Source organism: Anabrus simplex, chromosome 1, assembly GCF_040414725.1.
Source record: "Anabrus simplex isolate iqAnaSimp1 chromosome 1, ASM4041472v1, whole genome shotgun sequence".
Classification (NCBI taxonomy): Eukaryota; Metazoa; Arthropoda; class Insecta; order Orthoptera; family Tettigoniidae; genus Anabrus; species Anabrus simplex.
This window is the reverse complement of record NC_090265.1, coordinates 191,658,356-191,730,444: the sequence shown is the minus strand read 5'-3', so window position 1 is coordinate 191,730,444 and position 72,089 is coordinate 191,658,356. Positions and strand designations below refer to the sequence as shown.

The following is a 72,089-nucleotide window of genomic DNA, read 5'->3' as shown; positions in this document are numbered from 1 at the left end:
CTGGCCAATATTTGTGTCAAAAACTACTCAGAACTTCTGCATGACAAAAAATGTCTCCAAGGATATTGATAAAAATTCACTTTCAACAGATTAATAGAAGCAATACTGAAGACGTAGAAGCGAAACAGAAGATCCGCAAGGGTCTTAAGCTCAACAACTTACTAGGTAAACTGCTATTTACGTAACATTACTTTCTATTTTCTACCTGTTCTCTCTTAATAATCTTGTTCCAATTTATTTTATTTCAACAGAATTCTCGGTCAGATGTATTCTATGTGCCAAAATTCTAACTATCAACAGCAGATCTCGCTCATAAAAACCACGAATATTTTTTATTTAAACGATATGTATACTGACACGTGAAGTCATATGGTTATGTTAATGCTTTTAGTGAGTATATTACATATTGATACATGATTTCAATCTACTTGGGAAGGCTATTCAGTTATGATTCAGAAAACATCGGAAATAATGCATGTCATATAAGACGTAGATGAGTTATAGGAGGCAATTATGTTGACAAACATGACCACGCCTATAAGAATTAAAAGAAGAGATGGATCCTACCTGAATTATATGTGTATTGCAGAAGTAATATCGTCGAGGGAGATTATATCGTAACAAATGAGATGTTGTAAGGAGAAATAATGAAATGAGAAGAACGATGGCTTAGAAGAGATAGGTTTGAATTGTGTATTAGTGGAAATATTGAGATTTAAGTGTATGTATCTCAAGATGTTATATGTATGAAGGAGATATTGCGAAGTTGTATGATAAATATCGATGGAGAATCGTATTGGTTAACTATTATAGGGTTAGGCTCATAATTGAGAAGAGTGTATTAGCAAGAGACCAGCTGATTTTATGTCAATTTGAAACACATAGTTACATATTATGAGTAGTTGTTAACCTCCACATACATAATGGTGAAGATGTAAGGATATATAATAAGAGTAATCGACGTATTTGGGGTCGTTATTTCCCGAACGATCTATAGATTGAGATATTGAGCTAATTCAAATGAGTGGAACAGCGGAATATGAAATGAGGTTAGACTATGATTGATGGTGGAATAATAATATGAATGTTTGGCACATACATTCGTTTACTATACAAGTTGATGATTAAATGAAACGTAGATTTAGCTCGTTTATATTTGATCATATCACTGATGAATTTTTATATATAGGAGAAATATAAGAATATTTCATTTCTAACAATGTTTCATTTCTAAGGAACTGTGGGTGCGGCCAGGCATTAAGGAGTATGAGGGAGGAGTTGGAGAGCTTGATGGAGATATTTATTTATTTATTTATTTATTTATTTATTTATTTATTTATTTATTTATTTATTTATTTATTTATTTATTTATTTATTTATTTATTTATTTATTTATTTATTTATTTATTTATTTATTTATTTATTTATTTATTTATTTATTGGTTATAGAATGTCCCAGTGAGCTAGTGTCTCAAGGAGGGAATGCCCTTTACAATGATACCTTGGCAGCTTTTAGTTTCAGTTAACAGATAAGGCATAGGCCTACATATATAACAAGGAATATTTTACAAGTATTGATTTGCATCATAATTTCATTATTTTACATGGAAAAAAGAAGATATTGAAAATAATAAACTTAGGTGGAAAAATAGGTACACAGTGGCAATCGATTTATTCTCAAACATACTGTTCAAGGAAGTACCTGCGTACTTCTTTCTTAAATCTGTACAACGTATTGATTTGTTTTAATTTGGTAGGTAGATTGTTAAAGGCTGTGCTTGCTGAATAAGAAATGTTCTTAACACCATATTTGGTAGTGTTAGTGGAATGTTTGTAAAACTGGTATGCTGATCTTGTGTTATGAGTGTGAAACTTTTTTCTGTATCGTAGTTCTGTATAAACAGAAATCATATTATTTTTACACCTGAACATAAATAAAGCTTGATAGTATTTAATCTGGCATTGTACTGGTAATATGTTTGTTTCCTGAAAAACTTCCACAGATGGTTTTAGTAAATCATATCCATACAAAATTTTTAAAGGATTCTCTCAGAGGACAGGAAGGCAAGTAGGCCTCCAAACAATGTACAGGATACAGTAGGTGTAATAGAAGGACGGAAAGGAAGGGGAGGAATTGTAGAAGACAGGCGGTCTAATGTTATAAAGGGAAGGAGATTGCCGGCTAAGGGCTCCATTCAGGATCAAAATTCAGGACAGGTGTTGGTGAGAAATCGGTACGAGTCATTGCAGGTAGAACAACCGAGGGAAGATTAGAAACAGGGAACTGTTGCCGAGAATTGTGGAAGTAGGAGAAAGGGAAGAGGTAGGAAAGGGAAATGTGGAGTTGTGTATAGGAAAAGACAGGTGGAACAGGGTCATGGGATGGAGGAAAGGGAGGAGGAAGTAGCTTCTGCAGTTGTCAGGAAAGATATGACTGACCAGAAGGGGAGGGGATCAAATGAGGTGGGTAGGGTTGAGGCTCTGGTCATGGGGGATTCTATCGTTAGACATGTCGGGAAAGTGTGTGGAGGAAAGGGTACCAGGGTAGAGTGTTATCCAGGAATTAGGTTAATGCAGATGATGAGGAAAGTAGAAGAGAAGGAGGAGGGAAAGGAGAAGGTGGTAGTGTTTCACGTTGGTACTAACGTCAGACAAAGAAGGTCTAAGTACCAACATAGTTGGGGAAGCGTGGGATCTGGTAAATGCAACAACAGTGTTGCCAACTTAGCGGATTTTCCACTAAATTTGGCGGAATTAGAAGACCGTCGGCAGAGAAATATATCATTTAGCGGACAGCGGATTTTTGGCGGAATTCTAGATTTATTTTAACGGAATTTAGCCTTTTATCCATTGTGTGCTTTTTAAAAATTTCTACTCCAGTCTGTCTCCGAGCTATTCTGTATTTCTTGTCAGGAGCTAGCAGTCACATGAGGAAAACGTGTTATTTGGAGTTGATGTTATGAGATCATGGTATAATAAATTTGTAATGCGTGGGGGAAGGGCACTTATCTCTTAGTTGACGAATGACGACAGATAATGAAACTATTTATATTTGTGCTATGAAGGAAGGCCGTCTAATGAACTGGCCTGTTCTGTGTGTGGGCCTTGAGGTAGAGGATTCACCTAGTTTGCACCCGGTACTAAAACGCTTACAAGTTTTAGCTCGCCGCCTCACAGGCAGGGGGGCAGCACGGACGATCCACGTCCTAGCACTAGCACAGCAAGAGACGAGTCCGCCTTTAAACTCTTTGACGTAAATGAGGACGACTAATTGACTTTTTAAGAATATTCCTCTTACTGGTTCTTGTAAAACTCAGATCAGGTGAGTGTAGATATTTACTTTTATTATTATTATTATTATTATTATTATTATTATTATTATTATTATTATTATTATTATTATTATTATTATTATTATGTCCGGCTCCATGGCAAAATGGTTAGCGTGCTGGCCTTTGGTCACAAGGGTCCCGGGTTCGATACCCGGCAGGCTCGGGAATTTTAACCTTAATTGGTTAATTTCGCTGGCACGGGGGCTGGGTGTATGTGTCGTCTTTATCAACATTTCATCCTCATCACGACGCGCAGGTCACCTACTGTCGTCTAATCGAAAGACCTGCATTTGGCGAGCCGAACTTGTCCTCGGACACTCCCGGCACTATAAGCCATACGCCCAGTGGCGGCTCGTTTGGGAGGCGCTAAGGCGCGCGCCCCCCACACGGGGTTCCATTAAATTCGGGAATTGTAATCTTAAATATTAACAAGGGAAATATTTAGCTATAAGATTATTATCAAGGGCGCGAGTTGTACTGTACTGCGGCCCGATGCGCTGCTGGCCCTGCGCAGGAGGGCGCTCTCTCATAGCGGACCAAATACTCCGAGTCTAGCTCGACTGGCCTTGAGGAAGCCAATCAGAGGCCCAGTAGAAATGTACTGTTCTAACGGAGATTCCGGCGCGTTTATGCCGCGACCTATCGTTGCAGCCAACCTACCCAAAACACTAGTGATTTGATTTCTATTTAACAGGGGTCAGTTTGTGCCATTTCTCTCCTAAAACTATGAACTATTTTACTGAGGCACTTTCCTTAATTTAAATGTGCCGGTATATATTTAAAATAGTCTTGTAATTTCTAGGACTATTAACTAACGAAACGATTAACCACTGTAACTACTGTCTCCTCGCACTTGACTCATGTTGGCCATACTTACTGGAGAACGCGATGTTTAGCTTTGTGTTGATGAATGATCTCGCGAGGTGACTGTGACAAGGTGAAATTAGGAGAAAGGTTGTGATTTATATGTAGGCGTAGTGCTATGTTTGCACTTCGTACAGTATGATTACCGTCGAACATATTAAAGAACTAACGTTTCTTCTCTTTCTATCGAGAAGAAAGTCGAACTGAAGGAGTGTGGTGGGCCGACACCAGACTTCTCGTTGAAAAAACCGGAGACCAAGGAAAATGAAAATAGGGCTTTCCAAATACAAATTATTTCTCCTGACGTATATAAAAAGAATCCACGGATATGTGGAAATGATATCTCAGAAACCTTTCACTGCTTTCCTTGCCTGCTATTCTCCTATTCTAGGGAAGGAGATAAATGGATCACCACAGGGGTGATATCAATAGTACCATGGACTTTGAAATGCTTGGTAAAGTCAATGTCGTGTCTTGTTTAAGTGATCACTACAGTGAAAATATTTGTAAACATAATTCGATCGTGGACAAGAACAGGCAAATATTATTATTATTATTATTATTATTATTATTATTATTATTATTATTATTATTATTATTATTATTATTATTATTATTATTATTATTATCATCAATCAAAATAATTGCATATACATTGCACCGTATAGTGTTCGAACTGTGTACCTTGATCATATGGTTTGAAGAACTTGAGATATTTGGAATTATGAAACTAAGGCGCCCCCCCACTGCTGATATCCACGAGCCTCCACTGCATACGCCATTTCATTATTATTATTATTATTATTATTATTATTATTATTATTATTATTATTATTATTACTCATTTTTATTGCTCATTATTTGAGATCGGATTTCTTGGCGGAATTTTAGCGGATTTTTAGTAGTATTTAGCGGATCTTGAAAATATTTGGCAACACTGTGCAGCAAGGGTGCAGTTTAAGGAAGCGGATATTGTTGTCAGTGGACTGCTGTGTAGGAGGGATACTGACTGGAAGGTGATTGGGGGTTTAAATGAGACTATGGAGTGGGTGAGTGGGAAACTGGGAGTGAGATTTCTAAATCCTAATGGGTAGGTAGGAGATAGGGATCTGCGACAGATGGCCTTCACTTAAACCACAGTGGTACATATAAGGAAATTTGTTTAGAAGGGTTATAGGGAGGCACATTCAGGGAAACAGGGTGGCCTATGGATGGGTGTTAAGAGAACAGGGAACAGGAAATCAAGTAGGGATGGCATAAAACAGTTAGCGCTCAACTGTAGAAGTATTGTAAAGAAAGGAATATAATTAATTTAATAGATGTATACTTACCAGATATTGTAATAGGAGTTGAATCATGGCTGAAAAATGATATAATGGATGCAGAAATTATCTCACGGAACTGGAGGGTGTATCGTAAAGATAGGATAGGCATGGTAGGAGTGGGAGTATTCATTCTCATGAAATAAAAATTTGTAAGGTACGAAAAAGTTAAAGATGACAAAAAAGAAATTTTAGGGGTAAGGCTCATCTCTAAAGATAATAGGCAACTTGATGTTTTTGGAGTTTACAGACCAGGAAAGGGTAGCACAGATGCTGATTCAGAATTATTTGATAAGATAATCAGCTATGTAGGAAACGATAAGGAAAGGAACGTGATTGTAGCGGGTGATCTCAATTTACCAAATGTCAATTCGGAAGGTAATGCGAACGACAGGAAGCAAATTGTTAATATGGGAAGGGCACCTGATTCAGAAAACGAAAGAACCAACTAGAGGGAAGAATATTCTGGATGTGATGCTGGTAAAACCAGACCCCAACTAGAGTATGGTTCCAGTGTATGGGACCCTCACCAAGATTACTTGATCTAAGAACTGGACAAAATCCAAGAAAAGCAGCTTGATTTGTTCTGGGTGATTTCCGACAAAAGAGTAGCGTTACAAAAATGTTGCAGAGTTTGGGTTGGGAAGACTTGGGAGAAAGGAGACGATCTGCTCGACTAAGTGGTATGTTCTGAGCTGTCATTGGAGAGATGGCCTGAAATGACATCAGTAGACGGATATGTTTGAGTAGTGTCTTTAAAAGTAAGAAATGTCACAATATGAAGATTCAGTTGGAATTCAGCAGGACGAATTGATGCATATATTAGTTTATAGGGAGGGAAGTTGGGGATTGGAATAACTTACCAAGGGAGATGTTCAATCAATTTCCAATTATTTGCAACCATTTAAGGTATTCATATACTTTTGAAATGATGTGTTTGGACGGAATTTTCACTTTTTCATTTTTGTTTCGTCATGAAAGCTTAATTCTTCTACTTTAAGAAAATCTATAGTTCTTACATGTTTCGTGCATAAATGTGCTCAGAAAATTTATTTAAATAGAACAGTGCACCTGTGTCACGGTCTATGGTGGGCGTGGCATCGCTGCACGGAGAATTTCATGGTTCCTTTCGATGTTTTAAGTAAAGTTTGGCGCTCGTTGTTGCAGAATATCTCTCCATAGATGTCTCCACGTGCGTATTCTTTGTATGCAGCAGTAAAACTCTTTGGTAATGGCAACTTCCATTGTTTCCATAGCTGCGTGTTTTGAGTGAAAATATTGTCACGTTGCCTGTTTACCTGTGTGCATTTCGATGTATATTCGTTGTTGAGATAATTAAAAGTTCAGTCCATCTCACGCAACATCAGTACCATGGTTAACGCTTGCATCGGCAATATCTACGCGCGGTATGACTGTCCTATGTTTATTTCTCGCAGATGACTCGCCGACTCGCCGATGACGAAGCACAAAGCTGCCTACCACTGTACTTAGGAACTAGTCCATCTGAAGTCGCGAACGTCAAGCAAAGCCCCCTGGTCTCTACTGGTTAGTGTAGGGCATGGATAAGATCATTGGTCTGGATTGGTTATGGTACTGAGCCCTGGACCAAAATTACCTTTCTTTTCACATGTTAGGATACTTACCCCTGGACCACAATTACGTTTCTTTTCACATGTTACGGTACTTAGCCCTGGACCACAATCAACTTTCTTTTCACATTACTACACCACAGCATTCTATGTGGGTTACTGGTCAGGAAATGGTATGATTGATAGCAGCAAAGCCTACTACGTCTTCCTTCGTACATAGCGCCTCCACATCTAGGCAGCAGTGCATCTGTCCATTGTTGATACAGAAAACATATCTAATTCTAGAGATGGGCACTATCGATTGAAAACCGCTATCGACTAGTCGGGCGATAGTCCCTTCGAACTATCGACTAAATAGTCGAATGTTTTCAGTCGAACAAAAGTATTCATTACTTCCTGTCGAGAAGACTGAACAGTCGAATGAAAGTATTCATATAACGCAACATTCGAATGTTTCCAGTCGAAAATCTCCGCATCAAAAGTGGAGAGTCGTACTTCTACGAACTCGACTCATTTTAACGTAATTTACCAACAATGAAATCACTTGTATAGACACCCATTAAAATCCGATTTACGCACTCGTTCGTACACGGGGCTAATAGATAGAGAGACGCCCTTAATACGAACCAACATCATACGAATGGCCTTTCTTGGTGCTAAATGGACAGTGAAACGTAGAGAGACGACAATGAGGCTCTATTCCCGAACAATGCTAACAATAATAATATGTAAAACGCGTTGCTGTAGTACACAATCAAGATATACTGTATATGAGAACAGCCAAACACAATACTACCGTATTTTCTAGATTATTATTATAGTTATTCAGATTATTATTATTATTATTATTATTATTATTATTATTATTATCGTTATGACTTATGTATGAATAGGGCATAACGTGATTAACATAAACAAATATGCAACGAAATAAAGAGCATATAAACGACAAGAGAAAATCGCCATATGTAGTAGGTACGTACATATGAAGTTAACATAATTATATATTACATATCCGAAGTGACCATAAACCGATATTTCCATTCGCTTCCATGTTGCTGTGAGTTGAGTGCGACTGAATTCAGTCGACTTGTTTTGTGCTGACTGGACAGTGAAACGTGTAGAGATCCGTGGCGGGAATGCGACTGAATTCAGTCGACTTGTTTTGTGCTGACTGGACAGTGAAACGTGGAGAGATGCGTGGCGGGAATACGACTGAATTCAGTCGACTTGTTTTGTGCTCACTGGACAGTGAAACGTGGAGAGATCCGTGGCGGGAATGCGACTGAATTCAGTCGACTTGTTTTGTGTTGACTGGACAGTGAAACGTGGAGAGATCCGTGGCGGGAATGCGACTGAATTCAGTCGACTTGTTTTTTGCTGACTGGACAGTGAAATGTAGAGAGATCCGTGGCGGGAATGCGACTGAATTCAGTCGACTTGTTTTGTGCTGACTGGACAGTGAAACGTGGAAAGATGCGTGGCGGGAATACGACTGAATTCAGTCGACTTGTTTTTTAAAGTAGTCGACTATTACGATAGTTTAAACTATCGACTAGTTCGATAGTTATCAGTCGATAGTGCCCATCTCTATCTAATTCTATTGACATGGCATCGTGCGACGGATGCGTTATTAATGTTACAAGTTTTTCATCTAATTTTTTTTCTAGTTGCTTTACGTCGCACCGACACAGATAGGTCTATGGCGACGATGGGACAGGGAATAGCTAGGAGTAGGAGGGAAGCGGCCGTGGCCCCAGCATTTGCCTGGTGAAAATGGGAAACCACAGAAAACCATTTTCAGGGCTGCCGATAGTGGGGTTCGAACCTACTATCCCGAATACTGGATACTGGCCGCACTTAAGCGACTGCAGCTATCGAGCTCGGTTTTAATCTAATTACAAGAACAACTTTAATGATTTAATTCAATTATTGTAAGCACGTCCTCGCCGAATTTCTGTTCAAAACAACTTTTCCCTTGGATACGAGGGTGCATGAATTCTTCAAGGCTGCCAGTGTATTGTATCGTCCACTACATTAAGGTTAGTTGCATTTACAAACATTCTTCTTGTCTATTATACATTGTTTAACAGAATGGATTTCTTACGGTTTGGTAAAATCTATTCACACAAGAGAACGACTTTATCAACAATATTTAAAAAATAAGGATAACTTGGAAATTAAAGAACAGTACAGGAAATATAGGAACAAATTAAATAATCTAATTATGAAAACGAAAACTGAGTACTATAGGAATCTGATCAATCGCAATTCAAATAACCGGGGTTAGGTCTGGGGCATAGTCAATGAAATAACACAAAGGTCAGTTAGAAAAGAAGAGATCAAGGAAATCAGATATAAAGGTGAAATCTGGAAAGATGACATAAATATTTCTAATAAATTTAACAATTATTTCATTAACGAAACCGCTGAGAAAGCAAAGCATCACAGACAGATTTCCGACTCCACATTAAATATCGCTCGCAACCCTCATACTTGCTTCCTTGCACCGGTAACAGAATACGATCTGAGGAGATGTTTAAGTGAAGTACATGAAAACAAAGCTGTAGGAATAGACAATATTTCGACTCGAATTATTAAAGAAAATATAGAGTCATTAAAGGAACCGTTGCTGAATATTATCAATGATTCCTTCACCTTAGGTTACTTTCCAAAACAGCTTAAAACAACAATAGTAAAACCTCTTCACAAGTCTGGAAATATTTATGACATTAGAAATTACAGACCCATTTCGATAACTACAACAATATCAAAAATATTCGAGAAATGCTTAAAGAACAATATTTACCAATTTTTAGAAAAACACCAAATACTTTCGCCCAGACAGTTTGGATTCATTAAAAATCTCGGAACGACTGATGCTATATCCGCCTTAACAAAGATAATATACGAAAATCTTAATTCTTCTCTGCTCTCCACAGGGATATTTCTCGACCTTGAAAAGGCATTCGATACTGTGTCACACCGCTTGCTCCTCCAGAAATTGGAAAAATACGGCTTTAGGGGTAATGTGCTGGATTTGCTTGAGAGTTACTTGACAGATCGAGTACAGTATGTCAAAATCAATCAACATCTAAGCACACCGATGAGGATAATAAACGGTGTCCCACAAGGCACAGTATTAGGTCTTTTATTGTTTATTCTATTTATTAATGATCTAGAGGAAACAATAGCAAATGCCGAACATACGCACATCGTAACATATGCAGATGATACAGTCATTTATGTTGAGGGTGATAGCTGGAATCTCGTCAGACAGAGAGCAACTCGAGCACTGCTTAAAGTTAAAGCATGGTTAGATAATAATGAATTATTTCTAAAAATTAAAAAGACAAAATTTATGAATTTTTCTGTAACAGATACACGAAACGATTTTAATGAATTAATTGTACACAACATCAACTGTAAATTTAACTGTAACTGCTACAAAATTTATAAAGTAAATAATGTTAAGTATTTGGGATTATTCATTGATTCGAACATGAAATGGAAAAGTCACATTACCGATTTAAGAAAGAAAATCAGAAGAACTGTTTATATATTTCATAATTTAAAATACATATCCAGTATAAAATTGTTAAGAGAGGTTTATTACGCTTTAGTTCAGTCTATTCTTAGCTACGGAATTTTGGCATGGCGAGGAGCCTACAAAAATGTAATCAATAAAATACAGGTTGTTCAAAACCTTATATTACGAATAATGTACCAGAAAGGAAGATTATACCCAAGTAGTCAATTATATGCTGAAGCAAATATATTTAATGTAAAACAGCTCTATGCCCTTGAAATATACAAATATATTAACAAAAACAAAAATATAATTGAGAACATTAAACATGAATATTCAACACGCAGTAAGATGTACCACCGTTGTATGTTATACAAACCCAAACTTAGCATAACAAAGCGCAATTTCTTGTACTTCATTCCAAAATTCTTTAATGTCCTTCCCGGTTCTTTACAAACTACTTTATTAGGTCAGAAAATGAGTCTGAAGTGTCTTAAATCCTTTGTCAGGGATAATAAAACTGTTATGGAAGAAATAACTAAATGAGAATATCACGTCACCATATCCAATTTCTATTCAATGCTCCAACATGTGCTGTTGATCATATCCGTCATTCACTCATACACATACTCGTATTTTTGGCATCATTTAAAATATATTTCTCACTATGTAATTAATATTCTAAATTACCACACACAAGGTTTCACCTTACGTGGTATTTTACTGATATCTACTCGACTCTGTTGAGGTTGGTGTGATTTTGTATAATAATAATAATAATAATAATAATAATAATAATAATAATAATAATAATAATAATAATAATAATAATAATAATAATAATAATAATAATAATAATAATAATAATAATAATAATAATAATAATAATAATAATAATTTATTTAATGTGTGCAAGAGATAGTTACAAGTTCAATTTATTTTAAGTATTAATATGTTGATAATAATACTACTACTTCTGTAATATATGTGGTTTAGTTATAAGATTAATATTTCTTAAGTAATAATGTTATTAGAAGAGTTATGTATATATAAAACAGAGTCCTGTAAATATGTAAACGACATGATGAATGAATAAATACTACTACTACTACTTGTGTTTGTTTTTACTTCGGGGGTCGGCAACGCTACATACTACTAATAATTAGGCCTCTATTTCTTATTAGTATTCAATCGTAAGTCGCGCGGATTTAATCCTCTATTTCATATTCATATTTAAGCATAACTAGCGCAATCTATGGTTTGTAGAGTTTAGAATCGTAATTACTGCATCGAAAAGTCTCAACTATTTCAACATGTTTTTATATAATCGTGGCTGGCGGTGGCACGAATGGACTCTGCCATCGCCTGAAGATTTGCCCTATGAAATGTCACTGCCATACTTCAAGATATCCAGATATTGTTACTCTTATTTGTTTCGTATGGTTATTCCTTTACATTGCCTCACTCTTAGGTCATTTCATCGCGTAAGTTGGCCATAACTTCTGCCTGTATTGAATTATGGGAACGACATTTCATTGGACTAGCCTTCAACCAATGGCAGTGTCCATTCGCCCACCGTCAACCATGATTATTATGTTATAAACTTGCGTGAGTAATGCTGAACTTTTACCTTGAGATAATATCCAGAAACAGTATTGGATGTAAGAAGCATTCAAATGATGATAAGTATTCCCCATCCTATTTAGGTTGGAAGGCTGATCATGCTGCAGTCTGTGCCAAAAATTACAGTGGGTCTTCGCCTAACATGGAACAGTAAAAATATTTTCTCGCTCAAGTGAGAGTAGAGGTCTGGAAAATGTAGATTTCTATGGGGATGGGGATTGCAAAAGTTACAAGGCAGTGTGTGATTCCAATCCATACATTGGTAAAGAAGTCAATAAACTGGAATGTGTGGGCCATAACCAAAAGGGTTTAGGAACAGCTCTTAGAAAAATTGTACAACATAACAAAAAGATGGGTGGTAGAGGCAAATTAACTGGACAACTGATAGACAAGTGTCAGAATTATTTTGGAATTGCTTTGCGTTCCAACTACAGTTACATAAAAGATATGAAAAATGATATATGGGCAACATTGTATCCTTTGGCTGCCCATAAAGACAGGCCTTCCCTTCACAGGTGCCCTGTAGGAACAGACAGTTGGTGTTCATACCAACGAGCCAAAGCTGGCAATCTACTTGACAATTGTAAGCATAAAGCAGGAATAACGCTAGAAGTCCTACATGCAATGAAGCCTGTGTATGAAAGGCACTGTGATCCAAAAATGTTATCAAAATGTCTTCATGGTTTGACTCAAAATACCAATGTCATTCAACTGTACGGTATGGAAGAGGTGTAGAAGAGATACATATGTGGGGCTATCCACTCTCAAACTGGGTGTCATGGATGTAGTTTTACACTTTAATTGTGGAAACAAGGTTGAAATAGAGGTTTCAAGAAGATGAATATTGTGCCTGGTATGTACTCAGCATCAGGAGTGTCACAAGCTGATGAGGCACGTGTATTCAGAAGTCCGCTTCAGAGCAGTGCTGAACAAAGACAACGAAGGAGGTACCTCAGGGGAAGAAGAAAGCTGAAAGAGGACAAGAAACTTGAAGAGGAAGATACCATCTATGAAGCAGGAGATTTCCAATACTTTCAGGTAAAAATCATAATACAAAACTTTAAACCTAATTTACTCAAAACTAAAAGTTGTGTTTTCTTTTCAGGTTCGAACAACAATAACTCGAATTCTAATTCAGATATCTACCTCAAAAAGTTCTAAAATTGAAGATAATTAATTTAGGAATGTCCTGTACCAGAACTGAGAAAAAAACACCCCGTTCAAAAACTGAGTACAAAGAAAATAATTTTTTTAAGTTTTGCATTTTAGAAAGAATGTGTTATAATTCTTTGTGTAATCGTGATAAACTAATACATTTAGTAGGGGACATCAAGAACACTAATGATAATGATAATAATTGGGCGAAGGAAATATTAAAATAAATGCATTTTTGTAATTGCTAGGTAGTCTTAAAAATGTGCCATTTTTGTTAACAAAAGTTCTTTGACAGCCCTTAAATAATAAACTGGACTATCTTATTGCATAACAGACTTAATTTACCTTCCTGTTAACTACTTACAAAAAGTGTAAAATTATGGATTTTTTAATGACACGTATATGTTTACCTCGGCGACTGCCACCTCGGCGACTGCCCTAAATGCAGATCAGTAGTGATTGATTGACAATGATATCTGTGTTTTATACCGATTTTTATTTGTAATTGTGTGTTAGCCTCTCTGGCTCGAAATAAGCTTGCTTTCGCCAGGGGTAGTAAAACTAACACCTAGTCTAGAAAGCCAAGAATAACGGCTGAGAGGATTCGTCGTGCTGACCTCATGGCACCTCGTAGTTTACAGTCCTTCGTGCTGATCAGCGGTCGCTTGATAGGCCAAGGCCTTTCAAAGGCTCTAGTGATATTGGGTTAGGGTTAGTTCATCTAACAAATAAGGCCAGTTAGCGCAAGCCCGAACGTGTTTAGTTATTTTTTGGCTCTTGCGTTTACATTAGCGAAAGTTTCTAATTGACTGGTCACCTATTAACAGTTTTTACATTTCCCATCACCTATTCACATCAGGGATTTGGACCTCGAACGGCAGCTTTAAAAATGTTTTAATTTTATTTTTATTGATTTTTTGTTTTTCCGTATTTTGTAGATTTAGAATATTATGTAACATGTAAATACTGTACCTGTCCAAGGCTTCAGTACATAAACAAGTTACGGTACCGTGGTTTATGAATATGATATTAGAATGGAGCACCTCCGATGAGCTTCGAACTCAGCCCGGTTATCGAAGTCTCACCTTCCCCTACTAGAATGATTCGCTAGCTGAGTCGGTATAGCATTTCGGGTCTGACTGGAGCGTCCGATGGGGCGATAATTTTCTAATAATCTCTATAGTAGGGGAATATTAATTATGACAGGAACACTAGTTCATTACTAATGAGAAGAGAAACAATATCTTGTATAACAATTTTACTATACTAGTGAAATAGAGAAATATGTACAAATGCAATGAACATCAGTTTTAAAGAGAAAGCAACATTCACCTTTAACACTTCTTATTAACATGGATATGCCATACAACGCACTTTACAAATATTATTTAGATTAATCTTGACGTCGTGAATGTTCGCAAGTCTCTCTCTACACCTCATTCGACGTTAACTTATTTCAAATTCAACGAAGCCTTTCCTCTTGAATTATTTACACTATTTCAAACTTAGAGAGGCATTTCCTCTCGAATTATTTACACTTATCACTTTGCGCGCACATTTAATTAGTATGGGCATACCCTGATATAATTCTGTTTACCTGTTGAGAATTAATATATTCAAATTGTATCAAGTTACGATATCCTATGAACTGAAGTGAACATATGTTTTTATGAATACATTTTTTAACCTTTGAAGGTCGTATCACAACACTTCCCTAAATTAATCATTGCTGAATACGCAATATAAGACACACGCTCGCTTCATTAGGATTTTTATCAATACACATAATACGACATTATTTACATAACGTTGCTACCTGTGGACAATCGTAAAGCAACTTAAATATCCAAACATCATAAATAGAGTATCATAGCACTTCCTACAAGAGATGGGCAAGAACAAATACACACGATGAGTCACAGATGGTACAAGTCATCTGCTGGTGGTGACAGTGAGTAGAAGCTTTCACTGTCTCCTGGAATGAACTTAGGATCTTCTGAGACGGGGTACATTTAACCTGGAATTCCCTGCACGCTGTAAATAATTAAGAAAAGAAATAGGAGGGATCCTTCCTTTAAGGCACATTAGAATCTATGCGACGTAGGTAATATTTAAATTGACGCACGGAATCGCTGTGCCGAGAGGAATAGACCAACAACTTGTATTTTGTTCCCTTTCAATGGAGCAAACACTTTACTTCGTCCCCTTTGACGGGCTCGTAAATCACCCAGCTGTGTGTCGCCCATGACCCACTTCCAAATAGCAAGCCACTGGGTCCTCTCATACAATTGCTTCGCGGCAATTAATCTCACTTCTTTCTTTCCTGGCCACAATGGAAGCACATTAAATATTGGCTCTAAATCCGGCCGTAATCGTCATCTTCGTAGCATGGTATCCACTTCGCACATATTAATAACAGATTCCAGGGAACTTTACATTTCTACTTGACAATATACATTCATAGCCCCCCGTTCTTCCTCTCGATACCTCGAATACAATGCTATTTAATGATGAGCCCCTGCCACACGGGTCCGAATTACATCACGCACTCACGAGCTAAATAATTCAAAAATATATACCCCAATATCATATCTCCATCCGTTGTGTCAGCAGCCTTAATTACTAGTTAGGAGGACTCCCTACCAGGTGTGAAGTGCAAAAACGTCAATTACTGAAAGATCTTTGATGACTCATATTTGCTATAGAGAAGGCGATAACTGGAGTCATTTTTATAGAATATTTAAGCCCTCTTTACTCAACAGCGCTTCACACTTAATCCAAGGTCCTTAGAATTATGTCATGCATTACCAAAAACCCGTATAAAAGCGGAAGTAAAATGTGGTTGTTCCAAACCATGATGGGGGTATTTCATAAAAAAACCCAAAATAAAATGAAATTATTATTATCCCTTTGAAATGGCATATTGGCGAACTACGTTACATCTACATGCAAATTTACTCTATATTTACAATAGGATATGATTTTCAATGATACAAATAGTTGGAAATGTACTCATCCTTCCGGAAAACCACGAACACAGCATTACAGAAGGGCACGCCCATGTATTTACTCTGCCCTCATGATGCCATCAGCGATGTGAAGTCCTTGATGACCAACTGGCAACTCACGAACATGACGGCTTGATCTCGTGCGAAGTTCCAGACGATCTCTGCCACACCAGGCGAAATTCCGGCAGGCAGCTAGATATCTCGTTCACCCCGACTTTCTTGTAGACTCCTTATGTAAATGAGGGGAAGTTATCTCATGTGAATGCATTAGTTTATATTACACATCACAGATTAAATATATGGTTGGGTCTGCTTAATGACACAAGCATCGCAACCTAACGTCGGTTGTGTCCCTGAAGCCCGACATTGTTCCCTTCTCATCCATCTATCCTTTTTATTGACAGCTACTCTAAGTCCTGAAGCTCCACTGGTTCACTTAGAAACGTCACTGGTTAGGCCACTAATGTGTTAGCACTCTTGTATTACACAACAATAATTCAGGCATACTCTACTGCACTTAGTCATACGTAAGTCGAGCTCTCTACTGCGTTAGGGATCGATCTAACATTGTACTACCCTTAATCATGCCGACAATGAGCCGTTCATCCCCTTTCCTTATATTTCACATTCATATCGAGTACACTCGCTCTTCGCACTTAGTTAAATACGTGCCTATTTATGTTAATTGAGCCGTATTAGTTTAGGCATATATGAGGCTCGATGCACGACCTCTTCGACATACGGACTGCGATCATCACGATTTCGTACCGTTCCTACTATATTTGTTCGCGGCACACTGTACGCGCCAATAACTTACTCCGATTGTGGTTATTTCCACATACCAGTGGCGAAACTACTTGGAGTCATTTGAGGCAATGCCTACCCTACGAAATACGATTAAACATAGATAATGTAACAAATGTATCTGCTATTGTTATTGTGTTAAATCAACTATAATCTCTTTTGATATGTGCTATAATGATGTCAGCAGATGATGTGCTTCGCTGATCGTCCCGCTAGATTGCGACAGCAGCCTACTTGTTCTTGCAGGGAGGCAGACTGTAACTTGTCTCACGCAGGACTTTTTATTTTGTTTCCCTTTAGTCAGCTTGTCGACTGGCGCGGGGTGGTGGAGAAAAGATAGGTTTTCCGCCCGCACTCCTCTCTCCGCAAAGTCTAGGGGCCAGAGTGGCAAGCCTCTTGTGTTATTTGAGAACGTAGTAATTACCAGCGCGAAGGTGACAATGATGTATCAACTACCGGTACCCTATTGTTAAGTTTGTTTTTTCTTTTGAATTTGTAGGCAAGCAGTGGTGCATTATTGGCTTTATTTGGGACAATTCAGATATGGACGGTTAGTTGTGTCCATCATCCGGTTGAAAATCGCGTCGACATAATGTGTGAAGTAGGTCCCTTCGGGAACTTAACGAGTCTTTTGAACGCTTTAGAACGTAAGCCGTTCTCATCGTGGACTTTCGAAGAGAAGTGTGAAGCCAAAAACAAAAGATGTATGCCTAATTTGGATATTAAGTATTCTGACGGTAAAGTGGCAAGGAAATTTCAATTTTCTTGATATACTCGATATTCGTGGTTAACAGCCTGTTCCGAAAGTAAGAAGCTTTTTTGTTGTGTTTTGTTTGGTGGTGAAAAGGAATGGACTTTAAATGGGGTAATTGTTACAAAAAAACTTTCTTAGAAAAGCAGAGAAGCATCAAAATTCAAATAAACATATTCAGAATGAAGAGAGATTCCGTTTACTGGGGCGCGGGAGGATAGAATATTCTTTATCTGAAGGTGCAAGTTTTCAAGCCATTAAACATAACGAAACCGTGAAACAAATTAGGCTTGTTGTTGAGAGACTTGTTGACATTGTGTGTTTTCTTGGGAAACAGGAGCTTGGATTTCGAGGTCATTTTGAAGGGGAAGACTCGACCGACAGGGGCAATTACCTAGAGTTGTTAGATCTTCGTTCAAGACAGGAACAGAACATTCGAGATCATCTCCAGTCCACATCGGGCTTTAAAGGCACATCAAGCGAAATACAGAATGAATTGATTGAGTCTGTAACTGCCATAATTCAGGAGACAATCAAACGGAGTTAGATTCTTGTGATTTCATTGGTATTCAGGCAGATGAGACCTTAGATGTATCAAACAGATCTCAAGTTAGTATAATATTCCGGTTCTGCTCAAAACAGGGTCCCACAGAAAGATTCATAGGCTTTTACGATGTTTCGATTGATAAGACTGCATCAGGCTTATCAGAATTAATTGTCGATATTCTGCGAAAGTGGGGAGTGATTGATAAAGTCGTATGTCAAACATATGACGGGTGCTCCACAATGGCAGGAAGGCACGGCGGTGGTCAGCATTACGTTAAGCAAGTTTGCCCAAGGGCAATATTTCTACACTGCTATGCCCACAAGTTAAACCTCGTTCTTCTCCATTGCTGCAAAACAATAAAATCAGCCAGGCTGTTCATTCATAATCTGACAGCGTTTCATTAATTTTTAGTAGATCCTCAAAAAGAGCTCATCTTCTGGAATCTAAAGGATTCAGACTTCCACAAGCATGCGCTACCCGTTGGAGCTTTCATTCGAGAGCAGTCCACACAATATTTTCGCATTATGATGATCTAAGACAGGTTTTTGAAGACATTGCAGAGAATGATGTGGGTTGGGACATTGAGTCGTACAATTCAGCTGTTGGCTTGCTTGCCATAATCAAAAAGGCTCAATTCATTTATTTGCTCTGTCTCTATAGAGAAATTTTTATTTATACAAATCATCTCTTTGCTCTACTGCAACATAAAAGCACTTCTGATGTAATTCTGTGCAATACTGAAATTAGAAAAACCACTGGTATCCTCAAGGACATGCGATCAGAAAATACAGTATCCTCTTGCGTTGTAAAATGTCGCAAAATAAATAACGAGATAAGTGTAGATGACAGGATATTCCAAACGCTCAAAATGTTAACATTTGAAGTTCTTGACACCTTAATTATGCAAATGGAAATACGGTTTGGCGATTTTAAAAGCATCCAGTTTGTTGAATTGTTGGATCCAACTCAGTTCATAGTTTACAAAGACAGCTTCCCTGCTATTAAATTGAACAGTCTTATGAACATTTACCCTTTTTAATAGGGAAAGATTGGAAAATGAACTGATTAACATTTATTCCGATGTAGAAAAACATTTGTCCCCTCAAAACCTTTTACATTATATTGTCCTCAATGACCTCGAACAAATGTATTTGGAAGTGTCAAAATTGATTCGTTTAATATTAACATTTCCTGTGACCACGGCTTCCTCTGAAAGGAGTATGAGTACTCTGAAGAGGATAAAAATATACTTGCGTAATTCAATGAACAATGTAAGACTCAGCAGTCTTAGTACCATTTCTATCGAGAAAATGCTTGTGAAGGAATTGATGAGTGATCAAGTACTGAAGGACCGTGTGATTGACCATTTTGAAACCAAGAAATCTCGACGTTTGGAACTTCTCTACAAGAAACTTTAGGGTAAGATTTCCTGCCTACCCATGAATTAACTAATAGCTTCGCCACTGCCACATACATTCACAGACTTTAATAAATCACTGCATTACACTGCTCACATTACAGAATGATTTCTTCATAAGAGACTCACACACAATCACGACGAACTGGTAACGAACTGGCGTTGAACTCAAAATGAACTGGTAGTGTCCGTTCCTCAGCTCATTACTATATAGGCGAGATGCCCTGGTGCTAGCAGTGGGGGTAAAACACACCACCTTCTCAAGATGTGCTCCGGTAATACGCAACGTAGAGTGACGAACAGGATATCAAATTGTAGCTCCTGTATTCCCATTTTCACTAAAAATGGCGTATGGCTTTTAGTGCCGGGAGTGTCCGAGAACAAGTTCGGCTCGCCAGATGCAGGTCTTTCGATTTGACCCCCGTAGGCGACTTGCGTGTCGTGATGAGGATGAAATTATGATTAAGACGACACATACACCCAGCCCCCGTGCCAGCGAAATTAACCAATTATGGTAAAATATCCGACCCTTCCGGGAATCGAACTCGCGACCCCTGTGACCAAAGGCTAGGACGCTAACCATTTAGCCATGGAGCCGGACCCCATTTTCACTGAGTGAATATTATTAAAATAGCTTCGTGAATTCTCAAGCAGTCTTAAAAGCGTCCTTTTGTCTCTGTCGGTGAATGATGACGAGCGCCAGGGGAATCATTGAGTTGGCTGCCACGGTTGGGACCCAACATCTGGTAACCATTAAGACGAGCCCTTGTTACGGCGTAGCTACCGTTCTTTCAATTATGTAGAGCACATCTCGGTCTCATAATTATGTGTAAAATTCCCTGATTCAAATGAATGTTTGCACGTGACTCTCCGTTGAGTATTTCGCGATTTATAATAATTATCAGGGGAAAACAATTGAACTCGATGAGTTGGCAGTGGTGAATGAATGAGGGAAATAAGGTATAATGTTAGTTCTCACGTTGGATGTACTCCCTGAGTTCTGCTAGTGACCTAGTTTCTCTGTCATGTGATAACGCGTCTCTTTCCGTCTCGCTCGTGGTTGGAGTGAGAAAACTTCGAGTACCAGCGCTCCTGCAATGCTTTGCTGCTAATTACCGACAACTAAAGTTGGGTCGCGCGAGCCGGCATACTGCAAATCGCATCCCGGTGCGGGTGGATAAATCCTAACTTGGACAGTTTTTACCGCAGAATGACGCGGAAAACGCCATATTTCTTCTCCTGGGTATCATGACATACTATATGTTACTTTGGGAACGGTCACAATACAGTACTGTATATCATCACTGAAGTGGAGATTTTCATCGTCACTTTCAGGATCTGAGTCTTCAAGATCATTATTTAGAGGCTTTGTCATTAACGTATTTTCTGAGAGATGATCTCTCTCCCAATAATAAATCTCAATTTCCTGTACGGGCATTACACACTTTTTCCAAAGTTCAGGTGTCACGGAATGTAAGGATTCCTCACACAGATCTCTGATTACGTTTTCACGGTTCCCTTTTTCTTGTGCATTTGCCATATTGTCATTTGGTATTTTATATTTCAAGTAAGCCCAAATGAGTTCTATGGCATTTAACTCGCAATGCGCGACAGGCAACCACACCAATTCAACATCTCTGTGCAGTTCATTCGTAATTTTGTCAAGTTTCTTTTGCGGAATCCCAAAACAAGGCCTAGCGTGATTATTCAAGGCGGCGGTTTTAATATATTGAAGTTAGAGGCATCGGGAGGCAGCTAAATGTTCCTTTTCTCTATCCGGGATATAATGTTCGATTTTTTACAAGCTGCATTACGTCGCACCGACACAGATAGATATTATGGCGACAATGGGATAGAAAAGGGCTAGGAGGGGATGGAAGCGGACGTGGCCTTAATTAAGGTACATCTCCAGCATTTACCTGGTGTGATTATGGGAAGCCACGGATAAACATCTTCAGGGCTGCCGACAGTGGTGTTCGAACCCACAATCTCCCGGATGCAAAATAATGTTAGTCCTCAGCCAAGCCATCGTTGCTTTTTTGTTTCCGGGCCAAACATCGTATGGTAAGGTGCCTGATCAATCACAATAGCCGACTTCGGTGGGGGTTTCATTAATATCTTGGGAAACTATTCCTCAAAACTCTGAGAATTCATCTCCTTGTGATAGTCTCCAGTCTCTTTCTTTTCTACAAAGCAGAGTTCCTCCTCTTCCAAAAAGTCATCTTCACTACATATATGTAGTACTATTACACATTTTCATGCACCAGATAGGGTTATAAACCCCCTCTCCATCCAAAAATCTCCTGTAAATGAGCAAGATAGCAGTCGTAATTTGAAGAATTACAATTCAACGCTTCTATTACCCTTTCTTGCCAGGCATATTTAACCATGTGATTTTGACCACACATAGTCTCATCTGTGTAATACATTTTATAACCACTTACTCTGAGTCGTCGAATTTTTCTTCAAAATTCATACCACGAAACTGCAACAGGCAATAATTCCATAACGACAGGCTTTTTGTTTAAGATTTTAAACCTGAAACCCACGCCACTAATCAGTTTACGAAGATTTGTACATGGCATAATCGAGAAGTCCGGCATATTTTTTCAAGTTTATCCTTCAATTTTTTAATAGAAACAGGTTCGCTAGAAGGAACCTGTGAATAGATCTGCGAATAATTCTGATGGTGAATTGATCCACTTGAATATTCGGCCGTCCACTTGATATCCTCTTCCCCTTAGACGGGGTCGATAAATCAGCCCACGATTTTTTATTTACCTTCTTTCTGCACTGATCGGAGCCTAATACCAAGACAATCTGCCACTCGCTGGCACAAAGGATATCGGTTTTCACGTAGCTTTCCTCCCTTTAGCGTGAAAAAGTAAATTGCACTTACAACTATACGTATTTCACCTTCCGTAAAACATGACCTCGGAGGTTATTCGACTGAAGCTCAGCTTGTAGGATTTCAGCAAGATATATGAGGTATCCTGGATTCAGGAGGCCAAATGGACTGTATTGCGATCGTTGCCTACGCTATAATACAAGGCCTTGAAATGCACTCGTGGAAACGGGTTGCTTCCTAGTTCACCATTCAGCCGCTAGGATCGCGGTCTTGCCCCCTTGTATTCGCATGGCCGTATATGTCAATAAGTAAAGTATATCCTAAATAAAAAGAACTGAATGTTTTTGCGAGTATTGACAGTACTTTATTTATAGAGCGGTGCTTCATTGGCTTGGATATGTCATTGAAGTTTCGAAACTTTCCTTCTGAGGGGCTTCTTAACAAGTTTCAAAACTTTCTCTCTTCTACTTGAGTGGCTCAAAGCAATGTTGTCTAACAGAGGTCTCAGAAATGTTCATAGTAGAAAAAGAGGTGGTTTGTCGCCTTTACACTTTCCACACTTAATTTCACTGTTGCATATGTCTTTCGAAAAAATAAACGTGCACCTTTTAGTAACTCTCTTCGGGACAAGTACTGCGTAGTGGAAGTGACAAATTCCGTCGTTCACTGCAGAAGTGCCACAGACGATTTTCGGTATCTGAGGGCTCCTCGATCTTGAAAACGAATAAGACACAATGTTGGACTTTGAGTAGCTGGAGAACAGATATGTTCTAAACAGGCTTTACAGTCTGTTTTTTCTTTTGCCACACGAACCATAATGTCATTGTATTCCGCTTGGCGCCTTAGGTAGCTGAAGAAGAGCTCGATGCCATAGCTCGTTAGGTTCCTCATCAATGCATAATGCAAATGTATACTTATGAGGTATTTTACGCAGGCCACAGTGGACTGGGTAGTCCTATGCCTGATACATTTCTCTCATGATTCTTTTTTTACTTTCTCTGAATGCATTTTAAGTTTCTTAATATATGACAGCAAATCATTAATTAACCAACTGAGGAGTTCATCTTCAGTACTAAAAGATGCTTTTTTTTGTTTTTTGCTAGTGACTTTACATCGCACCGACACAAATAGATATTATGGCGACGATGGGATAGGAAAGGTCTAGGAGTTGGAAGGAAGCGGCCGTGGCCTTAATTAAGGTACAGCCCCAGCATTTGCCTGGTGTCAAAACGGGAAACCACGGAAAACCATTTTCAGGGCTGCCGACAGTGGGATTCGAACCCACTATCTCCCGGATGCAAGCTCACAGCCGCGCGCCCCTAACCGTACGTCCAACTCGCCCGGTTAAAAGATGCTCGTTTGTTTTCGTTCCTGAATATGTCCCATGTGAGGTGTTGCAGACGTTATGCGCATTGAACAATTTAATAAAATGCTCCATAAAACAAATTGCTTATTTTAAACTGTATTTTATGCTCTCGGGACAAAACCACCTCCATACTTTACAAACCAGAGATTGTTTCAGGGGAAAATACAATATTTTTAGCTCTTGCTACATTCATTTTCGTGAAATTTGTTGGGCAAATTATTGTCCTCGTTGGTTTCCTAATTTAAGATTTCTGAATTTGAAGATGCCTCTCAAATGATTGCCGGACACGGTAGCATAGTTTAAAAAAAGTCCAGTGACAAATTTGGGGATCGCCCGATTCTTATGACGTAACTCGGATCAAAACTCAGGAACAGAGGCCTACTTCGATCAGCTTGAAGTCGTATCTCATGCGTAATACTTCCTCTGTATAATGTTTCGAACATTGAACTTTCACTGGGAACTTGTGAAACGAAATTCCACTACCTTTAATTTCTCGTGAATAAACCATGACTGGAACTGCGAATGCTTAACATCAGACAAATACATAATACACTCACAACCAACTCAGTTACAAAACACGTTTAAAGGCGCGAACCTGGTAGACAGGAGGGCAAGATAGCGATCCTAGCGGCCCGGCATTGAACTTCAGTGTAACCACTTCCATAGCGTTATACGGGCTCTATTTCCAGGCCTTGTATTATAACGTAGGCAACGATTGCGATTGACCTATCTAAGGCATTTGATAGGGTAGATCATGGAAGACTACTGGAAAAAATGAGTGACTGAATAGGTGGCTATGTTTCTAGAAAATAGAACTCAGAGAATTAGGGTAGGCGAAGCTTTATCTGACCCTGTAATAGTCAAGAGGGGAATTCCTCAAGGCAGTATTATTGGACCTTTATGTTTTCTTATATATATCAATGATATGTGTAAAGAAGTGGAATCAGAGATAAGGCTGTTTGCAGATGATGTTATTCTGTACAGAGTAATAAATAAGTTACAAGATTGTGAGCGGCTGCCTGGTCACCTCAATAGTGTTGTGAATGGGCGGTGGACAATGGTATGATGATGAACGGGATTAAAAGTCAGGTCGTGAGTTTCACAAAGAGGAAAAGTCCTCTCAGTTTTAATTACTGCGTTGATGGGGTGAAAGTTCCTTTTTGAGATCATTGTAAGTACATAGGTGTTAATATAAGAAAAGACCTTCATTGGGGAAATCGCATAAATATGATTGTTATTAAGGGGTAGAGATCTCTGCACATGGTTATGAGGGTATTTAGGGGTTGTAGTAAGGATGTAAATGAGAGGGCATATAAGACTCTGGTAAGACCCCAACTAGAGTATGGTTCCAGTGTATGGGACCCTCACCAGGATTACTTGATTCAAGAACTGGAAAAAATCCAAAGAAAAGCAGTTCGATTTGTTCTGGGTGATTTCCGACAAAAGAGTAGCGTTACAAAAATGTAGCAAAGTTTGGGCTGGGAAGATTTGGGAGAAAGGAGACGAGCTGCTCGATTAAATGGTTTGTTCCGAACTGTCAGAGGAGAGATTGCGTGGGAGGACATCAGTAGACGAATAAGTTTGAGTGGTGTCTTTAAAAGTAGGAAAGATCACAATATGAAAATGAAGTTGCAATTCGAGGGGACAAACTGGGGCAAAAATTCGTTTATAGGAAGGGGAGTTAGGGATTGGAATAACTTACCAAGGGAAATGTTCAATAATTTTCCAATTTCTTTGCGATCATTTAAGAAAAGGCTAGGAAAACAACAGATAGGGAATCTGCCACCTGGGCGACTGCCCTAAATGCAGATCAGTAGTGATTGATTGACTATGTCTTAACAGAGCAGTACAGCCAGTGATATTGAACGCCCAGATGAATGCAGATGACTAGACCACAAATAAGTCTGGAAATACCATGATTCACCTGCTTGTCATGTTATCGTTAAAGGGAGCTCGCGCAACCGGGTTTTTCCGCTTACTGGACAACAATTTACTGAAACTACTTGACACGCACGAGTGTATATCGCTCGCTCGCTTTCAAATAAAAATCAGTATAAAACACAGAAATCATTGTAGTTCTCGGTATGCAACGATTTGAAACAAATAACTTCAGACCTTTCTGATGAACTCAATCTCAATTTCGGAAGACCACCCAGTATCAAACGAACAGCCTTTTACGAAAACAATAACTTTTTTCCAAAGTGTGTAAAGTAATTAAACTTCAGAAGTATATTTATAACAGTACATTCCATAATCCACATAAATTTCATGAAAAGCGGACTCTGCGTTTTTATGTAATGGTACTATAAATTTGTTGTTTACAAAAAACGGGAAAATAGGTACTATTTGCATTTCTCATAATATACCTTTCACATAATGTAACATATTAAACATATGCCAACACGTACACCAAAGATCACATAATAAAACAAGCTGTACGTTGGTGTGATTTTATTTTACGCTGACTGACAGAGCAAATGCAACATCAAGAAGGAGTGGTCAGAACTTTATGCCAATTGCAGGGTAGACTGACGTCACTGAAGTATGCTCATGATGTGAAATGCGCCGCTGCGCTGCGCACGTAGCGAACGATAAATGGGACACGGCGTTGGCGAATGGCCCACTTCGTACCGTGATTTCTCAGCCGACAGTCATTGTAGAACGTGTTGTCGTGTGCCACAGGACACGTGTATAGCTAAGAATGCCAGGCCGCCGTCAACGGAGGCATTTCCAGCAGACAGACGACTTTACGAGGGGTATGGTGATCGGGCTGAGAAGGGCAGGTTGGTCGCTTCGTCAAATCGCAGCCGATATCCATAGGGATGTGTCCACGGTGCAGCGCCTGTGGCGAAGATGGTTGGCGCAGGGACATGTGGCACGTGCGAGGGGTCCAGGCGCAGCCCGAGTGACGTCAGCACGCGAGGATCGGCGCATCCGCCGCCAAGCGGTGGCAGCCCCGCACGCCACGTCAACCGCCATTCTTCAGCATGTGCAAGACACCCTGGCTGTTCCAATATCGACCAGAACAATTTCCCGTCGATTGGTTGAAGGAGGCCTGCACTCCCGGCGTCCGCTCAGAAGACTACCATTGACTCCACAGCATAGACGTGCACGCCTGGCATGGTGCCGGGCTAGAGCGACTTGGATGAGGGAATGGCGGAACGTCGTGTTCTCCGATGAGTCACGCTTCTGTTCTGTCAGTGATAGTCACCGCAGACGAGTGTGGCGTCGGCGTGGAGAAAGGTCAAATGCGGCAGTAACTGTGGAGCGCCCTACCGATAGACAACGCGGCATCATGGTTTTTGGCGCTATTGCGTATGATTCCGCGTCACCTCTAGTGGGTATTCAAGGCACGTTAAATGCCCACCGCTACGTGCAGCATGTGCTGCGGCCTGTGGCACTCCCGTACCTTCAGATGCTGCCCAATGCTCTGTTTCAGCAGGATAATGCCCGCCCACACACTGCTCGCATCTCCCAACAGGCTCTACGAGGTGTACAGATGCTTCCGTGGCCAGCGTACTCTCCGGATCTCTCACCAATCGAACACGTGTGGGATCTCATTGGACGCCGTTTGCAAACTCTGCCCCAGCCTCGTACGGACGACCAACTGTGGCAAATGGTTGACAGAGAATGGAGAACCATCCCTCATCACACCATCCGCACTCTTATTGACTCTGTACCTCGACGTGTTTCTGCGTGCATCGCCGCTCGCGGTGGTCCTACATCCTACTGAGTCGATGCCGTGCGCATTGTGTAACCTGCATATCGGTTTGAAATAAACATCAATTATTCGTCCGTGCCGTCTCTGTTTTTTCCCCAACTTTCATCCCTTTCGAACCAGTCCTTCTTGGTGTTGCATTTGCTCTGTCAGTCAGTGTAGATTGGTGGAGTGGTTCAAATTTTATTAGGTTTAAAACTCGACCGCACATACTTTCTGCGCCGACAGTAGTGTATGTATGTATTTATGTTCAGTTCGTTAGCGATGCCGGTGGTGGGATCTACAACAGCTCTACCATCAGCTGTCATAGATGGCCTAGGCATCATTGTAGAGGCGTATTACGGAAATGAGGAGTGAGGTAGTTTCCCGTTGCTTTCCTCACCGAGCCGGATTTGCTATTACATATCAGCCTGCCAAGCCCACTGAAATGCTTAGACCAACCGACCTTATGAGCAACATTTTCACACCATTCATAGCAGGGACTGGCTGCATAAAGATTGGCATTACTAGCATCGCTCATACCTCAGTCACTTTCATATTGTTAAAGCCAAGGATAGGACAGAAACAGATCTATGAAAGTAACAAAATTGCTCTAGCCTATACCGGAAGACATAGTGCACTGTAAACACTAGGTCCTGCCAGCAAAGGTATGGCAGTAGTGTAGTGGCGTATATTGGCTCTCTCTGTCAGCAAAGAGTTTGATGATTCATTGAAGCGAAACGGAAAAGAAATCGAAGCGTTTTTGTATATCTGAGAACGAGTGTGGCAGTTTGGTAGATATATAGCAACCAACATATTAATTCGCTTTTTAGGAGCTTCATTCCATTACAGTGTAAAGTACAACATTTTAATACCATGTGAAGGGCTCAAATTGCTTGATTCACAGAGTTCCTTTTGGTTGATGAACTCGAGGACGTGTGTAGTCAGCACGACGAATCCTCTCGGCCGTTCTTCTTGGCTTCCATCTCCCCGTCCGACAGCCCCTCAATTGTAATCACGTAGGCTAAGTGGATCTCTAGCCAGCCCTTAGATCCAGGTAAAAATTACTGTCCTGGCCGGGAATCGAACTCGGGGCGTCCAGCGCTCGCTACCTCTACACCACTTGGCCGGCATGCATTACTGTGCTGAACGATATAATTTACGTTTTATTTATCAGCAGTAAATTTCGTTCACGTAATAATAGAAAACGACCACTTCCAATAATTTCAAGTATCGGGCAGTTTGTTCACTAATTTGTCACTTTGGTCACACAAAATATCCCACTTGGAAGCTACTTCGGCTTGAGTATTGCAATGTGGATTGCTTTCTTCTTCTCTTGGCACGTTCTCCTGAAAATATTTCCTTCCAAAGTTTTATGGAATCTTTTGTGCAATATACTTTTCTTTGATGTGTGATGTGTTAAATGTGGGCGTACTTCGCAATCTGTGACTTTGTTTCCATACCTATACAACCGCAATTACAAGAATTCCGGGTGGAGGAGGAAATAGGTAACGTTTGGGCGAAGATTTTGGCCAACCCTGAAAATGAAGGAGAAGTAACCAAGCCAACGTCACATGTGTTCGTCTTCCAGGAGGTATTGCTTGCGACGTTGTGCACTCCGAGGTCGCTCCCAACTCAATTTTTTCGGGAACTGATTAAGATGTTTCTATGGTTAAGCATTCTGGCTATACTAGCATTTCCTACTTAAGGAAAACAATTAGTTAACTGTATTTTAATTGCGTTGGAGTGTGCAATGGAATGTGCACTATGCAATCCCACCCCAATATATGGGATTTAATTGTTTGATCAGCGCTGACAATAACTTCATAGGAGTGGTTTTCCAAACGCCCTTGCTTCTCTGATAATCATTATTTTTTCTTTGTTTTTGATGATAAAAATGATGATGATTATTATTAGTAGTAGTACTTAACAGGGAGAAAATAAGAGTCATTCTTTCTTACAGTGGTTGAGCGCGATGCCATTTGATAGTTAAGTCATTAGTCGAGACCGCTAGCAGTTCAGCCAGACTTCGCACACAAGAATTACAAAGAAACTGGAGAATTTGACCGTCAATAAGTTGACATACACATTACGTCTGTTGCTTTGAAGGAGCCGTGTGGTTTCTCCCTTCATTGTCGAGCCAGTGGGACATGTGGGCAGGCGGGGAAGCATGTATTTTCACCTCCGCGTGTGTTTCGTTCATGTTAGATATCCTCTGTTTGCTCCACCTCCCCTCACTCTTCAGATGTGTGCATGTGTTAACACGTGTAATGGATGTGTCCTATGCGAGAGAGTGTGTAAGCAGGTAGTGAATGGTTCTGAGGCTGTACTGATTTCTTGTCTGAAATGGATATTTCTGGCCATGAGATACTAAAGTTTTCGAGTATACCGGTACAACACCTGTTTATTTTTCTAGTTATTTATCTACATTTCATGCCGTGAGAGCGCACGCTATTCAATGCTTTTTTTTTCCTTGATGGGTTGTGTGGTAAGATACATTTGTTTGTTTTAAGTTTTTTTTTTACTACGGCTCGGCTAGTGTGGTACTGTGGTTGTTCCTTTTAGGCCTAGGTATTTAAATGTTGAGTTTGGTGTGATTGGTATTTAAATATCCATTGACATTTTTGTGTTTTTATGAGGCTGTGTTTGCAAATACGGTAACTGGATAAACATGAATCTTGCCTCTTTGGTGCTTAAATGATGTAATGAGCTGCGAAATGGTGGGCATTTGTGACAAGTATCAAATTGCAGGTTATGCTACAGATGTGTCGGCGTAATTTTTGGTTATCAGTACGGTACGTTAAGTTAATTTAGTTCTCTTATAGTATTTATAGAATATTATATCAGTGGTCTGGAGAACGGTGTTCAGTTCCATAGAACGAATTCATCGTGAATTGTAACATATATTAACAATGGTAGTTTAATTGTGATATTGCCTTCTTGTTCAGGGAAGAACTAAATTTTAGGATCAAGACAAGATAACTGTTGTAGTCACGGCAAAAGTTCAGTTATTAATATAATTACCAATTTCCAGTGCACCCATTGCGCGATTGCACTGTCATTTCTATATTTCCTCCTATTCAGTACAGTATGTTTGCATTCTAGTGATATTTATATTTTACTTAATGTTTCTCGTAGAGACGATGATGTTTTAATGCAATATTGTTAATAATACAAATCATATCAAGTTTGCAGGAAGTATAACCTCATGAGAAATAGATTCAGTGTATGGACTCGCACATCTTTTCATTGGTTGTTTCTAATGGTTTAACCAATCACGTTTTTATTTAGGACTAACATCTTCAAGACTGAAAAATAGTTTTATAATATGCCTACATTTATTCAAGGAATGGACACTATTTTAATTGCATTCATGTTTTCCTGTACCAGAGGCACTGTTTATCATTCATAACAAATTTTAAATTTTTTTAAATATATCACAGTCACCATAACATGCACAAAATTATTTGAGATGTTTCAATGTCTTAATTTAAAGTTATTTGTCTGAAGATGGCCCACATACAGGGCTCAACATGTATTACAAGAATGTAAACAGAACATAGACTAGGCCTATTGTATTGAACAGGAGGAAATATAGAGTTCAGAAAGTTTCAGTATAATAGTCGGCTGTCAATATGGATAAATGAGGGCCTCCGTGGCTCAGGCAGCAGCATGCCGGCGTCTCGCCACTGGGTCCCGTGTTTCAAATCCCAGTCACTCCATCTGATATTTGTGCTGGACAAAGTGGAGGCAGGACAGGTTTTTCTCCGGATACTTTGGTTTTCCCTGTCATCTTTTCATTCCAGCAACACTCTCCAATAACATTCCATTTCATCTTTCAGTTATTAATCATTGCCCCAGATGAGTGCAATAGGCTTCGGCAGCCAGCACAGTTCCTATCTTCGCTGCTAGATGGAGGCTTCATTCATTCCATTCCTGACCTGGTCCAATGACTGGAAACAGGCTGTGGATTTTCATTTTTTAAATATGGATAGGTAATGAAATTTATATCATGTTATAATAACCTCATTTGGTCAACTCTTGTTCTATTCCGACGGTAGAAATTCAGTAAGACTTACATTACTTTTATAGCATTATAAGGATGTAATATATTGGAAATCTTAAGTGGAATGCCTTGTGGAGGAGCGATGTGTTCACTGCGACAGTTAAGAACCCACCTGCCATCCTCCAGAAGTAATTTTACTTTTATAACCTAATAGAAGTTATCACGCGCCATAGTCCATCGCCTAACTACGTACCAGCATTTCCATTGGGTGAGACACTATGGGATATTACGTCACTCCTAGCAATGAAGTAAGCGAATTCTGTTACCAACCCACGCACAAGAAATACACAAGGATACTAGAGGCCTAGGGCCGCTTTGCAGCTTCTAACCGGGGGGCTTACACCCCCAGACCCCTTTTGCTTGATCCAGACCAATGGTCTAACCAATCCATACCAATGGCTATGCCACTGACCAATGGTCTAACCAATCCAGACCAATGGCTTTGTCACTAACCTACCGTAACCAATCCAGACCAATGGAGGTGTCACGCGGGATATTACGTCACTCCTAGCAATGAAGTAAGTGAATTCTGTTACCAACCCACGCACAAGAAATACACAAGGATACTAGAGGCCTAGGGCCGCTTTGCAGCTTCTAACCGGGGGGCTTACACCCCCAGACCCCCTTTGCTTGATCCAGACCAATGGCTTTGTCACTGACCAATGGTCTAACCAATCCAGACCAATGGCTTTGTCACTAACCTACTGTAACGTGATTCGTAAATAAAAGTAGCGCTGCTGCGTTAACGAGATTCGTAAATAAAAGCAGTGCCGCTGCACTAGGACTAGTTCTTTATATGAACAGTTGACAGCTCTGTCCACCGCACGATCAAGTCCTTCGCGAGAAGCGAGCGAGAGAGAAACAAATGACAGTGCATTCGCGCCTGGATGCGTGGCGCTGGAAAATGTTAGCTGTTCTGAACTTTTGCCGATATCTTCATATTTAGGTATCTGGCTTCTGTTTTCTCTCTGATAAGTGTTAAGACCATCTCTTGGCACAGGCCAGAGTAACGTGTAGCTTCCACCGAAGTCCCAGTCAACATCCATGACTGTGACAATATGGAAGCTGCTGGGGTATGGGTAGTGCTGAGTAATGACATTCAGAGCACGACTAGTGCATCTGAGTGTTATGAAAGGTGCTGCTCACAGGGTCAGTTGTGCTGCAATAGTACTTTCTGACTCAGTGAGGAAAGCAATGGCAAACTACCTCACTCCTCATCTTGCCTAGTACGTCTCATTTTGGTGCTTCCATTGGTTTTTGGGGTTTCCTTATAACCACATAACCTTTGGGCTGTTGACCTAACAGACACAAGTGTTAAGAGAGGAGGGTTGCCCAGTTGTACTTCCTCTTAAAACAGTAATCACCTACCACCAACCTCATCAGCCCAAAGGCTTGTTGGATCCTCAAACAGCATCACCAAAGGTTAGGCTGTTATAAGGAAACCGTAAAAATCAGTACACTAGTTCATCAAAATACCATGGGATAGGATGACAAACTTCATCAGCTGCAGTTACCAATCTCTTTCAGTTTTAAATTTCTGTAGCTCTTTTCTAAAGCAAGTTCAAAGCAAGTTAATTTTCGTTATCGTATCCTTATTCACCTCTGGACTGGATCAACCTCCTTGAGTTTCTTGATCAGTAAATCTGGAGCACTATTTTTCTTATTCCAATCTGAATACTCCTTTGTCTTAATTTTCTAGGTAAGTGTTTTGCATGTAGATGTTAATGATTTTGGATAAAAGAAAAAAGAATGCAGCAACTCATGCAAATCGCTGATTTCAGTATGCAGTTTTAGCTCAAGTTGAAACGGAACGCAAACTATCACATATGCTGCAGCTTGCACGGTGGATGCCCAAGACTGCATATGCTTGCTAAATTATAGGAATTACTAGCACATGCACAGTTTTACACTGCTACTGTGGTTTGCGCACGTAAATCGTTGAGCAAAACTCATGGCCATATTTATTTTGTATGACATGTAGGAGAGAGATGAGTATTCATTACACTACTGGAGACCCACCATCCAGCATTAAATAGTAACTTTACTTTTTTTACTTTCATATTAAAATATAATAACACTACAACATTGTGAAAAATAGTCATAAATGAACGCTGTGATTGGCTGGATTTGCAACACATTTACAGATTGTGTTGCCCCTTAAATTCAAATGTAAACAGTAGCTCAAGTCTTTTGAACTATCAACTAATACTGTTGTACGCACATGTATAAACTTGTAGGATTTTAACTACATAGTAAACATCACAAAATAACACAAAGTTATACAAATTTGAAACATTCTTGTGGAAAGTAAATTTTTTGGCAATTTTCTTCTAAATTCTGTTGCCGATGTTACTGGAATTGTAGGGGTCCATGGAAATAATTTAGACATTGGGGTACACGGGCATTCCCTCATTAGCACTTCTTTACCTCTATGTGGGTCCTGGCACCATGATTCAAATGACCTTTTACATAATATTTTATGTGAGTTTGATTCTGTTTGATGGAATTTTCAGAGGGTTGTAGGCTGTCTCATTTTACTCTGCTAAGTCTTGAACAAAGACTACTGCCAATAGGTGTTTTTCATTTACGTGGCACAGCCAACTGCAGATGTTTGAATGTTGGATGTTAGCTTGCCATTCTGCATGAAAATTTCCTACACCCATCACTTTCTTAGACAGGTACAACATGGCATTAGATGTATCGTCAGGTAGGAGCATTATCTCTTTGACTACGCCGCTTATAATTTTATCTAAATTTGTCGAGAATGGTCTTTGTTTGCAGTTCATTGAATGTTGGGGTCGTAAAAAAAATGTATGCTCCTATCAACAGGTAAAAAAAGAATCCCAGTAAAGCCTTAAGTCTTGGGGAGGAAAAGTTAAAAATAATAGACAAAGTTAAAAACAAACTTGATGAAACAAACAAGAACATCGCTGAGCATCTAGGACTGTTCAGTTGAACTGGTTTAATCAACAATTTGAAAAAAAGTTCCCAATATTGGAAATATGCTACAAGAGAAGGCATTGGACTTCGCTAAACAGCTTAACGCGACAGACAAGCTAAAAGTTTCCTGACCGGGCGAGTTGGCCGTGCGGTTAGGGGCACATGGTTGTGAGCTTGCATCCGGCAGATAGTGGGTTCGAATCCCACTGTCAGCAGCCCTGAAGATGGTTTTCCGTGGTTTCCCATTTTCACACCAGGCAAATGCTGGGGCTGTACCTTAATGAAGACCACAGCTGCTTCCTTCCAACTCCTAGGCCTTTCCTATCCCATCGTTGCCATGAAGACATATCTGTGTCGGTGTGACGTAAAGCCATTACAAAAGAAAAAGCTTTCCTGTAGCTGGCTGCAGAAATTTAAGGAGAAATACGACATAACTGGTCGCAGGATTTGTGGAGAAACCGAGCTCGATCGCAGCAATCACTTAAGTGTGGCCAGTATTCGGGAGATAGTGGGTTCAAACATCACTTTTGGCAGCCCTGAAGATGGTTTTCCTTGGTTTCCCATTTTCACACCAGGCAAATGCTGGGGCTGCAGCTTAATTCAGGCCACAGACGCTTTCTTCCCACTCCTAACCCCTTCCTGTCCCATTGTCACCATAAGACCTATTTGTGAAGAGGCCAACAGCATAGATGAGGATGTAGTCTGTCATTGGAAAGAAAATTAAATTCTCAGAATTATAGAACGTTACAATTCTACTGACATCCACAATTGTGACGAAACAGGGATATTCTTTAACCTCCTATTGGACAAAACTATTGTGGTAAAGAGTGATCCTTGTCATGGGGTCAAAAGGAGCAAAGAGTGCCTAACAGTACATCTTACAACATATGGAGGTGGAACTGATAAGCTCCCTCCATTCATCATTGGAAAATCAGTCAAATCATGCTCTCTGAAAGGTGTAAAATCACTTCCTGTTCGATACGAGGCCAATAACAAAGCTTGGATGAATAGCATATAATTTTCACCGCTTGTGTGGAAAAATGGAAGAACAGGATGAGTCATCGAAAAGGAAGATCTTGCTCCTGTTAGTCAACTGCCCTGCACATCCCAGCTTCTTGACCTTCACTAATATCGAACTTGCCTTCCTTCCAGCAAATAGTACCAGTCATTTGCAGCCATAGATTTGGGAATAGTAGCAACTTTGAAGGCTCATTATCGGAAGCTGCTGGTACAGTGTGTTACAGGTAAGTGTTGTAATTTACTGGATAATATTTATAAAATTGCATTACTGGGTATTGTACTGTACTGTAGTAGCAATTGTTTTTGTTGGATTTATACTGTAATGTTATTCCTTATTTGCAGGCTATGGACTTCATTTGGTCAGCCTGGGATGGCGTAAAGTCTGAATCAGTCTGCAATTGCTTTTTGTAAGCTGGAATCACAAAGACAACTGCAGAGGAAAAGGAGAGTGAAGGAGCAGAATTTCGGGATGAAGAAGATGAACGAAGTACTATTTCAGTTTTTTCATGCTCCTTAGAATGGAGATGTCTGGAAAATATTTGTGATTTTTTCACATTAGTCAGTTATATGCATAAATCACAGAACCTGTCATCACTTAGATTTTGAGACGACAGAAATCGTTGTGTAATTTCTAGAGATTGAATTTGTTCGTGCACACTGGTCACACTTTCATTAGGCCCACTTCTTTATCACAGTCATCATCAGTATCATCAGATATATCCTGTGGAACTACACTGACTTAGCAAATGTCATGGGATAATCACCTAATAGCGTGTGGAGCCTCTGGTCCTGCGAACTGCAGTGAGACGCCATGGAAATGAGTCGACAAATCCCTGGTGTAGTCCTCTGGACGCAGCTGGCACCAAATCGTTTGCAGAGCGGCCGCCAATGCTGGTCTGTTCGTGGGTGCAGGATCCATGGCACGGAGCCTGCGTCCCAGGACATCCCAGATATGCTCGATAAGGGTTCATATCGGGGCTTCTGGGTGACGATGGTAGTTGTTGGACCTCCGTTGCATGTTCCTGGAACCATTCCCGGGCGACGTGGGAGCGATGTGGCGGCGCGTTATCTTGAAACACCGCAGAATTGTCTGGGCGCTGGAAGGCCAAAAATGGGTGGAGATGGTCTCCGAGTAGCTCAACATACCGCGTACCATTCAAAGTCTCTTCCAGAACAACTATCGGGCCCATTCCATACCAGGAAAATGCACCCCAGACCATAACAGAGACACCAGTGCCCTGCACCACACCTTCGAGACAGGCGGGATCCATCGCTTTATGTGGTCTGCGCCCTACACGGTGCCTCCCATCGGCATGGTGTAGTTGAAATCATGATTCGTCCAACCATATCACGTTAGGCCATTGTTCCAGTGTCCATCCCTGGTGACTGGCGATAAATGCGCGTCGTGCCCAATGACGTTGGGTTAACAGTGGCACCCGGCGCCGGCTCCCATACCCCATAGAACCCATGTTCGTACGGATTGTCCACTGGGAGACGTGTCTAGCATGGCCCGTGTTGATTGAGCCGTGATTTGTTGCACGGTTGCCCGTCTGTCACTACTGACAATCCATCTCAGATGTCGCTGGTCACGGTCATCGAGGGTGGCTAGACGGCCGGTCGTTCGTCTGTTGTGGACGGTGACACCCGCATTCAACCATTCACGATACACCCTGGACACGGTTGATTGTGTGAAGCCGAATTCCCGCACCACTTCCGAAATCGCACTTCCCATCTGTCGGGCACCGATCATACCCTGTTCGAACGGTGTCAGCTCACGACGACGTTCCATGTTACACCTGTCACATGCACAGCCACTGCTCACAAGGTCTCCTATACAACTGCCGCTGGTACAGTGGGCGTGTGGTGCGCAGACAACACACCTGTGCATCAGTGCTCTGCTACCCCATGACATTTGCTCAGTCAGTGTATTTCTGATACTATCTCACTATAACTTTGTGTAGCACATATGGTGAGACCGTCATCACAAAACACAAATTCTTCAAATCCAACATTATGTTCCAGACGGGCCATTTAATTTAATAATATTTTATTGCGTGGACAGTGTGTGTAAAGTCTTATTAAATTTTTTTTTTTTGCTATTTGCTTTACGTCGCACCGACACAGATAGGTCTTATGGCGACGATGGGACAGGGAAGGGCTAGGAGTGGGAAGGAAGTGGCCTTAATTAAGGTACAGCCCCGGCATTTGCCTGGTATGAAAATGGGAAACCATGGAAAACCATCTTCAGGGCTGCTGACAGTGGGGTTTGAACCTACTCTCTCCCGAATACTGCATACTGGCCGCACTTAAGCGACTGCAGTTAATCGAGCTTGGTATTAAACATATTTTAAGTCAATACAGAACAGAAGGTAAAATTTATCACACGTTATAATGCTAACCAGGCAAAAAAAAAAAAAAAAAAAAAGAGGCACATTTGTTCCTAATTATAGGAATAGCTAAATTTGGAAAAGACATATATCGGTAACTTTTACAGGCCATTTATTTAAGTGGCAATATTTTATTGCATTCAGCAGGTGGACAAAATTATCTTAATTCTTACTAAGAATTTTTTACTTGCGTATTAGACTCCCCTGGCTTTTTGAGACAAAGAAAATGAAAAAAAAAAAAACCTTGCATATAAGACCCCCCAAAGTAATTCATCAGAGAAGAACAACGATTCCGCTTCAAAGCGGTTACAAGTTTTTTTCAGCTTTGATGACATTGCGCAAATTTGTGAATAGTTTTGTCTGCACGACCCATGCAATGAAAAAATGCATCGGAAGTTATGCGGTACCTCTGTGTTTTGTACTTAAGAAATATCCGCCTCTGTTGCGTAGGCCTACTGCAGCTCTGATGATGTTGCACAAAGAGGTAAATAGTTTCATGTCCAACCGGCGCATTGCAAACATGCATCAGTCATGCTGTATGTCTGTGTTTTGTAGTTAATGTTCGCCGGCGTAATAGTTAGCACAATTAACTGCCGTTATCGGGAGTCTGAGTTTGATTTCCGGTACCATACTGCCAAACATTTTCAAATGGCAGGAAGGTTGATGCGCGGTAAATATGGTACATGCAACTCCCCTCCACTGGTGGCGGCTAAAACGAGCTGCAGCACCTCGGGATGAGCAAAATAGTTTACTTTAGTTGAAAAATATTCATGATGGTTGCTGTTAATATTGCAGGCTAGATCATTAACAAAGTGATTGTTAAATATCTGATAACTCGGGCCAATATGGGTATTTTTTGGAGAGAAGTAAGCTTAAAACATCCAGTCATAACGGTTGTTTTACTCGCCAAAGTACGTAACAAATAATAATAGTATTGACTTTATGTCCCTACTTACTTTTAATGATTTTTAGAGACGCCAAACGAAACATACTATAGGTGGGCCGGCGTAAGGTTGCACATGACAGCTGCGCACAATGTTGGTCACACCGCAGTGGCGCACCGAAGCGATTCTTTTAATGTCATCGTGATGATACACAATACAAATGAAATCGGCCGTAAAAATCAAACTTTCAACACACCGATTGAGTTCACAATAAAATATTTCACCACACAAAATGATACGAGATACATATACAGTGAAACCTTGACTTGCGAGCATAATTCATTCCAGCAACGCTTTTAATCCAAAGCACTCGTATATCAAAGCAAGTTTTCCCATAAGAAGCAATTAAAACGCAGATGATTCGTCCACAACACAAAAATAATAATTCGCATACCATTTCTTAAAAAATATAACGTAAAACAAATCATTGTTGGTGTGAGGGAGACGAGAGATGACATGCGATGAGTTACTGTGTAGCACGAATTTCACAAATGGAATCACTGCTATCTGTTGGCTCACTGGAATTGTTTTCTTTTCATGCAAGTTGAACGAGGAACCTGTCCAATGACTGTTGCTTTTGCCTCTTTTTGAGGATTTCACAAAAATGTGACATTGTGACATTGCATTGTCATTGAACTGATTCATCGCTCGCACTGCTACAGCCTTATTTGGGTGGTTTCTCTACAAAATTTTGTACCGTTTTCCACATTTTGTACTTCTCCTGAATCTCAGTTGAAGTGAGAGATGCCATTGACTTTTCCTCCTCCTCTTCCCCGGACAAGATCTCCTCCTGTTGTTCGCAATGCAGGTCCGTCAGTTCGTTGGTGGTCAGTTCCTGGCTATGTTCTTCCACCAGCTTTTGAATGTCCACGTCATTCACCTCTAGCCCCATAGTCTTCCCTTAGGACACAATTTCATCAACAATCAGCAGCTCATTGTCACCAACAATCCTCTCAAAGTCATATCCAAGAACACAGTCAGGCCACAGCTTTCTCCAAGTGGAAGTGAGAGTTTTCTTGATAACTCCATCGATGAACTTCAGGCAGTTCACGATGGGGAAATGATAGCTCCCAAACTCACGGAGGGTAAGGTTTCTTCCTTTGGTCACTTGGAAGCATCTCTGAAATAGTGCTTTAGTGTATAGCTTCTTGAAGTTCGAAATGACATTCTGATCCATAGGCTGGGGTAGTGTTGGGAGGAAGGAACTTACCCTGATATGCATATTCTTTGTTCACGAGGTTGGTGTCGTGTTCATTTAATGGTTTAAGACGCCGTTTGCTTTGACATGCTTTAATGAAGTGTTTGACTGCCTTGAGTGTTTGTTATAATTTTATGTGATGTTCAGTGATCCGGGTTCCTTCCGATGTTTGAGTAGATATCAAGACATTTGTTCTCATACATTTTCATACGCTATATTCCTATTGTAGATTATCATGAATAAATCCAACAAGAAACAGTACTTGATTCAAAATCAAAGAAGTGATGATGATTTAGTTATTGGCATTCAGACTTAGAACATAGTGAATGATCTCCAGGATACAGATAAATCCCTTTTCTTTTCATCAGTGAGAAAGTACTTTTGTACTGCCTGTGACTACATCATGAAGAAGTTTCCATTCAAGGATGATGTGTTGAAGCATGCTCAAGTTACTTTTCTTGGAAAAGTTTCCTATCATCTCATGCAAGGAGTAGAATGAAACTACAGATGAGGTGGTGAATGAGCTTCAGAGGCAGTTCACAGTTCTTCAGGTAGATGACACTTTGGTTGCAAATCAAGATGCTGCAAGTGATTCCAGTTGGGCACAAATATCAAGAATTCGTGGAGCCGATGGACTTTTAAAGTATAACCGCATTTCTAGAGTAATGCTCTCTATTTTCACCATACCCCATAGCAATGTAGAATGTGAACATGTTTTCAGCCTCGTGAAGAAAAATAGAACAGAGTTCAGATAATCCATGTCCACTGAATCTCTGGAGTCTATTTCTATTTTGAAGACCAGGGGCCTGTTCCACGAACGAATTTTGCAACTTTTCAACTTTGTACTTTTCACTTTTCAATTCTTGCAAAGTGCAAAGTCTTTCTGTTCCACCATGAACTAGGTTGTACTTTTCAGTTTCTTTGCAAAGTGAAAAGTCTTTGCGAATGAGTGATTGATCGAGTTTATTCCATGAGCAAACTGTATAGGCCTAATACTCTACGATTTTAATGCTTTACTTTTCGCGGCGAACTTGGCGGTATAATTGTTGTACCGTTAAAGTTTTTATCATGGGAAAGAAAGGTAATTACAAGAAGCTGGCTATGCTGGAAGTTGTCAAGGAGAAACATGACATCCTTTTTTTGACAACTTTAAAGATAACCTCTCAAATGATGACACACATCAATGTCAACGAGAGTAGGCTTGCGTCAACATATCCACACACAGAAGGAAATTCACCCTTCATTAGAAATCCCGTCGCTATATTAAGTGGATTATCTAGCGAACGTACTGTTAGGAAATATTACATTTACTATAACATCTACAACTTTGGTAACAGTTTGGTAAATAATTGATTTTGATGCCCCATGCATTGCTGCTACACCGTGCAGCACCATTTACTCACCAATGTAAACACATAAGAATTTGTTCTTTTTCGGAAAGGAATTGACTTCTTTTTGTTGCATGTTTCAATAAATGGTCGATCATTTCAGGAATATAGTCAGTCTGTGTTGGGGTAATACGAAATCACTCGCGAAATTACGTCGAAGTGAGGTTATGAAAATTAATCCTGTCTTTGTATGTTCTCTTATTGGATTCTTCATCACTGTCCTCACTTGATGCTAACAAAAGCTCACGTAACGTGTTTATATCACAAAACCAAATTCCACGCCAAGAAACTAGTATGCATACTTGTTAATTAACATATGAAAAGGGAATCATCTCTGCAAGATTTATGAAAACTTTTCACTTCATTTCTTTGCACTTTGCATTTCTATACCAATGGAGGAACATAACAGGCTTAAAAAGTGAAAAGATTTGTAACTTTTCACTTTGCAAGCTAAATCTCAAAAGTGATGGTGGAACAAAATCTAAACTGAAAAGTACAAAGTGAAAAGTTGCAAAGTTCGTTCGTGGAATAGGCCCCAGGAGTTCTGGCACCTGTTTTGACAAAACATTTTCTCAACACTTTTTGCAGGAAGTTGCGGCTCATTATCATCAACAATCCTCTCAAAGTCACATCCAAGAACACAGTCAGGTCACAGCTTTCTCCAAGTGGAAATGAGAGTTTTCTTGGTAACTATGACTTTAAAGTCGAACTAGCGTGTGATTTGCAGTGTGTATTATATTATTTCTGTTACGTTAAACAATTTTTACTGTGTAAAGCCTCTTTTAATTATCACATATCTGCTTAATTTATGAAGGAAGTCGTGTTATGTATGCTCCAAACTAATATTCACCATGCCTGCTGCTGTTTAACATGGATTTCTTGATTGTTATGTTAATCTACAAGTCATTGGCCTATGATGTAGTAGATATGATTTCATTGAAGTATCCTGTTTAAAGCATGAATTATTGTATTCTGTAGCTCAGAAGTATTGTTATTTTCATCAAGCTGGGGTATGATATAGATGATGATTCCCATAGGGAACCTGAAAGATTTGTCCCGAATGAGTAAATTTATAATACCAATATAAATGGTCCGTTATTGGACATTATAAATTTTCCAGCTAACTCATTCCTGGTTGCCAGTGTTTCGTCCCATTGTGCTAAGTTGGGCTCTTCAGTTGGTAAATAGCACACCCAGCAAGACGCATGGTATTATAAATTTACTCAGTCAGGACAAATATTTTAGGTTACCTATGGGAATCAACATCTGTATCATCTGATGGCCAGGCAGGCATCAATTTTTGGTATTGAGACAAAGTCTCTCATATTGCATTGGCACTGCCGGTGGCTCCAAGTAGCGTATGCAGTGGCCTCCACGGTACGCACTAGCCATGCGTCTTGGTGTGTGTGCTATTTACCAACTGATGAGCCTAACTTAGCACATGGGGCAAAACGCTGGCAACCAGGAATGAGTTAGCTGGAAAATTTATGTCCAACAACGGATCATTTATATTGGTATTATAAATTTACTCATTCGAGACAAATATTTCAGGTTCCCTATGGGAATCAACATCTATATCATCTGATGGCCAGGCAGGCATCAATTTTTGGTAATGAGACGAAGTCTCTCATAGTGCATTGGCACTGCTGGTGGCTCCAAGTAGCCTACGCAGTGGCCTCCACAGTATGCACTAGCCATGCGTCTTGGTGGGTGTGCTATTTACCAACTGATGAGCCCAACTTAGCACACTGGGGCAAAACGCTGGCAACCAGGAATGAGTTAGCTGGAAAATTTATAATTTTCAATAATGGACCAACTACACTGTATTGGTATTAAAGTGGCATCATTCAAATTCCTGTGATGCCACATAAATGATGACTGGGACTTCTCTCACAAGATTCAATGTAGAATTGAGTAGGCTGAACTTCTTTTCAGAAAATGAGAAAAATTTTGAAAAATGAGGTCTGTCCTTAAAACTTTGCATTTGACTACTTCAGTGTTATGTGTTTAGCATTCTACTATGTGGCATCAAAGCTTTAACACGAAGTGAAAACTTGTGCAAGAGACTGGAGGCATTTGAAATATGGACATACGAAGGATACTCAAAATACCTTGTACAACTAAATTACCACTAGAAGTTTTGCATCATTTGGAAAAATAACCTGCAATTCTCAATACTATCAAGAGAAGTAAACTTGAATACTTTGGTCATATGATGTGAAAAAATAAGTACCATCTATTACAGGTAATATTCCAAGGAAAAATTGATGGAAGATTTGGTCCTTGGTGTAGAAGAATATTGTGGCTCATGGTTTATGGTGAATAGTGTTTCATCTTTTACTTTATGATGAGGCCTGCTTAGGGACTGCATGTCAATTTCAATTCATTTTTCCTTGTTTCATCTTCCGTTCTTTCCAGTATTCCTTCATCATTGCACTATGCTTTCTTATTTCCTCAGACCACTTTGAACTGGGTTTCTTCTCATTCTTCTGTGGAATCCTTTATTTTTAAAAATCTCTTTCTATAGTTTCCTCTCCTTGTTTTATTTCTCTGTAAATCTTTCTTGACCTCTTATATCCTGCTCGTTGTTGACTTTTTCTTCCAATGGTACTTGAATATCTGTGTTCAGTCGATATGTCCAAAAAAATAGCAGTCTTTTTCTTATTGTATGTTATATTTTCTATGTTCTGGTACATTTCCTTATTACTTCTTAAGTTCCAGTGTTCTGTTGTTTTCGTTGGGCCTAAGATTTTTTCTCATGATTCTTCTTTCTAGTACTTCCAGTTTATCTAAGCTATAGTTCTAAACTCGACATTCACTGTGATTCACTTGCCTGGCATTACATTTGACATCAACATCTTTAAATTCAGAATTTTTTTATATGAAACAACAATAATGAGTAAGGTTGTTACCTTAGAAATTAGCTTACCATACACCTGTCAAGTTCAGTGGTTTTTGAAGACCAAAATATTGTTTTATATTCATTTAATAAGGGATGACTCTTTCATCTGTAATGTTTTTATTCATCTTATTTTATTCATAGCCTCACCTGCTAGTTTTAGGCAACTTTGTCACTGCTACCTACTAAGTAATGCTATGGAAATATTGTAGATTTAGCCTTCCTCAAACTATAGACTTTATATAATCCCACTGTTATTACCAAGGTTAATAGAAATTAGCTAATCATGTCATAATTGTGTAAATAATCATCATCATCTTCCTATTTTTTCCCTATTTTATTTTTTATTTTTATCATAATATTGTATTGTTTAGTAGTTGCAAGATGTTTCAATTGTAAGTGTATTCATTTCAATTTTGCACATGTAGATACTGTATTTTCTGGTTAGATGGAAGAGAGGGCCTAATGGCCTTAATTTTGCCAGACAAAATAAATCCATTGTATTGTATTGTATTGTATAATTTTACGTCTTTATTTTTGACATTTCAAAGTAGCTGAAGGTGACCTAAAGAGGCTGAAACATTTACTGTGTTCTTTTTCTGATCTTTGTGCAATGGTAAATTGTAAATAAATCCAAATGTAGAACATTAAATGTAGAACTAGGTAGAACATTTATACTTGTTTATTATATAGACATTCACTCGCATGAAGACATTCTGGTTTCACCACTGTATTGTAGTGCCTTATTTTAAGATTTTTAGATAAGCATTTCTTGCTATAAAAATTCTTAGTGATGCCTTATGCTCTTTCCATCTTCTATAACTTTCTTCTACAGAATATTTTTATAAGCCTTTTCTTGAATTATTTCTCCCAGGTGTTTGAATTTCTTTACTTTCTCTACAGTTTCATTGTTTAGAACATCTATGGATAATAAGAATATTTAAAAAAATGAGAATTATTTGTCAACCATATAATGGAGATAGTATAAAGGTCTGATACATCTGGTGAGGAGACCATGAATTAGCACTAGAGGCATGTAAATTACTCAGAGTGACGAGCACTCATGGCAAATTCTTTGTCTTAGGGATTGCAGAAAGCAGTCTCCTCATTGGAGGTAGAACACAGTGTAAGGTATAGAACATAATCAGAGGTTGATGAATTTCCATATTAATAAAAAGGATATCTTTAAATAAAGATTTTACTGCAGCCAATGGCCATTAAAATATGTTTACATGACTAATTACATCAAACAGAATTTGGTTAGTCCCATCTGTCTTTTAGTACACGTCATCACACGATATAAGTCGCAAGTTTTCTCGCACAGAACACATATACATTCCTTTCTCGGGGTGTGGAAAGTTTTGTTAGCACACACACGATGATGAAAACCGTGTGTTGCTAATCTAGTCACTATGTGCCTGAGTTCATAGTTTGCCTTCATCCAATCCGTACTGGTCATAGCCTCTGTGGTGTAAAATGTTTCCCATATATCTTCCTTCTTGGTTCGCAGCTCTGTTTGTAACTGGTTGAATGCATCTGTAGACGGCAATATTAGTTTGTGACGTAGTTCTTCTGTATAGAAGAGTTCTCTTGTCAGCTCGTAACATAGTCTTGAAGGAGTGAATTTGGACAAACATAATACCTTTTTCATGTAGATTGCTTTTACACTTTCAATGTCTCGAATATTTCCTTTAGTGAGATGTTCCCATATCAATTCTAGTCCATACGTCATAATCGGAGATATTTTTGCATGGAACAATTTCATAGCGACTTCAACCGAAAGTTTGCGCAAGATCAAGATGTCATTCATTGCTATTATGGCCGCAGCCACTCTATCCTTAATGTGTCTGGTATAAGTAGTCCCTGATGTCTGTAGTGTAATGCCCAAATATTTAAAGTTGTTTACTATTGGCATAGTTTCTCCTCCATTTTCATACTGAATTTTCTCTTTTAATGCTGTTCTGCCTCCCTTTCGGAAGATCATCTGTACCGTCTTTTGTCGATTAATTCTGAATTTATTGTCCTCTGCCCAAATGTTCAGCTTGTTGAAAGCAGCCTGTAGTTTTTCGTGTGTTTTTGATACGAGTACCATGTCATCTGCATACATGTATATGTGTACCTCGTCGCCTTCGACCTTTATAGTGGGTATTAGGTCTGAGACCGCTATATTGAAGAGTATGGGGCTCATTGGATCACCCTGTAGTACTCCGTTCATCTGCGTTATGGGATTCGAGATAGAGACGTTATCGTTTACAGAGATGTAATTATAAGCAAGAATGGTCCTAATGATGTTCGTTAAAGGATTCATATATCCTATTATGTTTCCCAGTTTCTTCAGTAGCTTTTCCCTGTCCACTAGGTCGAACGCTTTGTTGTAGTCTATGAAGATCGCGTAAGGTTTCCCTTTTGGATGTCTGAGGGTATCCGTTATGTCGTCAGTCAGATTCTTTATCGCATTCATTGTAGATCTCCCTCGTTGAAAGCCGAATTGCTCTTCCGGTAAGGCGTGGTCTACCTCTTCTATCAGTCTCGTTAGTAACCTGGTAAAAGAGTTTAAAGATATTGCTTTCTAAGGCAATTCCACGGTACAAATCTAGGCAACTCGTGTTTCCCTTTCCTTTATATAAGATCTTCATCATTGAGTGTCGCCAGGTGTCGGGAAAGGATATCTTTAAACCCTTCTATAAATCTTAACTATAGCACCACAAATGAATATCAAGCTTCAGTGATTTATATACCAGCAATGGCATATGGCAACAAAAATGAACTTTCAAGGTCAAAAGATAAACCAAGAAATCATCACTTATAAGTCTGTAAGAAGGGAACATTATCAAACACCATACATACGCAACAACGTAGTGACAACATAATAATAATAATAATAATAATAATAATAATAATAATAATAATAAATGTCGGGCCGAGTGGCACAGGCGGTTGAAGTTCGATCTTGGCTCGGTCCGGTGGTATTTGAAGGTGCTCTGTGAGAGCAGCCTCGTGTCGGTAGATTTACTGGCATGTAAAAGAACTCCTGCGAGACTAAATTCCAGCACCTCGGGGTCTCTGAAAACTGTAAAATAGTAGTTATGGGCTGTAAAGCCAATAACATTGTTATAATAATAATAATAATAATAATAATAATAATCGTATGGCCTCAGCTACCGTGTGCAGACATTTCGATTTGACGCCATCTGGCTGTCTGCTCGTCAATTTCGACGTTCCGTTTTACTCTAGGTCTGCTAGATGGCAGACAGAGTAAACCGGATCTCTCTTGGGCGTCTATGGCTGAGATTTAGTTAATTTTGTTGGGTAGATACCAAATGTATCACCAGAGATCTTTTACATGCCGACATCGTACGACATGGAGTGTCGAATGGTCTTTTTCCGCCCTTCAAAAATCCGACTACCTCTGCCGAGTTTGAACCCGCTATCTTGGGATTCGGAGGCCGATACTCTACCATGGATCCACAGAGGCAGCTATAATAATAATAATAATAATAATAATAATAAAAAATAAAGGTTTGCATAAAAATCAAGAAAGGTAATATTTCACTACACTGCCATCTACTAAATTAGTCTTATGGCCGAGTGCACCAACCTCGTTTAAGGGTACATTTATGCTGCAGCCTGGCTGCTGGCACATCACTAAGCCTCGCTGCTCGATATTACGCGATGATGAAACAAACCAATGAATCTCAATCAGTGCTTTTACCCTGGAGCCCGGCTTATAGCTGTGCTGCTGGCTGCTATCCTTGTCACATCCATGGTCTCAAACAAGTTTGATTTTCGAGCCTGGCCCATCGCTGGCAATCCTGTAACTTGGACTGTGATTGGTTCTTTCAAGGCCACTCAGTCTCTCACTCTTCTATCTGCTTTCCACACAGATGTTCTGTGGCACTGTCGGTGAGTATTAACTAGCTATCTGAACTTGATACGGTAACATGTGTTTCGCTGTTTCGTTTCTGCTATGGGTGATGATTTTAAACAAATGCTGATATCAGCTGTCTTTGAAAGAAATGCAATTTGGAATCAGCGGCATGCAGATCATCATAACAGGTTCAAACTGGACAAACTATGGAATGAAGTGGCAAAAGAATGCAGAACGAGTAAGTAAACTTTATTCTTGCTATTTAGGGACCTCTATTATTACAAGTAGGTAATCTATATGAAGTACACTGAGCTCGATAGCTGCAGTCACTTAACTGCGGCCAGGATCCAGTATTCGGGAGATAGTGGGTTCGGACCCCACTGTCGGTAGCCCTGTAGATGGTTTTCCATGGTTTCCCATTTCCACACCAAGCAAATGCTTGGGTGTACCTTAATTAAGGCCACGGCCGCTTCCTTCCCACTCCTAGCCCTTTCCTGTCCCATCGTCGCCATAAGACCTATCTGTGTCGGTGCGACGTAAAGCAACTTGCAAAAATAATGAAGTACTACTTTTTCATGGAATATTGGAAAGGTATTTTTTGAACTGTAGGCATTTTACATTTTGTTTAGGAGTCCTAACTAAAGTAGAAATGAGTTACTCCATAACCCCTTTGTTTACTTTATTCAAAGTGCATTATTAATTACGAAATGAACATTTGTAACTTCATTTTATTATCAACTCCCGCAGTGGAAAAGCACTGAAAATTCAAACGAGGCATTTTACCATTTTGTAACACACATTCAACACAGCACATTATTTTAACATACAATCGCCAACAAAACTGTGACTCACACATTAAAAAAGTCTCTGAATTTATTTCGCACTTCAAAGGCTTCAGTTGGAGCAGCGTTGTTCCTTCTTGACGAGGTAGCTCTTGGAATTATGTCTTCGTAGTCCAAAGTGTTCAGCCCCTCTTTATCTATAATTACATTATGTAAAATACAAACAGTCTACATTTGTCTCAATAGATTTGCATAGTATCCTCCATTTTGCAGCTGCAATTCTAAACGCACATTCAATATTTTTCCTTGCTCGGGAGAGGGCTATATTGAACTTTTCCTTTGACAGATCGTATAAGGCTTCATCAAATGTTTCAGTAAGGGATAGGCTACATCACCTATAAACACGAATGGTGTAGCGATGTCACTATTCGGAAGGAGTCTGTCTTCAGGAATCTGAAGTGCACCATTAATCATTCCTTGATATAAACCTGATGATCGAAAATGCCTCCATCGCTTTCTTTTCCATAAGCTCCTACCTCTATGAAAGTAAATCTACTGTACAGTTAGCATCACTTACGGCTTGCAGAACTATTGAAAAGTAGTTTTTGTAATTGTAGAACATAGATCCTGACAATTTAGGACAAATAATTCTGATATGTTTCCCATCTATAGCACCTAAACAATTTGGGAATCCCCATTTCTGATAAAACAAATCAGCGGTTACTTTGAATTCTTCTGCCGAGGGTGGTTTCATATGCAATGGTTGTAAGACTTGCCACAGTACTGGTAACATTTGCTTTACAATTCAGGATAAAGTTGTGATTCCGAGCCAAAATTCGGCAGCCAGACTCGCGTATGAATTTCCTGTTGCCAAGAATCTGGAAGAAAATGAAATCCAATAAACAAGGAGCTTTAAACATTTCAGATGTATTTTCCATGAAATAATTTATATTTGATAAATAATCAGTTATATTTTAAATTACTAAATGCTTATTATGACGCATTATGCCATTGCAAGTCTCTATGAATATGTTATTTTGTGTGTTGCAGCAACAAATGAAGTTAAAAAAAAGTGGAAGACTCTTTGACAGAAATTCAGGGAGAAGTATCAAAATACTCCCAAACTGTTATCAGGAGCATCTCCCCCTGAAGACACGGTACAATGGCCATACTTCAAATCTCTACAATTTCTGTGCAATAATTTTGACCACAGGCCAAAAGTGGAAACCTGAACTGCAGTGAAGATGTTGCGGTAGCTGAAGACACCACTAATAACAATGATTACGAAGAGGATCATTGCCCAAAAACACCTGCGTCTGATTCGTCACAATCTCTGTCGGAACCTCAGTCTGCTATTTCTTCAGCCATACCATCATCATTAGGCTATAGGAAGAGAGCTCGACCTATCGACCCAGTACGTAGTGAACTAGTGGAGCTTGAAAGGGAAAAGTTGCGAATGCGAAAAGAAAGACATTCTCAATCAGCAAACAAAGAGGATGAAGACATCGCCTTTTTTTTTTTTCCTCTCTTCTCCCTCATGTGAGACACATGACCCCTTTGAATAAAATGAGCTTTAGGATTGAAGTGCAGAAACTTGTTATGGAGAAAGCGTACGGCTGCACTTATGTATCGTGTGACACAGGTCGTATTAATCAACCTGAAGAGAGTGCATACGATGGCCCATTCCGAACTGCATCAACCTGTGATCACCAAGTATACTCTGTCATGTCACCATTACAACAGTCATATCCCGGTAGCCACTTGGAGGCGGGAGCCGATCTGGTCAGCCGTTCACCATCAGCTGAAAGAGCACAAGGCTCCGCCTGCACTCTACTACCGTGACTCTTTATAATTGGAACAATGATTTATGAATAACTGATCCGTTATTAACGATGATAAGATACCTATGTTTCTACACTACCTGCTATTTCTTGGCGGGCTCCGACCTTTTCTCCAATTCTTCTCCAAATGATTGATTATTCTAAATCTGAGATAAACTACCTATTCATTGTCATCATGGTAATTATAACTCTTATGATGTAAGGTTTTACTTGAGCAGTAATAGTTCTTGAAATTCTTAAGTGCGTCCAGTATCCAGTATTCGGGAGATAGTAGGTTCGAACCCCACTGTCGGCAGCCCTGAAAATGGTTTACCGTGGTTTCCCACGAAGTAAAACAACTAGCAAAAAAAAAAAAAAAAGTTCTTGAAATTCAAAGCATTTGACGGTGTTTTAGTCTTCACAGAAGAATCTGTTCTCGACAAGGAAAATGACAATAAAAATTCAAACATATGTAATTAATAAAAAGGAGGCAAATGTTTGGCCATGTTTAATTTCAAATAACTGTATGTACTTATGCCGATAGAAACAGTTGTACACACATAATGCAATAAATAAAATTAAATGTCTTACCTTACAGTAAGGACTAGTCACTCTTCCACAGCAATAGGATTGACTATATTTGGTCTAATTTTCAGTTGCTTTTGAACTTCAGGTTCCACCATATTCAAAATATACTGAAATGTAGATATGCCCATTCTGAAATGTCTAAAAAATCTTTCTGGGTACATTTTTAATTCACTATAGTATTTATAGAAGTAGCAGTGATTAGGACGATCCTGGTTTAGAGGTTGAACTCCATATTTCCTTCTCTTCCTTCTTGTTACGTACCACAATCTTGCCATTGATGAATCAGAACTATCACTCTCAGAAGACGAGTTCATCTTCACACGACGAATTGCCGACTAAACTGCGAGCTGCCAGCAGCGTGAGCACGGGACTGCTGCAGGGTAAAAGCTCCATGGCGGGCAGCCTGATTACAGCCATCAGCGAGGGGCTAGGGCGAGCAGGCATGTGCCAGCAGCCAGGCTGCAGCATAAACGTACCCTAAGATTCAGCTAACTAGTGTGTATGTAAACATGGTTTAAATTTAAGGACCTTCTTAATCGGTGTTTTGTTAAGCATGTTTAGCTGGCAGTAGAATTAAACACTACCCTGATGTTTAACTTGGTAGTGAAGAATAGTGAAAGCGCTTCGATGATTTTGTGTTACTTTTGTTAGAACCACACCTCTCAGGAAGAAGAAGGAGGAATATTAATTTATTCTTTGCTGGAAGCTGGAAGTACTTATTAGAAATATGAATGAACAAAAGAGGAAAAGGTCGTCCAATTTTTCGGATTTTGAAACCAATATTGTGGCTGAATTAATGGTCAGACACAAAGATGTCATAGAAAATAAAAAGACTGATGGAGTTACAGTAAAGCAGAAAGATAAAACATGGAAGAAAGTCGCAGAAGAATTCAATTCTATTTCAGGTAAGCAATTATATTTCTCTGTACTATTGTGATTTAATACAGTATTTCGAGTTAGGTTATGAAAATCGGTCAACAGAATATGTAGTATGACAGACTATTCCCTGTACAATACTACAAAACTACAACTAAAAGTACTTGGGTTTATTTATTCCCGTAAAATTGTACAACAAAACAATATTAATACACCAGAGTATTATCATTCTATTTATCTGTGCTATTGCAGTTTAAAGCCTTCTAAATTCAGATTATTTTCAAAAAACAAAACTATAATTAAAAGTAGATGCTCTTTAATTTCATAAATAGTGAAAGCAAAATAGTGTTATCACACCAGCATGTTATAGTTCTTTTTTTTTCAGGTGTCTCTTACAGGAGTGCAAGAAATTTGAAGACCTGTTATGAGAACTTGAAAAGGAAAACAAGAAAAATATGTGCAGACAATAAAGTGATGAACGCAACTGGTAGTGGTAACTTTAAGCCCACATTATCTAAAACTACTGAAAAGGTTATGGCCCTAATACAACAGACTACCACACCACTTATGTACGCTCATGACTTAGATGCTTTATACCAAGGACATGTGAATGAAGGTAAGTGTATGGACACAGAGTACACTAATGCAATTTTTATCAGGCATTTAACAGTTAACCTCCAATGAAACATATTAATTACACGTTTTCTTTTTTCAGTTCAAGGTCAAGCAGAAGCACTGAATCCCTTACTCAAACCTCCCATAAATTCAATGACACAACCAGCATGCCTACTGTCTTCACATACAGCAGTACAACCTTCAACATCAGCTGATACTGTATTATCAGATAGAGCTAAATCTCGTCGGCGTAGACTGTCAACATCCAGAGACAAAATTATAGATTCCTGTGAAAGAAGAATTTCAGTGCTGGATTATCAGTTAGAAGTAATGAGAAAGGAACATGGGAAAGAAATGGAAATAAAAGAGTTAAAACTAAACATTATGAAAGACAAACTAAAACACTGGCAAAATATGAACAAGAACGAAGATAGGCCAAACTAAGTGGGCTTTGTAAAGCAGCGAGTGTTATTATTAGCATACTTTTATTTTATTTTCTATATAAAAGTCAAGTTAATTTGTGTTAGTAGGTTAGGACGATGAGGAGTGTGACTGGTCGATAGAATACTAATTTGCTAAAGTGTATTGTTTTCCTAAAAGTTAATAAATTTCACTCACCTGAAATGACCATTAATTAAAGCCTGGCGTACAGCTCTGCCAGCATTGTCATCATTTCTGTACATTTGGCGTACTGGATTTAATTGTTCGCCATCTTCGATATCAGGACCTCGGGCTTGCTGGAGCTCTTCGATAATGTGCTGAATCATTAAATCATACGGAGGGTTTTCTTCTCTTGTTTGAATTGCAATATTGTTCAATACTGCTGTAGCAACAATTATATTTAGAGCTTTATGGACTTCACACCTCAAACCAACAGAAAGAGCAGAAAACCTCCGCTTCCATACACTATACTGTCTTTCTACGGTATTTCTGGTCCTAAAATGTGCCCTGTTGTACATATGCTCTTCTCTGGTTTGCGGGTTCAGCAGAGGTGTTAAGAGAAATGGCTTGCACGGATACCCACTATCTCCCGTTAAATAACCATGTTGTATTTCACCTCTCTCGAATTGTGCCCTTTTTTTTGCAGTTCTGAAATATTGTACTGTCGTGGACAGAACCAGGCCACCTAGTGACAGTATCTCTCATGAGTAAATTGCTGTCACTTATTGTCTGACAGTTTATGGAAAAATAACTTTTTCTATTCCGAAAAATCTTGGCATTTTCTCCACCTGGAGATCTGATGCGAACGTGGGTGCAGTCAATGGTTCCAATTACACCAGGGAATCTAGCAATATTAAAAAAGCCTTCCATTACCTCCCTCTTTTCTGCTTGCGATGTTGGGAAGTAAATATAGCATTGACTAAAGGAAGCTATAATATTACTTATGTCATGTATAATCCGAGCTGCTGCTGTTCTCTGCATATTAGTATTATCACCTACAATTATGTTATAAAGGAACCAGTGGCATAATACCTCAATGCAGTGAGTAGTCTGTTGATAGCAGAAACAGGATTATTTCTCTGCGTTGGAAATTGTAGGTTATCTTGCATTGTTTCCAGAAGAAATGAAACTGTTTGTTTATATAAGCGAAACCTTTCCACAAATTTCCTATCACGAAGTTCTTCAAAAGAATCACCTCTCTCCACTATTATACCTTCGCGCTCATTTCCATTCTGCTTCAGATATTCCAAATATAACAGTTCATCTTCAAAATCATCTCCAAATCTGGCAGCCATTTTGCCTTCACTGCTAACCATTGTTTATGTTTGGTAACCGCTCGAACTTGACTGTTTAACCGAAAATAATCAGGGATTAAAATATTAATCAGGAATAATGCTCCGCAGTTTCATTTAAACAAGGTTTAAGAAGAATCTTAAACGCTGATTACGCTAAACAGGGTTCGTGCATTTAGCCATTAGTCTGAAGCACATCGTAAAATGCACATATCGCATTTGAAGTACAAATAACAGGAGGTTCCTCATCAATCACCTCAGGTGAATTTTCGTGGTTATGTTTCCTTGGAGGTGGGTGCTCCATTTTATTTCTTTGTGAAAGTGAAGGGAAAAGAAATAGGGTTGGAACGGCATTTGTCAGTAATCGCCGTTGGTCATTTGTTTCATACGTGTACTTATCTTCGAAATGTACAGAGCATAAGCGACTGTATTGAGTAAGATTCCATTTATCTCTAGACTTGATACAGGCTTTTGGACGTATGCCGTGTCAAGAAAATAAGGTGAAATGCTTTACATTTTGCGGAGAACTGTGCCTTTCTCGAGGACAGTCAAGATTTTCTTCTGATGACTCAGAGATAGTTCTCTGCGAAACGTAAAGAATTTCACCTTATTTTCTTGACATAGCATAAGCCCAAAAGCCTATATCATGTCTATTAAGTACGGGCCATGAAAGCATCAATGGCACCATTTATCTCTTTTTATCCTCATAACGCATTGTTGCGCTAATTCCTTGTTCTTAAAAGGAAATCTGAAATATAATCCAAAAATAATTACCGTGGCTATCTACTTTCACTCTGTGAACATTAAAATGGGTTTAATTACAAACAGAAATTACGGCTAGCATTCTTGAAAGCAAGAATCAATCTTTTTCACGTCTTAAAACTTACAAAATTAAATTGCCATGCACAATCTCCGTTACCTCAACATATGTTCTTGCGCTAACTCGCTTTGCCTTGACAACCGGTTAACATGGCTGCCCTTTATCAGTTTGCTTCCGCAGGGAGCGCTGATGTCAGGCATACAACCCCTCTATGTTATTCTAGCTCGTTGGTGTGAGTACATATAGCATTTCATGGTTAACACATGCATAATGGATCAGGTTAGATACACTGGAATGTTAAATTATGTTATTTCTGCAAAGTTGATTACTGGAATAAAAGTATATAAATTGGGATGATGTACACAGAAATTTAGAATATACCGTACAACACCATATTACTACTGGTAAAAAATTACATATTGGAGCACTAATATTATGCCCAAACATTCTCTCATTCTTTTCCTTTCCACTGGACCTTCTTTGAATTAGGATGGTTACGGCTTCTTCTGAGGATACAAACCATAAATCCAAAAGAATATCGTGCCTACAGTAGTCATTACTAGGGCCCGGATTCTTATGTAATTGGTAATTACATATTCCGTTCCTTTACCTGTAGACAACAGAAAATTAAAAATGTTGGCGAATTATGCTTCTGATACGGTTATATCTGTGTTTCATTTTACGTATTCTTAGTCATATTACATATTTTTTTACATATTATGCAAAGAATGTAACATTTTGTACATATTTAGGTATTTATTCTAAAAAGTTAATTGTATCAGCTCATTTAATTTTTAGCTTATAGTAAAATAACTGGCAAATTTCATCTCATATAGAATATATTTTAGTTGCTAAAGTTGGCTTTAAAATTCCTTTAAAATTGGGATTTCTAACTTTCTGTGAAATACAGTAGGTCTAAGTGCCTCAACTGCATACAACAACACTGATCCTTTCTCAGAATCTTGGATGACTAGGTGCCTTTCGTTGGTCAGAGTTTCTAACAAACTCCATGCAGTCTTGAAATGAAATCTAGGTTATTCGAGCTCTCTCTTCATCTGCAAGATCATTCATGACAAACAAGAAGAGCATCTGGAAGATATTTCACCCAGCTAGTTTCTCTTTCTTTCCAAGAGAATTTTATCGGATCAGTGCCAAAACATCACAATAGTAAACACGGAGTAGTAGTTAGTGACACACTGCACATCACGTTAAACATATTGTCGTACTACTTGCATTAATTAATAGGGGTTTCAAGACAGATTATGTACAATATTAACTTATTTAGTAACATTTCTTTGTATCATTTACGTGGTATGAGGGTAACAGGAAATTAGCTGCAAAAATCCATTGTATAATATACTCTGCAATTTACAGTGCATAACATTATTTTTAAATATCTGAAGTATTTTGATTATGTCTTTAATTTGATTATATAATACTGTCTAAATTAGAAAGCAGTAGACTAATTGACAGGTGCATCTAATGTAAACCAGAATTTTTTAGCAGCTCTGGTAGTGAACGGAAATGAGTGGGGCTTTGAGAGCATGTTGGTGGGGATGTTCTGAGTAGAAACCTTGATGGGTCACACACAAAAGAGTGACCGCTCACTTCAGTACGTTTTGAGCGAGCAAGAAGTACACAAGTCTGTTGTGCAGCGCATCACCATCATCAAGTTTCTGGCGAAAGAAGGCGCCAAAGCTTAGGGAAATTTTGGGAAGGCTCTGTGCACAGTTTGGGGATGGAATCCTTTCAAAGACCTAGTTGTATGAATGGCACAAACAATTTTTGGCAGCACAGGAAAAAGTGGAAAATGAGCCCCACCAAAGACGACCGCAAACAAGCATTACTGCAGACAACATTCATGCTGTTCATGGCCTTACAGGAGAAGATCGGCGCATACAAATTTCTGAAATTGCTTTGCTTGAAGGAATAAGCTTTGGAAGTGTTCAAGCCGTCGTCAATGATGAACTCGACCTTCGGAAATTGTCTGCCTTTTGGGTTCCTCGTTTTCCCACCCAGGAACAAAAAATTCCACCAGGATGTTTGTCAGAGGCATCTGAATCGCTATGAGGAGGAAGGATATAATTTTTTGTATTGCATTGTGACTTCTAATGAAACTTGGGTTCATCATTACACCCTGGAGTCAAAACAAGCAAGCATGCAGTGACGGGAACGAGGTGCAGTTGGGCCAGTTAAGGTTAGAACACGCCTTTCTGCTGGAAAGGTGTTTGCAACTTTTTTTGTGGGGACTATGTGGGCATTTTGCTTGTGGATTTCCTGCATGAACAAAGGACAGTGAATGCAGCCTATTACTGCATTCTTTTGTTCAAGACAAAAGCTGCATATCACAAGAAACTTCGCTGGCAACTGATCCGAGATGTTCTTCTGCACAACAATGCAAGGCCACACTCTGCTGTTGTAACACATGAAAAACTGGAGGAAATGTATTGGACACCTCTGGAACAGCCTCCTTACAGTCCAGATTTGTCACCTTGTGACAACCACTTATTTGGACCACTGAAAGAAGAACAGGGAGGAAAGTGATTTCATGATGATGCAGCAATAGAGGAGTACATGCGCAAGTGGCTGCACACGTTTTTTTCGAGGACGGCATCAAAAAGGTGCCAATTCGGTGACAAAAATGTGTGTCAAATTTGGGGGACTATATAGAAAAATAAGCTACTTGTTTTGTATTTGTTGGTGGATTCAATAAAATTGTAAAAAAAAATTCTGGTTTGTATTTGATTCACCTCGTAAATTATCTAAAGCAACAACTATGTCATAAAATTAGACACATATGATACAATTTTATTTTCTCATATCATAATCAGTCATAATAAAAGAAGTATATAAAGATTTTTTTGTAAATTTAGTGCATTAATACTTTTAAATAATTTATGAATATTACATATATTATGAATACTGGTTGTAACACCTGCTGTTGACAGGAACATAGGTATTTAAAAATTAAATGAAATATAATACAATTTCAACCCACGTGGATGAAATTATGTATATCCTAGACTGCAATGCTTTATTCCCCGATTTTACATACTGATTTTCATTCAGTTATGTGCACCCATTTTCTCGTGGCTCGGGATTAATATGAACTTGGCAGCGAAAATCAAAATTTATAAATATCTGTGTTAATATAGCCGGTACAGTAAAAATATGACATAAATAATCATAAATTTAATTCTGTACATCATTGGTTATGTAGTATTTATCAATAGGACCACAAGTAACATTGATTTTTGAGAATTGAATTTTAGGCCTTCCCCTAAATTATCATTTCACTCTGTGTGAATAAAATTATTTATAGCCTAGATTGTAGTGCCTTATTCCCCGACATGGCATACTGATTTTCATTAAATTATCTTTTAGTCACTTTCTCGTTATGCCTGTACATACAGACAGACAGAGATGACAGAAATTAAAAAGTGCATTTCCTTGTTAATACCATTGTGCAATGTGCGTACAAAACGTTTGTACAGTATATATAGATTACATATTGTATGAATTCACATATTTAATTATGTATTTCACTGATACTACATTTTTTGGTTCATATTTCACACTTTGATATTACATAAAACTCTGGGCCCTAGTCATAACGTGGTGCTGACTGTTGTTTTAAGGGCAAAACAGTGGGCTCACAAATACAGTAGTCCTTTTCAAGATTAATTATAGGAGAGTGATGACTTCCAGTGCTTCCAAGAATGATGTCTAGCATGGCATTATAAATATCTCCTTAGGTCTCTCAAACCCAATATCGTGGTTTCCAGAAGAGGACAAGATTTGACAAAATGGGATTAAACAGTAGAAATTGCAAGCAAGGAGGTACAAGGAAGTGGAAGCCCTGTTAAAGTGAACTAAGGTTGCCACATATTTCTCAAGTTCTGAGGCTGTTGGCAGGTTTTATTGTTAACTATTTCTGCATATAAATTAAATATTGCCTTTTCTAATGTGTGTTGTTTATTTACAGGTAAAATGGCTGGAGAAATCTGTATTGAAGTTTTGCCGGATGAAGTTCTGGTTGAAATATTCTCCCATGTACCATTCAAGGATATGGTGTTTTCAGTGCAGCGTGTATGCACCAGGTGGAGGGATGTTTCCCGAGATATTATGTTGTGGAAAAGTATAATTTACTGTCCAAACTACAGGGAAAGTGACAATGAGATAGCTGATATTTTGCGTCGAATTCCAAATCTGAGAATTTTAGTTCTCGATAGGGCTGTGCAAGCTGTAGTGTTAAATGCTTTCATGCAAAATTGCCCAAATATAAGTAGTTTGGAATTAAGTGGCAACCAAAAAATAAGCACTAAATTGCTTAAGAATATTTTGATGAAATACTCTAGTCTTGACCAGTTAGGCTTGCCAAGCTCGGTTTTAAGCAAATTGGAACTAGTTCAAATTATAGGCCAGTTTAATCATTTAAAGACTCTCATTTTCAGTGGTTGGTCATTTGAAGATGAACCAATGGATTTGCTACTGAGACCTATAGCGGATGGTTGCCCAGCTCTGGAGTGTGTTGACATTCGTGGCAAACTGGTGATGTATGACGAACTTGCTTATTTAATAGAGAAGAAAGGACCTCAGCTGCATAATTTATGTATGAGATGGTGCAGTCAAGATAGGAAATGTAACCTCCCCCTTCTCTCCAAATGTACAGCATTAAAGTCTTTGCATATTGACTCCTATTGTGAAATTGGAGTTGAGGAAGGCTTTAAAGCTCTTCAAAGGTTAAAAACTGTAACATCTTTGACATTTTTTGTTTTGCACAATGCACAAGTAAGTTCAGTTATGAGTATCTTTAGTCATGGATCAATGAGTCAGTTGCAGGAGTTTACAATGAGTTACTTTTTGAATTATGAGGATAAATTAACAGAAACCATTATCAGACATTGCCCCCAACTGAAACTGCTGTGTATTGAGCAGTGTCCTCGACTGACTGATCGCTCTGTGGAGAACCTACACTTGTTGACTGAATTACAGACTGTGAGCCTTAGTGGTGCTGCCATAACTGACACTAGTATAATGTATTTGAGAAAATGTCAAAATCTTCGCTCTCTTAGCCTGAAATATTGTATGAAATTAACTGAAGAGAGCATGAAGCAAATGGCTAATTTCAGCAACCTACGAACCTTGAATTTAGACTATTGTGTTGTTGGGGGTTTGCCATTACACCTCATTTCGACCCACATGAAACAACTTACTTTGCTTAGCATTAGGAACTGTCCAGAGGTTGATAAAGAGGCTGTAGCGGAACTTAGAAAGAAAATGCCACATTTAACTGTGAATGATGAAGTTCATTTTGGTCTTGGTGTGGAGGATGATTGGGAGATTGTTGGCAGTCTGTATCCATCAGCAGAAGATGATGATGTTTACGATGAGGATTGTATTTTGTTTAATCAACTGAGAGATGTTTGAGCACTTCTCTATGTAAAGATGATCTTTATATGTTCCTTTAAAACAATACTCAATATCACTATATCTGTGTGAATTTTATTTTTCTTGCTTTTGAACAAATTTTTGTGTGGAAGTTGATCATGTTTCTTAAGGAAATTAATGAAGGTCATGGATTTTTTATATATTTTTATCTACATCTTCCATCTTTCAGATTTGATTGAGCTTTAAAATTGATCATTGTATTTATAAAATTCAAGCTATTTGCTATTTTATTCAAACCATTCTTTGTTTCAGTTTATGTAGGAATTCAGAAATTATGGCAGGCTTTTCAGTTAATTGGCATTCAGTCACAAAAAAATATTTTCATTTACTGTCAGAGTAATTTCCTACATTCTGTGAAAAAGAAAAAGAGTGCATTATTAGTTATAAGTTCTGAACTCAAAGGGTATAATTACTCTCTATTAGAGGTGGAAGTGTTTGGAGTATTCAAATATTTTGTTGCTTTGATTTCAGGAAACCCTGAAGAGAACTCTTTTAAAAAACTCTTGTTAATTTGATATAAATTGAAATATGGAATTATATTTTTGGTAGTAAAATTAGAAAAGTGTATATGTCATTATTAAAAGAAATGGAAAGAAAAGAGAAGGGATATGCACATTGCATCCCCTTTGAATTTTTGTCCTTTGGATGTCAAAAATTAACAACATAGTAGCCTATTGTATTTTGATAACTATTGGTCATTAATTTTCAAACAACTGGGTATCCTACCATTGCTATTAGTTGTTGCACTAGGTGTAAACTGTGTTTTATTAAGACTTCTCATGGAGTCTTTATAAAGACTGCTCTAGTTTTGAGTGTCATTGGCAGTTGTTAAAGCTTTACTTTGGTTTATGATTTGATATGTTCACACAATGTAAACGGATACAGTTCATGCAGTGTGAAATGTCAACACTTGAGTACAAGGTATAATTACATGTGGAAGGGAGGTGTGCCAAATTATTTTCATTTTACTTGAATTCAAAAGTGTAGCTAGCATATTTTTAGTGTATTGTAGCAATATGCAAATGACAGAGACATGCATCATTTATGCATTTTCAATCCTTGCACAATAATTGATTCAGCTTTTCTGCTGCTTTCTGAGGAGATATTGTGTTAGCATCTTTCTTGCAGCAAAGCCATCTAAATTTGGTACTCTGTTGTAATTTGAATCTTTGTGACATATTCCAGGTAGTGCTTTTTCCATTAATATTCTTAATTTAATTCAAACTATTTGTGACTGATAATCTGCAAAAGATTCTGTGTTGCTTGGAAATATGCTTTCTTTGCATTCTGTAGCAATTTTTTTTGTAACAAATTGTACTCGTGTTCAAACACAGAATATTATGCCTAATTTGCTGTGGCTTTTGTATAAAACTCAGGCTTTCTTGTTTCATTCTCCAGCATGGTTTGAGTTGTACATATTTTATTCTTCAGCTATGGATCTATGGAGCTGATAATTGCTGGACATGTAAACCTGTCAAGTTGATAAAATGGTTGCAAATACTGCATCAGATTTTGTTGTAACTTTTTTTGGTCAGTCATTTTGTCTTCTTTCTTGATCATGAAGCTTTCATGGCCATTCATTCAGTTGTTTAACTACCTGTGCATCGTCCTGATATGCAGTTCATTTTTACTAGCTAAGAACTCAGACCTCTGCTCTTTAGTTTTTGAGGTATTTTGTCACTCCGTTCCCTACTGGTAGCATTGGGAACATTTCACCCAACTGTTCCTTAGCATTCCTCTAGTTAAATATTTTTCTAATTTTATATTTTGGTATCACCTTTTCTTGATTTGATTGTTGTCCTAACCATTTTATGCTACAGGCAGTTTTCTTGTTGGACCATTCTGCCATCATATTGGCATTTCTTCTCATTAATAAGCAGATTGCTTGTTACTTATTGATTTTAGGTTGGTATAGGTCTCTATGGTGAAGCAGGATAAAAGCCTCAATAGAGTAAAAGGACCTGTCTTAAAATATGTAATTATCTCATTGATTCTTGCATATCCATACTTCAGTTATTTAATCTATATGTTATCTTTCTGTTGCAGCATAGAACTTCAGGTTAACCACTTGTATGAAAATTGCTATTTTCAGGCACTTTTTGAAACCTTAGGTTTTCACTCTAGTCTCCTCTTACAATTGTTTCTTCACGGTCATTACCAATTCTTGAAATATTAGAATTAATGGCATTAATATTAATAGGATTACTAAAGACTTGAAAAGCAATATTATAGTTATAAAATTCAGAGGAAAAAATAAAGTTGAACCAAAGCAGACATCAGAATGTGATCATGAATGTCCACAAATGTATAATGAACATGGTTAAAAGTTTGACTTTTCTGTGATATAGTGTGAGATTTCTCCAAAATTTCAGGAATGATTCATGCATATTTTAGTAATTAATTTATTATGGTCTTGGGACCAGAAATTTTAAATGATAGGACTGAGAAAACTGTATTTAAGATATGCAAGTTCCACTTTTGTAGTGTGTGTTGAGGATTATCTATCCTCTCTTTTGCTTCATTATATCAGATTATCAAGGCTCTTCTCTGGCTTGTGATATGTCGTTCTTGTAATTACTCGTGCAGATATGAACATTTCCTCGAATACACCTCGTTAAAAGTTAAACATACTGGTATCTTGTTTTTTGAATTCCGTATACCTTTCTTGTAATACTTGGTACCGGTATTTCATTGTTTTTCTTGGACCTAAGAGCAGAGAAGATGATATCGAGAATGGAATTTTGCATATTTTGCCCCAACAGTAATATGTAGGAGATGGATGAATAACATTGAGGAATATAATGCTAGTACTGAAATGCGATTCTAGTCATCTTGAAGATACAGTGAAAATTTCTGCTCTAAATACAGAGAATCCATTTACCGATTTTGAAATCATCTATTATGTGGTCATATGCTGCAATGCTTTTGTTAATAAATATTATGATAAGTTCTTTTTCTAGACACTGGCTTGAAGCAAAGGAATAGATTGATGCCTGGGAGGTGCGAAGAAGATACATTACAAATTTTTCCTGTAAATATGTAAATTTTTATACTGTCAGAAAATACTAGATCAGTTTCTGCAAATTGAGCAGTACCAGAAAGTATTGCATCTAATCCAGTTGTGTATAAATGTATATGTATGAAAATAAATATTTTCATATAATATGTGTAACTTTTGTGCTTATTGTTAGATGAACAATGTTGAAGCTTTTCGTGTTACCGAGTGTATTTATAGTAAAAACATACAAGAAAAAATTCCTTTCTTCATCTCCTTAGGTAAGTAGACCTTCAGCCTTAGAAAGTTTTATTTTATATACCATTTTTCATCTTCAAAATCTGCCTCGATGTATCAGTGACAAAGTGACCTACTCATGATTGCAAGTTTGTGTGTTTGAGGTAATAAATTTTTGAAGAACGATCAAAAATTGTGGCACTCCATGTCATTGTCGGCATGTTAAAAGATCTCTGGTGGCATGCTCAGTGTCACTACACACAATGAAATTCATTCAGCCACAGTATCCATTCAGTAGAATTCTCTTTCATTGTTAAATACCATTTTCTTATTTTTACAAATGGTGGACACCAAAAATGTGATAATGCACTAGAGGAGAGAAGACAGGCATGGGTGAAATGGAACTGCAACAAAAACATGGAAAATCATACAGCCTTCCTAGCAGTCAGAAAGAACGCAGCCAAAACCATTAGAAATGCTAAGAGGCAAAATAATATCATAGATCAGGCAGAGAAAGACTTTCAAAGGAACAACACCAGTAACTTATACAAAACTCTAAATTCTCAGACAAACGCTTACTCAGCCCCTATACTTCACCTTCGAGAACCAGACGGAGAACTGGAAATGAACAGTGAAGATTGTATTACAGCCCTTGCAAAATATTTTGATAACCCCCTCAATGTAGAACCCGAGAAAAAACTACAATTTCAACTCAAGAATGTTATTAAGCCTCACTCCCTTCCTCCTACCAAAGAAATCAAACAGATCATCTCTGAACTGAAATATAGCAGGTGAAGATGGCATCATTGCAGAATTATGGAAACATGCAAATGAAGAGTCAATTGACAGTATCCACAGAACCATAACTGACATCTGGACAACAGAAACACTACCAAGGGATTGGACTTCAGCTATCATCCACCTGCTGCACAGGAAAGGACTCCAACAACTATGGAGGGATCTCTCTCCTATCAGTGACTTAAAAAATCTTCTCCAAAGCATTGCTTAAAAAGTGGACGCACAATTAGACTCCTGCATAGGAGAGTTCCAAGCTGGATTTAGGAAGTCAAGGTCATGCACAGAGTAGATTCTGAAACTCAAAATATCTTTACCTACAAGAACCTCAGTACCTCACCCTATGTCGAAATTTTCGTCGACTTCCAGAAGGTCTACGACTCGGTAGACAGTCCCTCTTTGAGACGTTAACTGAAATGCGACTGGATAAGAAGACTTTGAATCTTGTGAAGGCTACTCTAACGAACACCATGTCCAAAGTCAAATTCAGAGGGGTATTATCAAAAAGCTTTGAGATCAAAACAGGTGTTAGACAAGGAGATGGTTTGTCCTCCATCCTGCTTAACTGTCTGCTGGAGGTCATTCGGGAATGGACAAACATACTAGCTGACAACTCTGGATTAAAAATCGCATACAAGAAAAAAAAAAAAGACAAGTTAACAGTCACTTGCTTAGCCTTCACAGATGACCTCACACTCTTAGCTTCAAGTATGGAAGAGCTCTGTACCAGCTATCCTGCCTCGAACGCATAGCAGCTAAAGTAGGGCTGAAGATCACTGTCAACAAAACAGAATTTCTGACCAACATCAGAGAAGCACTCAACTTCATTTCTTTGGGGGACAAAATAATACACAAGGCCAGGTCATTCAGATATCTTGGAGAATGGATAACCCCAAATGTTAATGATGACTTTGTAATGAAGAGTAGATGCACTAAATTAGAAAGAGCTTATCTTTGTAACAACATACACAAGTCAATCCCTCTCCTTGAATGTTAGACACTACAGTACCGTAGGAAGATCATCTGGTACTGTACACCTCAGAACGCCTCAACATGAGCCGGAAAGGACAACTCGGAAAACTGGAATTGAAAGAGCAAATGATCCTCAGAAGGATTATGGGTCACATTAAAGAAGAAGATAGGTACAGAATCAGGCACAACACGGAACTGTACAGCAAAATAGAGAGCATTACAACAGCTATGAGGAAGAGAAGACTATGGTCACATGATCAGGATGGACAGCCAGAGACTCACTTCAATGATCTTCAACTCTGGAGGCAAAGCAACAAATGCCAAATGGACAAATTTAGTTCGGTAAGACCTGCAATACCTAAACATTCATCACATTGACATTCACAACCGAGATGAGTTCAGAAAGCTAATCAAGACATCTGACCTCTCTCCAGTCACTAACAGCTAAATCACTGCGTCCAGGAATAAGAGTGAAATGAACTCAAGAAAGAAAAGACATCCATACAGGTAGCGCTAGAATGAAGGAGTACTGGGCTAAGAGGAAGAAAAAAGCTCACCAGAGTTAAGAACCACGTGGTCCATCGTAGGCCTAAACGAAGAAGAAGAAGACTAGCAGTTACTCGCGGCTTCGCTCGCGAGATTTCGTAATTTGATAAAAGTAATCGTTCCTTGGTATTAAGAGATGAAGCTTCCCCGGTGTGTAGAACTGTTTAGTTTATTTTCCGTGTTGAACCGTGTTGCTGTTTTTTGAACATTACGTACAGTTTGCCGACGTTTCGAATACATTGCAATATTCTTTGTCAAGGCGACTGAAATACCCCTACTTGATCCGAGGTAACCAGTCTTCCAGACAGCAATAAAAAAAAAATGTTTATTTGCAAATAAGGTGTCTACCTCGGTGGCAAATGGTACACTAAAATACATTATTATCAAGCACTAAATATTAAATTAACATGAGAAGAAAATTTTCCTATAATACAATATTATATAATTTACGCTAACATTTTTTTCTATTAAACACAGCTCATCTATACTAATATTATTAAGAGGAAAAATTTGTTTGTAACGAATAGGCTCAAAAACTACTGAACCGATTTTGAACATTTCTTCACCTATAGAAAGCTACATTGCGAGTGAGTAACATGGGCTGTATTTTATTTTCAAAACAATTCGAAGTGGGGGGCACGGGGGTGAGATATAAAAATAATAGGCTAATATAGACAAATTATCGAATTTGTCATATAAGGACGAGACAAAGCTCAATTTAATCCTTTTGACGCAAAGAACAAAACTCGGTAAGCCCTACGGGCCCGAAAGCCATGTTTTAAGGCCCTAAAACCAACCGTTACGGAGATATTGGCACCACTCTACCCCTGCTATGGGAATCGGATAAAGTAATGAACTGCCGTAACCATGGCAACGTCTGCTCCAGGATTCTACAGCAGCGAAATTATCTATAATAAATGTTACAGGCATGAAAATTGATATTTGGAATCCTCTTTAAAAATAAAAGAACACAAATATTCGTTTTCAGAAAATCCACTAAAAGGGGGGGGGGGGGTGAAAGAAAGTGAGGAAGGGGTTGAATTATTTATATGAGGATACATATATCTCAAAAAAGATGTTACAGACTTTAAAATTTGTACTTGGAATCTCCTTTAAAAATGAACACACTCTTTTTGGAAAATCCACTTAAGGGGGTGAAAAGAATTAAAAAGCGGGTGATTTAAAAAAAAATGAGTATCTCTTTCTTCTATCGCTTTACCCACACCTGTGAGGCTGCGGGTGCGAACTGTGTAGCACATGTGGATTAAACCCTGTTTTACGGCTGGATGCCCTTCCTGACGGCAACCGTATGTGTAGGGATGTAATTTATACTTCTATACTAATATTACAAAGAGGAAAAAAATTGTATATTTGTTTCTAACGGATAGACTCAAACACTACTGAACCGATTTTAAAAATTACTTCACCTATAGCTTTCTATTGTTTTGAAAATAAGCCCATATTACTCACAATTTGAGGGGGGCGACGGGGGGAGATATAAATTCGATTTCGCCTATATTAGCCTATTATTTTAATATTTTTATATCTCCTTTGGGCGGGAATGGAGAGGGAGTGAAGTATAAAAATAATAGCCCCGGAGATCTCTGTAGTACGGCGACCAGCGGTTGCCGACGGGCCTCCGGTTTTACGCACTGGCTTAGGTTTCAGCATTTTGCGGAGGCTGTTACCTATAGTTTAAACTATTTTCTATCAAATCATGGAGTAGTAGGATCACTGATGTTATTAGTGCCGATATTTTGGCCCACTTTTACGATCATTGTAACCATCAAATCTATATACTGTACACAATTGTCAAGATGGTGCGCCAGTAGCGTAGCCAGGATTTCAGTTTGGAGGGGGGCCATTCATCCAGAATTTCATTTTGATAGGTGTCCAAACTTCCATAGTTTAGGTGGTATAGAATACCGAAAAAAGGAAATGGGTGTCCTTGGATCCAAGTAAGAGTGGTGGATTCGTGCGGATTCCGGAAGATAATAGTAATCTTCTTCTTCTTCTTCCCTCGCTTTTCCCACATCTGTGGGGTCGCGGGTGCGAACTGTGTCGCACATGTGGATTTGGCCCTGCTTTACGGCCGGATGTCCTTCCCGACGCCAACCCTATATAGAGGGATGTAATCAGTGTTGTGTGTTTCTTTGGTGATTGGTAGTGTAGTATGTTATCTGAATATGAATATGTTGGGACAAACACCTAGTCCTCAGCCAGAAGAATTAATCAGACGCGATTAAAATCTCCGACCCAGCCGGGAATCGAACCCGGGACCGTCTTAACCAAAGGCCTCAACACTGATCATTCAGCCAATGAGTCGGACACCGTAAGCTAATATTAATGTACATTATATATAAAATGCTCAATAAAAGTACATTCGTTAAAACTCCTGGGGTGTCTGGACTTCTTGGACGACAACCACCCCTGTCCCCCGGCTACCTCTGTTACTCCCATCCCAACATAACTGCAGCATTTCATATATTCCGAGTACAAGTGAAATGAATGCGAGAATAAACAGTTTGAGTAAGGATGCAATATTCTGGTTTAGAATAAATACGGTAATGTTATTATAATAATAATGGTCATGTGAAAAGCAATAAAGAATACAAATAATGCGGCAAAGATATACACACACACGCGCGTCGAATACAGGTTTCTCGTCCTTCTTGTCCATGTCTAGATGATGAAGGCAAGAGAATGATGACCCACTGTGACTCGTTATTTCGACATTATAAACAAACCCTAGATGACACTGACTTCGAATCTAACCGCATCTTTAGAAATCGCACAAAGCAGTTAATCAGAAATTTTAAAAAATGATATATTTTCGGAATTTAGCTAACAATTTAAATTCTAATCGCGCACGGGATCAGCTTAGAGCTCTGAGATTAGGAAAACATCAACAGAGACAGACAACTCCTGACATTCCACTTGACACACAGAACGATTACTTTAGTAGAATGAATAATCAACCTACCCAAATTAACTGCACCGACTCACCGCCTTCTCCTCCAGCCAATCCACCATTCACATTTCACAGTGTCACAGAAAATCAGGTTAAAGGGCTTTGTACTCGATTAAATCAAAGACTACAGGTGTAGATGATATTCCAATTACTTTTATACATAACATTATGGGTGCTATCTCGCCTATACTGACGCACGTACTGAACTACTGTTTACTAAACGGAACTTTCCCTACTGTCTGGAAAACAGCCAATATTACATCGGTACCTAAGAGTTTAGACCCACAATCACCCTCTGACTATCGTTCTATGTCCATACTCCCTGCGCCTTCTAAAGACTTTGAACGTTTAGTATACGAGGAAGTTCTGAAATACCTAAATAAAAATGCTCTTTTTTAACCTTTACAATCTGCATTTGAGAAGGGTAACAGTACCGCGACAGCACTTTTGAAGGTTACTGAAGACATTAAAAACGCTATGGACAAACGACTGCTCACTATACGTATCCTTCTTGACTTCAGTAGCGCCTTTGACACTATAGTAATTCCGACTATGATAAAGAAGATGGAACTGCTAAATTTCGACCTGGCTGTGCTTAAGGTTTTTAGTTCTTATTTGAGTAACCGTCAACAGCGCGTAACAGTAAACTTCAAGGCCTCTAAATGGAAAATAAAACTTAGTGTTGCCCCACAGGGCAGTATTCTACGGTCCCTAATTTTCTGTATTTTTATCAATGACATTCCATCTGTGACAGGAAATAACACACATGACCTCTGTGCTGACGATCTTCCAATATATAGACACTGCAAGACAAGATATTAACAGGGACCTCCGACGACTCAGTGTACTGTATATGCACAACGAAGCTCTCTTATACTAAACTGAAAAAACTCAAACAATTATAATTGGATCACGAAAATTACTGAGCTGCTCAAACAATGTCGCAATCCCGCCTATCCTACTGAATTATTCCCTACAGTAAAACGGTTTAAAAGCCCGGCGTAATGATGAATGAAGCAGTTGATTGGTCTGATCACACGAAACAAATACGTAAAAAGATTTTTGGAGTTCTTCACCCTCTTAAACGGCAGAGGGATGTATTTCCATTTGACCAACAGGCCAAACGAACAGAGACACTCATTCTCCTTATTCTTGATTAATGTGACGTTGTTTTAGTTGACATGACGAGAAGAAACACTTAAACTTAAACTTCAACGAGCACTGAATTCCTGCCTGCGATTTATTTACAATATCGGGTACGATGTTCATATCACCCCATACTATCAGGCTGTCTCATGGCTGATGTCTGATAAACGCCGGCAGCTACACACTTTAACGATTGTGATCAGAGTTTTAGCTGAAAGTCAGCCAATGTATATTTCTTCTAAATTCATCTTTTTATCATCATTTCACAACTTAAATACACGTTCTAGATTCATTCTTTCTATTTCACTTCACCGCACAAATAAAATTAATAGATAATTTGTGGTGACTGTCGCCAGAGTCCCTGCCAGTTCAGGTCAGAGAATCTAGCTTTTTAAAATCACGATTTAAGGTCACCTGCCGAGACTACCTGCTGAGGACAGCTAACTGAATGGTTGAAGTACGTATGTGTGCGTTCCTGAGGATTAGCCATTTTTAAGAGTTTTTAATATTAATTAGTTCTAATATTAATTTAGTAAGTAATTTATTTAAATTTATTTTCCATTCTATTAATTTATGTAGATTTAACTATTTTAAGTATCCCAGTATTTTATTTAAGATTCTGATTAGTATGTGGTTAAGTGTACGAGAGGGCCTGGAGCCCTAACTTCGCCACTGTACTGAAGGCACTAATAAATAAATAAATAAATAAATAAATAAATAAATAAATAAATAAATAAATAAATAAATAAATAAATAAATCAATAAATAAATAAATAAATAAATAAATAATATAAAGCGTATGGGTATAGATCTTTTGTTAGTTGGTAAAGAAAAATACGCGTTACAACATAGGCCGTGTAGAGTTTACATTGTCCTATTAGTTTCCAACGCGGTTAGGGCCACGCAGCTGTGAGCTTGCATCCGGGAGATAGTGGATTCGAACCCCACTGTCGGCAGCCCTGATAATGTTTTCCCGTGGTAAAGACCCACCTTATTATAATAGAGAAATAAAGAGACTAAGAAGGAGGTGCAGACTGGAAAGAAATAGAGTTAGAAATGGCTGTGGAAGTAAGGAGAAATTGAAGGAACTTACTAGAAAATTTAATTTAGCAAAGAAGGCAGCTAAGGATAACATGATGGCAAGCATAATTGGCAGTCATACAAATTTTAGTGAAAAATG

The 72,089-nt window shown here is 38.7% G+C and overlaps 1 protein-coding gene across 7 annotated transcripts; it reads left to right on the top strand.

Moving 5' to 3' along the window:
* The first annotated feature begins 30,405 nt into the window (after positions 1–30,405).
* LOC136885535 (myb/SANT-like DNA-binding domain-containing protein 3) lies at positions 30,406–64,412 on the top strand. 7 transcript variants are annotated; one of them, XM_067158170.2, is made up of 5 exons: positions 30,406–30,647; positions 42,384–42,481; positions 52,404–52,657; positions 53,014–53,244; positions 53,344–53,789. In XM_067158170.2, the coding sequence occupies exons 3-5, from the start codon at positions 52,480–52,482 to the stop codon at positions 53,685–53,687; spliced, it is 753 nt and encodes a 250-aa protein (XP_067014271.2). In that variant the 5' UTR covers positions 30,406–30,647; positions 42,384–42,481; positions 52,404–52,479; the 3' UTR covers positions 53,688–53,789. The 7 variants fall into 7 exon arrangements, with proteins under 7 accessions (XP_067014271.2, XP_067014279.2, XP_067014247.2 ...); XM_067158178.2 differs by lacking the exon at positions 42,384–42,481; XM_067158146.2 differs by lacking the exons at positions 52,404–52,657; positions 53,014–53,244; positions 53,344–53,789 and adding an exon at positions 59,782–64,412.
* The last annotated feature ends 7,677 nt before the right edge of the window (positions 64,413–72,089 follow it).

Excerpts from the sequence above, each read along its gene's own strand:
- LOC136885535 (XM_067158146.2), top strand. The coding sequence starts at position 30,607 with ATGCTACAGATGTGTCGGCGTAATTTTTGGTTATCAGTACG. Across the intron at positions 30,648-42,383 it reads AATTTTTGGTTATCAGTACG|GAAGTTGCGGCTCATTATCA; the intron begins GTACGTTAAGTT and ends CACTTTTTGCAG. Across the intron at positions 42,482-59,781 it reads TGGAAATGAGAGTTTTCTTG|GTAAAATGGCTGGAGAAATC; the intron begins GTAACTATGACT and ends GTTTATTTACAG.